At 39.5% G+C, this 72,089-nt stretch overlaps 1 long non-coding RNA gene across 3 annotated transcripts; it reads right to left on the bottom strand.

Moving 5' to 3' along the window:
* Nucleotides 1-23,331: 23,331 nt before the first annotated feature.
* On the bottom strand, nt 23,332-53,059 carry LOC138907056 (uncharacterized). 3 transcript variants are annotated; one of them, XR_011414759.1, is made up of 5 exons: nt 52,608-53,059; nt 52,184-52,322; nt 39,174-39,253; nt 23,734-25,364; nt 23,332-23,606 (listed from the first exon to the last, which is right to left on the bottom strand). It is a non-coding gene; the product is annotated as an uncharacterized lncRNA (long non-coding RNA). The 3 variants fall into 3 exon arrangements; XR_011414757.1 differs by lacking the exon at nt 23,332-23,606 and having other exon boundaries at nt 23,702-25,364; XR_011414758.1 differs by lacking the exons at nt 23,332-23,606; nt 39,174-39,253 and having other exon boundaries at nt 23,702-25,364.
* Nucleotides 53,060-72,089: the final 19,030 nt, after the last annotated feature.

Raw genomic sequence — 72,089 nt, 5'->3', positions numbered from 1 at the left:
TCTTCAGGAAAACCCAATCACCAACCTCAAATTCCAGATCACGACGTCGGACATCGAAATAAGACTTTTGCCTGCTTTATGCCGTCCTCAGTCGCTCTTGTATCACTTTCACCTTCTCAATGGCTTGGTGAATCAAATCTTGCCCATATAATTCTGTCTCACCGACTTCGAACCATCCAACTAGTGATCTACATCTCCTCCCGTACAGTGCCTCATACGGGGCCATTTTAATACTGGAATGGTAGCTATTATTGTAGGCAAATTCAATGAGTGCCAGATGGTCATCCCAATTCCCCTTGAAATCTAGAACACATGCTCGTAGCATATCTTCAAGCGTCTGAATGGTACGTTCAGCCTGTCCGTCAGTCTGCGGATGGAATGCAGTGCTGAGATTTACTTGTGTGCCTAAACCCTTCTGAAAAGACCTCCAAAAGTTAGCCGTAAATTGAGCTCCTCGGTCTGATATAATAGATACCGGCATACCATGAAGCCTAACAATCTCCTTGATATACAACTTCGCATAATCTTCAGCCGTGTAAGTTGTCTTAACTGGCAGAAAATGGGCAGATTTTGTAAGTCGATCAACTATCACCCAGATGGAGTCAAACTTATGATAAGAGCGAGGTAATCCAATAATGAAGTCCATATTAATCACCTCCCATTTCCAGGTCGGAATCTCTATATTCTGAATCAATCCACTAGGTTTCTGATGCTCGATCTTTACTTGTTGACAATTAGGACACTGGGCTACAAATTCTGCAATAGACTTCTTCATGTTATCCCACCAATATTGCTCCTTAACATCATGATACATCTTTGTCGAGCCAGGATGGATAGAATATCGGGACTGGTGAATCTCAATCATAATCTTCTCTCGCAACCCTGCCACACTAGGTACACATAATCGGCCCTGGTATCTCAGTGTCCCATCTCCTCCGATCTTGAAAGCTATAATCTTACACTGCTGAATTCCCTCTCTCAATCTTACTAAGGTAGGATCTTCATATTGCCATGCTTTTACCTCGGCTACCAAAGATGATTCTGCTGTATTCTGTACAGTAACACCTCCGTCATCAGAGTCCAACAATCTGATTCTCATATTGGCCAGCTGGTGAAGCTCTTTGGTCAACCCTTGTCTACCTGCCTCAATATGTATTAAGCTTCCCATTGACTTACGGCTGAGAGCATCTGCCACAACATTAGCTTTACCGGGATGGTACAATATCTCGACATCGTAGTCTTTCAGTAATTCAAGCCACCTACGCTGCCTCAAATTCAACTCCTTCTGCTTGAAGATGTATTGTAAACTCTTGTGATCTGTGTAGATGTCAACATGGACGCCGTATAAGTAGTGCCGCCATATCTTCAAAGCATATATTACTGCAGCCAATTCCAAATCATGAGTCGGGTAATTCTTTTCATGCTTCTTCAATTGTCTTGATGCATAAGCAATCACCTTCCCACGTTGCATCAATACGCACCCCAAACCTATACCTGAGGCATCACAATATACCACATAACCTTCTGTTCCTTCTGGGAGAGTGAGCACTGGCGCGGATGTCAATCGATTCTTTAGCTCCTGAAAACTATGTTCACAAGCATCAGACCACTGGAACTTGGTAGCTTTCTGTGTTAACTTAGTCAATGGTGCTGATATAGAGGAAAACCCTTCTACAAACCGCCTATAATATCCTGCTAGCCCCAGGAAGCTGCGGACTTCTGACGGTGTTGTAGGTCTCGGCCAATTCTTCACTGCATCGATCTTCTGAGTGTCGACACTAATACCCTCATCAGATATCACATGGCCAAGGAATGCTACTGAGTTCAGCCAGAATTCACATTTAGAGAGCTTAGCATATAACTTATGATCCTGAAGGGTCTGTAATACTATCTGCAAGTGGCCCGCATGTTCCGCCTCCGAACGAGAATACACCAGAATGTCATCAATGAATACGATCATGAACACATCAAGATAGGGCCTGAATACACTATTCATGAGATCCATAAAAGCTGCTGGGGCATTTGTTAGCCCGAACGACATCACCAAGAACTCAAAATGCCCATATCTTGTCCGGAAGGACGTCTTTGGAATATCCTTCTCCTTAACCCTCACCTGATGATACCCTGAACGCAAGTCAATCTTGGAGAAATACTTGGCACCCTGGAGTTGGTCAAACAGGTCATCAATTCTTGGAAGTGGATACTTGTTCTTTATTGTAAACTTATTCAACTGTCGATAATCGATACACATCCTTAACGACCCATCTTTCTTCCGCACGAACAAGACTGGCGCACCCCAAGGTGAAGTGCTAGGCCTAATGAAACCCTTATCCAGCAAGTCCTTCAACTGTGCCTTCAACTCTCGCAACTCTGCCGGGGCCATCCTGTATGGAGGGATAGAGATCGGTTGAGTGTCAGGCAATGCATCAATGCTAAACTCAATCTCCCTTTCAGGAGGAAGGCCTGGGAGTTCATCTGGGAAAACATCTGGAAATTCATTGACCACGGGGATTAATTGTAGAGTAGGCGGCTTCGCCTCCGCATCCCTAACGCGAACAAGATGATAAATGTAACCTTTTGAGATCATCTTCCTTGCCTTAAGATAGGAAATAAACCTACCTTTCGGCGTAGCAATGTTCCCCTTCCATTCAATGGCGGGTTCACAAGGAAACTGAAACCTAACCATCTTCGTACGACAGTCAACATTTGCATCGCACTGCGCATATCGTGGTCTGTACTGCTAGACGGAGGAACTGGATGTACTGGGTGCCTCCTAATATCCTCTGGAGGAGACGGAGAGGTATGAGACGGCATCTCACTCTGAGCCTCACTTTGGCCTGCTCTGGCTGGAGGCACCTGAATGTTACCCTCTCCCACAGCTATATTAAGCCGTTTACTAATCGCTTGCGTCCTAGTCGAAGGTATCGCTAAAAGAAAACAAGGTGAATATTAGATATGAACACTTACGACTCAACTCTACGCACGATCTAGATTCAGGAAGAAGGTAACAACCCTAGATGTCACGTAGCCTCCTGATTATAAATGTGGCGCGCTACACATCCATAATCAAAACTCTACTAGACACGGCTCATAGACAACCCCTAGGACAGACTTGCTCTGATACCAAGATTGTCACGACCCAACTGGAGGGTCATGACTAGCACCCGGGCCATACTTGCCGAGTACCAACGTACATTTTATCTAACCTTCCTTATTATCTTTAAGGGCCGACAAGATCAATATAAATAGTAGACATGGATCATGAACATCCAACAATGAAAGATAATGTCATGAACATACATAACATGGGACGACAAGACTGTCAAGAAACTATATATAAGGTACGAGCTATCATGATGCCATGAAAGACTATACAACAAAAATCAGCCGAAAAGGCATTCTAAACCATACATAAGTCGACACCTGTCTATGAGCCTCTAAAAGAACATAAGTGCTACAACATTGCCGGAACAGGGCCCCGACATACCCATAAGGTCTATAACAAAAATGCATACCAAGACCACGGCAAGTCCGGAGAAGGGATCTCGCCAATAACCGCTGAACTGGACAGCCTACTGTGGTGGGGGAGCTACGTCTACCTGTCTATCAGGACCTGCAGCACGACATGCAGCGTCCACAAATAAAAAGGACGTCAGTACGAATAAAGTACTGAGTATGTGAGGCAAGAAAGCATAAGTAAGAACAGTAATGTAAACATGGATAGAGAATATACAACCTGTGACATCTGGGTACCTCTGAGGGCTACTGACATGAAATACATGATACATACATATATATACATAAACTTTTAAAACATAAGCCTTTGTGGGCATCACCATCATCATATCGTACCCGGCCATAATAGGCTCGGTAAAACGTACCCGGCCATCATAGGGCTCGGTAGAATCGTACCCGGCCACGTGGAGCTCGGTAAAACCCAACTGATCAGTGGTTGCACAATAGGTGCCGTACCCGGCCGACTATAGCGCGGCTCGGTAGAGTAAAATAGATACATATATATGATGCATGCTGGACTCATTGGAATCACATTTTGAACCTTTCGGAGTGACATAAGGTTGGTATCCTTCGTACACGTTATTAGGATTAACTCTTCATCAAGAATCTTATAAGAATCAGGAACTACCAACAACATTGATAATATAAGAATAAGAGAAGTAACATCAATATCAATCGTTTCATAAGAAGGGCAGCAATGTAAGTACTGCTAGCTTCTAAGAGTAGAGTATCTTTGGGAGCTCGTTCATTACATTATGTACAATCGGAGTCGTGCAAAAGAATGAAGGGGATAGCCTCACATACCTTGTATATACTGCCCAACCTCAAGCTATGCAAATATCACGACTCCTTAGTCTACAATAAGACAAATGACACTATCATTATCGTTTAAGCGTCGTAACTATTATGTATCGACCACAACCTATTTTACGATGAAACGGACAGCACCTCCCCTATTTATATGACTTCCCACAAGTCAATACAATCACCAAACAGCCCAAACAACATCATTAATAATCATATTGAGCCTCCAAAACAGTCCACCAACCAACAACATTACTACCAAGCTTTTCGATATATATTTCACAAGTTCTAGCTTCAACGACTTAGCTGCAACTTGGATAATCTTAAATATATATAGAGTAAGAGGTTCCTTACCTTTAAACAGAAAGAACAACTCCAATTTGACCTTAATTTTCCACGAAATATCCCTTCAATTCTGCCACAAGAACAAGGAAGCGAAACTAGCAATTAATTCGGGTTTTTCGGCACTAGAATTACTTTAGAAGACTTGAAATCACCTAGGGTTGATATTAAAAACTTGAAGGTGTATTTACAGGACATAAAACACTTAAAACAACCTCCCACACGAGCTGTAACAACACAAAAATCAGCAACAACAAGAAGAACAAGAAACTTACTAGCGCCACGGGATTCCCGACATTTGATTTGTGTTGTTTGCCCTTTGTTTGGGTCTTGGATCATGAGAGAACCTGGAGAGACTGTTTTTAGGGTTATAAGGTCTGAATATACTGAAAAATAATGACTTAAAACGGGGTTGAGGTATCTTATATATGTCCATATGTCTTAAACCGCCTTTGTGGGCCCCATAGAGAGCAGCTTGGCGCACTCTCGCAAAAATGCGAATATCTCTCTATTCCGAGATTGTATCAATGAACGGTTTAATGCGTTGGAAACTAGACTCATAGATCTTCAATTTGATAGGTAGATCACTCCATAATTCCAAGCACATTGGGAGAAAAATGCAGTAACATTTGACCTAAAGTTTAAGTAAAATTATAAACCTAAGTTGCGACAACTTTTATCAACTTTTGTTTCATAACTCGCTTGACTTCAAGACTTATGATGCGGATATTATATGATTCAAATACATTAAAACAAGACCTCTTGGGACAGTTAATCACCTCTAGTGTTACCCAAAAATACGGGTTACAACATCCTTGATTCGTTTAACTTCTAATATTTGTTAACCACTCTTATACACCCTTGTATCGTTTAAGACCAATAGGATTAACTTCTTATCATCTCAAAGATAATCTCTTCTTGGATTTACATCGACTAACTTACGACGTGATCTATGGTATGCGAATTTGGGTTGTAACAGAGCGGCTAGTTGTGGAGGGAATGAGAAGAGGTAGAGGGCGGCCCAATAAATATTGGGGAGAAGTAATCAGGCAGGATATGGCGAGGCTCCAGATTTCCGAGGACATGACACTTAATAGGAAGATGTGGAGGTCAAGTAATACGGTTGTAGGTTAGGAGATAGTTGAGTCTTGCCTTATTTCGTACCATTGTGGGGCTAGCCATGTAGGGTTTTTCTCTAAGATATCTAGTGGCAATGTTGTCTCTTACTATTTCGCTTTACATCGAAGGACCTATTTACTAGCTATCGCTTTTTCTTTGCATCTTTTTTCTGGATTTCATGATGTTCTTATTTTTCCTATGATTGATGTGGTAATACTAATATTGTCTCTTTTTGTCCTTTTGTCTTTTTGTTTTCTTGAGTCGAGGGTCTTTCGGAAACAGGCTCTCTACTCCTTCGGGGTATGGGTAAGGTTTGCGTGCATACTACCCTCCCCAGACCCTATTAGTGATATTTTATTGGATTGTTGTTGTTGTTGTTGTTGTTTATTTACTCTTGTTTCTTTATTAAATAAAATCAATGACTTTAAAAATATTAAAATGAATAATTAGATTGATAGTTCGTCATTGGCTTGCCTAATGGCGATGTTGGGCCCCATCACGACCTATAGTAGAAATTGGGTAGTGACAGCTTGGTATCAGAGCATTATATTCACAAAGGTCACACAAGTCACGAGTGGGCCTAATAGATTCCTGCAGTTCTGTGCGGAGACGTCTGTACTTATCTTTGAGAGGCTATAGGGTGTTAGGAAACTTATCTTTCTTCATCTCCTTTCATGCAACTGATATTATGCTAAGTATCGTTCTCTTATTCTCTCACAGATGGTGAGAACGCGTGCGACATATATACCCGGTGGTGGAATAACTGATTCTCCTGTTGCTAGAGGATGAGGGCATCCTAGAGTTGCTTCGGTTGTACCACCAGCGGATCCAGTGGAGGATCCTATCATTAAGGTGCAGGATGAGGCAACTGCAGCTGAGCTAGCACCGGCAGATTTCATATCTGCACTACAATTGCAGGAGGTCATGGGCCGTATGTTGCGGTTCATGGACTCTGTGACGTAGACTGGTTTATTTCCAGTGGACCCAGCCACACCTCAGGCAGGAGGGGGAGCAGAGACCCCTACCACTTAGGTTCCAGGGCATGCTGCTTCCATATATCATACCCCAGGTGCACTACCTGCGGGCGGGGCTCAGCCAGTTGCTGCAGCTATACCAGAGCCCAGACCAGCCGCGACCGTCAAGTAACAGAAGTTGTTGGATAAATAGACCGGGATACATCCTCCTGCCTTTGGCGGTGAGCGACATAAGGACCTATAGGACTTTATTGATCATTGCAGAGACAGGATACACAACATGAGAGTATTGGAGTCCAATGGTGTGGACTTCACCACATTTCAGTTGAAGGGTAGGGCCCGTAGGTGGTGGCAATCCTATATTTGTAACAGACCAGCAGGTTCGCCTCCCTTGACTTAGGAATAGTTCACACGTCTCTTTTTGGAGAGATATATTCCACCCTCTCGGATGGAAGAGCTACGGGGTTAGTTCAACCGGCTCCAGCAGGATCAGATGTTTGTAACCGATTATGAGGTGAGATTCTATGAGTTGTTTTGGCCGTGCACTTATGATACTGCCCACAGATGCAGAGAGAGTGTAAAGGTTTATTACGGGCTTGCGTTTGGGTATCCAGGTTACTATCACCTAAGAGACTTAGATAGGGGCTCCTTATGGGAAGGTTGTGGAGATAGCTCGGAGGATCAAGTGTATCCGTCAGCAGGGCCAAGAGAATGCACCGAGGGATAAGCAACCTCAATATTCTTGAAGGTTTAATGGTGCTCCGTCTGGGGGCAGAGGCAAAGTTGTGAGGGGCCAGTATAGAAGGCCCACGTATTCAACACCACCACCTTCTCTGGGTGTTCTAGTGCGGCCCTATTTCAGCACCATTCCGGAGAGCTCCTACCATCCACTAGCTATTCAGGTTTCTTCCAGTGGGTATTCAGGTCCCCAAGGTCAGACCTAGGGTCAGTCACCTTCCGCACCGAGAAGTTGTTATGAGTGCGGGGAGCTTGGTCATATGAGGAGATTTTGGCCCACACTTCGGGGCAAGGCAGTACAGCAGGGCCATCAGCCCATGATCATCGCACCAGCTACCGTACTAGTACTCCAACCGACCAGAGGAAGAGGGCAGGTGGGTAGGGGTCACCCTAGAGGTGAAGGCCAGTCAGGTGGCGCTACAGCTAGGTTCTATATTTTTCCAGCCAGACCAGATGCAATAGCCTCAGACGCGTGATCACATGTATTATTTATGTCTACGGTAGGGATGCTTCTGTACCATTTGATCTCGGGTCTACACATTCATATGTTTCTTTTCTATTTGCTGATTATCTGTATGTCTCCCGTGAGTCCTTCGGTGCTCCTTTATATGTGTCCACACCTATGGGCGATTCTATTGTTGTGGATCAGGTTTACCGGTCCTGTATTGTGACTTTTGTGATTGTGAGACCAGAGCGGATATTCTATTGCTCGACTTGACCGACTTTGAGGTCATCCTGGGCATGGACTGCTATGCCAAGACTGTTACCTTGGCAATGCAAATGTCACAACCCCAATTTCCCTCTGAAGGATGTCATGATGGCACCTAGTCTCTAAGACTAGGTAAGCTTAACAAATAATGATAATTGAATAGATATAAATTAACAAGTTACTGAAAACACCCGAATAATGATAAAAACCTTCCGAAAATAGAATCTCACAATACACACCCCAAAACCGGTGGAACTGGGTCATAAGCTCTACAGAATATAACTAGAGTACTGCTACATCATTGTACGAAAGAAAAAGCGAAAGGAAGTAAAATAGGGATGGTGACTCTGAGGTCTGCGGATGTGGAGCAGGTATACCTTGAAGTCTCCCAAGCAGGAGCAAGAAAAATCTGCTAACGACCGGCACGAGTAGACATACCAGGATCTGCACAAAAAGATGTGTAGAAGCATAGTATGAGTACACCACAACGGTACCCAATAAGTATCGAGCCTAACCTCAGTAGAGTAGTGACGAGACCAGGTCAAGACACCTACTAGGATATAAATATAATAGACAGTATGAACTTGTAATACGGATGTGTAATGGAAAGTGAAGAAACAACTAAAACGGAAAGATAATAGCAAGGGCTAGTACCAGAAACCAACAATAGAAACAACACAAAAGAAGCAACTAAAGTACCACAATGATCATGTACGGACAACAACTGCTAGAACAAATAAGGAATGACACATAAGATATATTTTCCACCAAAACACCTTGCAACATAAAAGGAATAGCAAGAATCACAACGAGGTACCGCCTCGGGTATAATAAAATCAAACCAAGGTACCGCCTTGTATTCACTTTTCTCAACATCAATCACAATCTTTCCTTATACCATTGCGTGAGACTTAAATCAGAAAATAGGTATTGAAAATAGTTTTTCCAAAATAGCAGCACGCATTTTAGCCCACTTTATGACATCGCGTGGCTTCACGTAGTTCCCCTAGAAGCAACACGCACATAAGTCCCACCTTATACCGCCGCATGCACATCAAATCAAGCCTTATACCGACGCATGCCCGTCAATATCATATCAAACAATACCATTCCTAAGGGGTAGTTCCCCTACACGAAGTTAGGCAAGACACTTACCTCAACTAGGCCAATTCAACACTCGAAAATAACTTTTCCTTAAAATCCGCCTCCGCGCGGCTCAAATCTAACCAAAATAAACTCAATATCACCAAACAATGCTAGGGAATTCAATTGCAATAGATAAAGTTAAGATCTTTACACATTTCCCGAAAAGTCAACAAAAGTCAACCCGGGGTTCGCCCGGTCAAAACCTAGGTCCAATGGTAGATTCTGTCTACCCATGACCCCACGAGTTCATATATGTGATTAGTTTCAAAATCCGAGTCCAAATTGACTCTCAAAACTCAATTTCTTATTTTTCAAAAACTTGACAAAGATTCACAAATTTTTACTTTGATTCACATGATTTTGATGTTAAAATCTAAGATATGTTGATGGAATATGATTAGAATTAGATGAGAATCACTTACCTAAGGTTTGTAGATGAAACCCCTCTCTCCAAATCGCCTTCTACCGAGTCTAGGGTTCAAAAAATGTGAGAATGAGTTCAATAATCCCGTCCCCCAAATTTTAACCAGCTACAGATGTCACATTTGGGAAATAGGGTTTGCATTTATGAACCCTCGCAATTGCGGACCAGGGCTTGTATTTGCAACCCTGACAGACTCAACATATTTCGCAATTGCAAACTAGGGAAACATCGCAAATCGGATAATTGTTCGCATTTGCGAACGCTGTACAATTCCTACTAGCTTCGCAAATACGAAGGTGAGGTCACATTTGCGACAATTGCCCATTACATGTCGCCTTCACAAATGCGAGCCTGGTGTTCGCATTTGCGACACCGGAGCACCAGACGTTAGTTTTTTGCAATTATTAATCCAAACCTCTTCGAATCATGTCTGAAACACATCCGAGCACTCGGGGCTCAAAACCAAACATCCACAGAAGTCTAAAAATGTTATACGAACTCGCTCGCATGATCAAAACACAAAAATAACTTCTAAAACTATGAATCGAACACTAAAACGCATGATTTTCAAAGAAATTTTCAAGAACTTCTAGAATTACAACTAAGCGTCTAAAACCTATCAAATCACCTCCAAACGATACCAAATTTTGCAAACAAGTTATAAATGCTATAACGGACCTATTCCAAGTCCCAAAATCAAATTCCAAGCTCGATAGCTAAAAATCAACCTACGGTCAAAATTTTCAACTTTAAAATGCTAAATTTTGGCAAATCAACACAAATCAACTTAAGAAATTCCAAAATCAATTCCAGGCATATGCCCAAGTCCGAAATCATAATACAAAGCTATCATTCAGAGTCATAAAAATACATTTTCGGGGTCATTTTTACAAAAGTCAAAGTTTGGTCAATATTTTCAAATTTAAACTTCTAAGTCAAGAATCAAGGGTCCAAATCAACCCGAAAGTTTTCCGCAATGAAACTAATCAACCCCGCAAGTCATAAAACATGAACTCACACGTGTGAAACAATAAAAGGGGTAATGGGGCACAATTACACAAAATGACCTATCGGGTTGTTACCTCTTAAAACAAACGTTCGCCCTCGAACGTACATAAGGACATACTTGAAGTGGAGAATAGAATAGGATAACAACTCTGCATGTCGTGCTCGATTTTCCAGGTGGCCTCCTCACCTGATGATCTCTCCATTGAACCTTCACTGAAGTAATATCCTTTGATCTCAACTTCCAGACCTGCCGGTCCAAGATAACCACAGGCTACTCAATATACGTCAAATCCTCATCCAACTTGACTGTGTTGAATTCTAGAACAAGAGATGGATCACCATAATACTTCTGGATCATAAAGACATAGAACACCGGATAAACCACAGATAAACTAGGTGGGGGGGGGCAAGCTTGTCGGCCACCTCTCCAATCCTCTAAAGGATCTCAAAAGGTCATATATACCTAAGACTTAACTTTTCCTTCCTCCCGAACCTCACCCTTCATGGGTGAAACCTGGAGCAAGACTCGCTCTCCAACCATGAATGAAACATCATGAACCCTCCGATCCTCATAGCTCTTCTGTCTAGATTGGGTTGTACGAAGCCGATCCTGGATCATCTTGACCTTATCCAAAGCATCTCAAACCAGATTCGTGCCTAATAACTTAGCCTCTCCAGGCTCAAACCACCTAACTGGAGAATGAAATCATCTCCCATATAGAGCCTCATACGAAGCCATCTGAATACTTTATTGGTAGCTATTGTTGTAGGCAAACTCCGCAAATGGCAAGAACTGATCCAAGCACCCCCGAAATCCATAACACATGCGCGAAATATGTCATCCAATATCTGAATAGTGTGCTCGGACTGTCCGTCTATCTGAGGATGAAATGTTGTACTCAACTCAACCCGTGTTCCTAGCTCACACTATACAGCCTTCCAAAAATTCGAGGTGAATTGCGTACCCCGCTCAGAGATGATAGATACTGGTATGCCATGAAGTCGGACAATCTCACGGATATAAACCTGAGCGAGCTACTCTGAAGAATAGGTAGTCACTATCATAATGAAATGAGTCAACTTGATCAACCTATCCACAATCACCCATACTGCATCAAACTTCCTCTAAGTCTGTGGGAGCCCAACAATGAAGTCTATGGTGACGCACTCCTATTTCCACTTAGGAATATCAAGACGCTGAAGCAAACTACCCTGTCCTTAATGCTCATACTTCACACGCTGACAATTTAGGCACCGAGATACATACTCCACTATGTCCTTATTCATCATCCTCCACCAAAAATGTTGCCTCAAGTCCTGATACATCTTAGTTGCACCTAAATGGATGGAGCACCGCGAACTGTGGGCCTCATAAAGAATCAACTCACGCAATCCATCCACCTTGGGCACACATAACTGGCCCTGCATCCGCAACACACTATCATCTCTAATAGTAACCTTCTTGGCATCGCCATACTGAACCATGTCCTTAAGGACAATCAGATGGGGGTCGTCATACTGACGCTCTCTGATATGATCATATAGAGAAGACCGAGAAACCACACAGGCAAGAACTCAACTGAGCTCCCAAACATCCAATCTAACAAATGGGTTGGCTAAGGCTTGAACCTCAAATACTAATGGCCTCTTGATGATACGCCATAATCTCATATTTTAGTCGCTTATTACACTCCAATTTACTATACTTTAATTGTGTTTGAGCTTTAATCGCTAGTATTTTGCACTAATTATGTATTTTATGTATTGTAGGAGTGATTCCGAGTGAGTTAGATGTTATATAGCTAATTCAAGTAATTTAGAGCTTTGAAGTCTGAGTAAAATCCCAAGGTATTAAATTGGGATCACGTTCGAGGGTCGAGGACTACATCTGGATATCAAAAATCAAAGAAAAAGCCAGACTCTAAGAAACTCCCATAGCCGCGGTGCGTGGGGAAGCGCGTGGCATGCCCTACACCCCGCGTGGCGCGTCGCCCCATGCGGCACGCTTGTGCAATTTGTACTGAGGTTTTATCCCAGTTCGCGCAGGAAAAGGTGTTTTCATCTAGGCCCGACCCTACTTAGTATAAATACATGTAAAATGTTGTTTTAAGGGCTTCGGACATATCTTAGACCTGAGGAATTCAAGGAGGAAGTGGAGAAGCAAAAACTCCAGGATTTCATCATTCAATTCTCACTCAAGACAAGAGTTTGTATCTTTTTATGTTTTTCTTTAACTTAAACATTGTTATGATGAATTACTCCATATCCATGGAGTAGTTCTCTTTAGGGTTTGATGGATTTAGTATCTTGATACTTGTTTGTGGATAATTAACACTAGTTTTTATGTATTGAATCGTTTTGAATGTTTTAACTGTTACATCTATATTCACTTGTTCGTGTAATCGAGAAAGGCATAACTTGTGATATTGTTGCATTATATTTTGTTGGTTGAAGTCATTAATTCTTCTTAGTAATCGGAAGAGGCTAGTTGAATTGTTGATTAAACTTAGTAAGGAGGATAATCGAGAGAGGTTCTCCAAAATACCAATCCACTACGAATTCTTGCATATCTTCACGTGCTTAAAATTGGTTCATCTTGTGACGTTGAGACTTAATTGAGAGAAGAGTTTCTACTAATCAATTGAACTAATAACCAAGTGAATTCGAGAGACTCACTCGAATAGTAGAAGTGAATTATCTAGAGTTAATTCCCAAACATTTGTCCTGCACCTATCCCATCAACCCTATTTTCTCCCATTAATATATTCCTTGCTTACTTTAGTTCGATTGTCATTAGTCAATTAGCTCTACATTATTAGTTCATTTTAGTTTTAATTCACATAATTATAAACTGTTGATCATCTTGGATAGAAATCTAGATACAACCTACGAAAATACTGTTTAACAACAATCGCTGTGGATACGATATTATAATATACTATCTTTGACTAGCTAGCATATTTAAGTGTGTGTTTTGTGCTCATCACCTCTCTCCTACCGGTAGATATGCTAAACTACCCAAACTCTCCGCCTTTCGACTCAAGGCATCGGCCACCACATTGGCCTTCCCAGGATGATATAGAATGATGATATCATAGTCCTTGAGTAACTCTAACCATCTCCGATGCCGCAAATTAAGATCTTTCTGTTTGAACAGATGTTGCAGACTCTGGTGGTCGATAAAGACCTCACAAGGAACACCATACAAATAATGCCGCAAGATCTTCAATGCATGAATAATGGATGCCAACTCCAAATCGTGGATTGGATAGTTCTTCTCATGAGTCTTCAGTGGTCTGTTCAAACATATATGCATCAGTCTTCACATGATTTTGATGTTAAAATCTAAGATATGTTGATGGAATACGATTAGAATTAGATTAGAATCACTTACCCAAGGTTTGTAGGTAAAAATACCCTCTCCAAATTGCCTCCTACCGAGTCTAGGGTTCAAACAATGTGAGAATGAGATCACAAATCTTGTCTCCTAACACTTTAACCAGATGTAGACGTCGCATTTGCGACACATGGTTTGCATTTGCAAACCGTCATAATTGAGGATCAGGGCTCGCATTTGCGACCCTGACAGACTAAACATATATTGCAATTGCGATAAAGACTTCGCAATAGCGAACTGGGGGAACATCGCAAAAGCGGACAATTGTTCGCATTTGAGAATGTTGTACATTTCCTACTGGCTTCGCAAATGCAAAGTGAGGTCGCATTTGCGAAAATTTCCCATCACCTTTCGTCTTCGCAAATGTGAGTCGGGTATTCGCATTTGCGACACCAAAGCACCAGACATTAGTTTTCTTTAATTTGTAATCCAAACCTCTCTGGATCATGTCTGAAACTCATTCGAGCCATCGAGGATCCAAACCAAACATCCACACAAGTCTAAAAACTTCATACAAACTCTCTAGCATGATCAAAACACAAAAATAATATCTAAAACTACGAATTAGGCACTAAAACGCATGATTTTCAAAGAAAGTTTTAAGAACTTTTAGAATTACAACTAAGCGTCTGAAACCTATCAAATCAACTCCAAACGACATCAAATTTTGCAAACATGTTCTAAATGCCTAGTCTGAAATCAAAATACGAAGCTATCAAAGTCATAAAAACATAGTTCTAGGGTCGTTTTCACAAAATTCAAAGTTTGGTCAAAATTTTCAAATTTAAACTTCTAAGTCAAGAATCAAAGGTACAAATTAACCTCGAAAGCTTCCCTAAATAAAACTAACCAACCCCACAGGTCATAGAAGCATAAACACATACGTGTGAAGCAATAAAAGGGGTAACATGGTGCAATTACACAAAACGACAAATTGGGTTGTTACAGCCAGAGATGCCTATATTGGAGTGGAAGGGTTCATCTATCACTACATCTCACCGGGTTATCTCTTCCTTGAAGGCTCGACATATGGTCGATAAGGTTTGTTTGGCCTATCTTACTTATGTTCGGGATACTGCTGCAGAGACTCCCACGATTGATTTTGTGACTGTGGTGCGGGAGTTCTCCGATGTGTTTCCTTTTGATCTACCAGGCATGCCACCAGATCATGATATCAATTTTAGTATTGGTTTGGCGCTAGGTACCCAGACTATCTCCATTCCACAGTACTGCATGGCTCCGAAAGAGTTGAAGGAATAACTTGAGGAGTTGCTCGTGAAGGGGTTTGTTAGGCCGAGTGTATCACCTTGGGGTGCATCGGTAGTGTTTGTGAAAAAAAAGGATGGGAGTATGCGGATGTGCATTGATTACCGCCAATTGAACAAAGTTACCATTAAGAATAAGTACCCGTTACCACGCATTCATGATTTGTTTGACCAGTTACAATGTAACGACTCAACCGATTGTTTTACTTTTAAATCCTCGTTCCCCTAAATAAGACTCCTTGTATGTGTCTTTACTATTTTATGACTTGCGGGGATAGTTAATTCGGGATTTGGAAAGGTTTGGGTTGAGATAGGAACACTTGGTTCCTTGATTTGGCCTTAAAAAGCTAAGTTTGACTTTGGTCAATATTTTGAGTAAACGACCTTGAAATTGAAATTTGACAGTTCCAATAGGTTCGTATGATAATTTCGTACTTGGGCGTATGTTCGGATTGGGTGTTGGATGACCCGGAAGTGTTTCAGCGCTTAATAGTGAGAGTTGGCACATTGGAGGTTTTGAGTTCTTTAAATTTGGTTTGAAGTAGGATTTGGTGTTATAGAGGTCCACTTATGATTCCGAGTCTGGAAATAGTTCCATATGGTAATTTAAGACTTGCACGCAAAATTTGGTGTCATTCTGAGTAGTTTAAGTATGTTTTGGCATATTCGGAGTAAGTTGGAAGAACTTAAAATTCATTAGTTTATTCAATTTAGTTTGGGGTGTGATTCTTAGTCTTAATGTTGTTTTACGCGTTCCGAGGGTGCGAGCGATTCCATTTTATGATTTCAAACTTATAGAAGAAATGGCTGAAGCATCCAGCTTCTGGTGTAACCGCACCTGCGGGAGGACAGCCACGGGTGCAAGCTCGCAGAAGTGAGCCAGTCACCGCAGAAGTTACCTAGCAAAGACTACCCAGGAACCGCAGAAGCGGGGAGGAGGACCGCACCTCCGGAAATGCAGGTGCGAAGAAGAAAATCACAGATGCGACGAGCTCGCCGTAGAAGCGGTCTCGCAGAAGCGAGCCGCTGGTCAAAAAAGCGAGGAAGCCAGATGAGGTTGAGGACCGCATCTGCGAGGCCCTTTCCATAGATGCGGAGCCACAGATGCAACCAAGGAGCCGCAGGTGCGAAAATCGCTGGAGGCAGAATGGGTTATTTAATGCGGGACTTAGGCTATTTTGAGCTTATTTACTACACTCTTGGACGATTTTGGAGCTTTAAAAAGGGGGATTTCAACCTAGCTTCTGAATGTAAGTAATTCCTACCCAATGTGAGCTTAATACATAGATTATGGGTAGATTTTAACATATAAAATTGTGGGAATTATGGGTTTAGTTGAAAAACCTAAGTTTTGATAAAAATGGGATTTAACCACGAGAATGGTTATGGGCTTGAGTGAAAACTATATATTTGAGTTCGTGAGGTTATGGGTAACAACATTTTTCAAAAATTTTCGGAATCCGGGCACGTGAGCCTGGAGTTGAATTTTAGGAACCTTCCAATTTGGGTTAGGTAATTACTCTGATAGCTAAATTATGAACTTTTGAACATGTATTGATTAATTTACATAACATTTGACTAGTTTTGGTTTGTTTGGCAACGAGTTGAGGATTTAAAGCATATTTGTGGATCGGTAGTGAGCTTGAGAACGAGGTAAGTCTCTTGCCTAACCTTGTAAGAGGGAAGTGTTGTGAATTATATGTGTGGGGAGCTACATACGCACTAGGTGACGAGAGTCCGTGCGTAGCTATATTTCATGTGATCGCTGGGTAGTCTTAGGCTTACACCATGCCTTGTTGCTCTATGATGTTTTTCATGAATATAAATTGTCTTAATTAGAGTTCTGATTAAGGACTTTAAGATTTAAAGTCTCCCGTTTAAATTTCTTATGTGTAGGGAAGAATGGAAGAATTTTATAATAACTTGAGAATTTATGTTCACTCGCATCGCACGTATTTCCGCGAGAGTGGTAAATCTCCTCTATTCTCATGGGAGCGGGCCGTTCACCTTGGCAGGTTAATAGATGCAACTATAGTTCGTGCCGTTCGACCCTCGGCAGTGCACGATATATACATTCTGAATCGGGTCGTACGACCTTGGCATAAATCGTGCATGATAATACTTGGAGCCTAATTTTATTTGAAATTAATTTAATTCTTGAGCGATTACAACTATTTAAATGACAGGAATTTGACCCAAAATTTATTGATAGTGAAAGAATTATCGTTCTCTGCTTGTTACTGAGTTTTTAAATGACAGGAATTTGACCCAAAATTTATTGATAGTGAAAGAATTATCGTTCTTTGCATGTTACTGAGTTGTATTAATTGTTTTACATAATCCATGCTTATTTATAATTTCACATTTATATTGCTAGCCCATAGTAAGTGTCGAAGTCGACCCCTCGTCACTACTTCTTCGAGGTTAGACTTGAAACTTACTGGGTACATGTTGTTTATGTACTCACGCTACACTTCTGCACTAACCATGCAGGATCAAAGGCAGGTGCATCTGGTGGACATACCGGCGCACACCCCCGTTACCCGGAGGCCTAGTGGTGAGCTGCATCCTGAGTCGTTCTGCAGCACCTAGAGCCTTTCTTTGTACTTATTTTTTCTGTCTATGTTATTTCAGACAGTAGATGGAGTTTTGTATATTCTACTAGTGTTCATACACTTGTGACACCGGGTCTTGGCACATACGCTAGTAAACGCTATGGTTTTGGGATTATCACTATTATTATGATTGCACTTAGCTGCTTTCGTCTTATTTATTTAAAGTTGTTGTTTCGTAACCTTTTAATTTATGGAACCTAATTACTTGGAAACTTATTAAAAGGAGAAATAACGTGGTTAGTTCATTGTTGACTCACCTAGCGGCGGAGCTGGGCGCCATCACGACCCATAGGAAAATTGGGTCGTGACATGCAGGGTGCCAGAGTGTTCTCTAAGATCGACTTGAGATCTGGATATCATCAGCTGAATATTCGTGCTTTGGATGTTCTGAAGACGGCTTTCCGGACTAGATATGGGCACTATGAGTTTCTAATGATGTCCTTCGGCTTGACCAATGCTCGACGATATTTATGGATTTGATGAACCGGGTGTTCAGGCCATATCTTGACTCATTTGTCATTGTCTTGATTGATGACATATTGATCTACTCGTGTAGTATGAAGGAGGACGAGTAGCATTTGAGAGTTATGCTTCAGACCTTGCGGGAATAGAAGCTATATGCTAAGTTCCCTAATTGCGAGTTCTAGTCAGATTCTGTGGCATTATTGGGACATGTTGTCTCGGGTGAGAGTATTAAGGTAGATCCTAAAAAGATCGAGGCAGTCTAGAGTTGTCCTCGTCTTACCACAACGACCGAGATCAGGAGCTTCTTGGGGTTAGCAGCTTATTATTGTCGGTTTGTGAAAGGCTTCTAGTCTATTGCGGCACCTTTGACTAGATTGACCCAGAATGGTGCTCTGTTCAGATGGTCCAATGATTACGAGGCGAGCTTTCATAAGTTCAAGACCGCATTGACTACATCACCGATGTTAGTGTTTCCCTCCGATTCTTGGATGTATATTATGTATTGCGACGGTTTGCACATTAGCCTGGGTTGTGTATGGATGAAGGAGGGGTGAATTATTGCATATGCTTCATGTCAGCTGAATCCCCACGAGAAGAATTACTCCGTACATGATTTGGAGTTGGCCGCGATAGTTCATGCTCTCAAGATTTGGAGGCATTATCTTTGTGGGGTGTCCTACGAGGTTTACACCAATCATCATAGCTTGCAGTATTTGTTTAAGCAGGGGGATCTTAAATTGAGGTAGCACAGGTGGCTTGAGTTACGGAAGGACTATGATTTTACCATCATTTATCATCCGGGCAAGGCGAATGTGGTTGCGGATGCCGTAAATACAAAGGACAATAGTATGTATAGTTTGGCATTCATTTCGACAAAGGATACCGAGCTTCATTACTTTATGTTTTGGTGGAATACTTGATTATTAGCGCAAAATTATGCTTTCTTTGAGTACTATTCCGATGTAGTAGTCATTGATCGGAGTTTGTAGAGTTTTTTTCTAGTCCTGTAGATCGGGCCGAACGCCTCGGCAGTATATTAGATGCATATATGGTTCGCGTCGGTCGACCCTCGGAAGTGTACAAACTATTCTGGATCGGACCGCACGACATCGACATAAATCATGCGTGTTGATATTTCTAGGAGTGCGATTATACTTGATATTTCTTTCTTTATCTGAGACTTAAAAATTACATGGTGGCTCTTATGTGTTAAAGACTTGTCATGTGATATTTGAAGATTTTAAATTGATATTATATTTAAGAATTATTATTTGTTGTTTCTTATTCCATTATTATTGTAGTATTTCATGCCTATTTATGATTCCTAAACAGTGTCGATGTTGACCTCTTGTCACTACTTCTTCGAGGTTAGTCTAGATACTTATTGGGTACACGTTGTTTATGTATTCATGTTATACTTCTGCACTAATTGTGCAGGATCTGAGGTAGGTACATCTGGTGGCCAGTCAGATGCGTATCCCCGCTACCCAGAGATTTAGTGGTGAGTTGCTTCCTATGCTCCGTTCTGCAGCACCCGGAGTCTCCTCATTGGTATATTTACTTTTCTGTCTATCCTACTTCAGACAGTAGTTGTAGGAAGTTATGTATATTCTACTAGTTTGCTCTTGCACTTGTGACACCGGATTTTAAAATATTTCTAGTAGATATTCATGGGTTTTGTCTATTAATTTCACTACTTTACTCTTATGTTTATTGCGTGCTTTTTATTATTATAGTCATTTACTCTTAGTTTCTTTATTAAATAATATCAATGACTTTAAAAATAATAAAATGAATAATTAAGTTGATAGTTCATTGTTGGCTTGTCTAATGGTGATGTTGGGCGTCATCACGACCTATAGCGGGAATTGATCATGACATTATAATTCTGAAGTTCTTGAGGTCTAGAAAGAAGGAGAAAAAAGGAAGTTGAATATAGCATATCTAACAACGCAAAAGAGAGGTAATTTAGCATGTATTAAATAATAACACAATAATCATTGATCATGAATTGCATACTCGGATCTTCCTTCTTCACTATTAATTCATCTAGATTGACTAGTTATTTAAAGAAAAAAGTTTTATTTCAAACTATAATTAGAATGAATTATAGATTACTCACCTAAACTAAAACATAACAACACACACATTATGAGTAAGCAATTATTTACTTTCATAAAAGTAGAATTGAATTCCTTCAATCTCCATATACTAATATCAGCATAATCTTCTCCATTAATGTAGAACCATAAATGTGAATATTGTGTGCTATAAAAATAGTTCAATGACTCAATCATGACTCAAAAATATATGAAAAATGAATTCTATGAAAACATTATTAGTGATCTTCTTTATCTCTGTCTCTCTTGTAAGTCATTCTTTTGGCGATTTGATCGAAAATGTTTGTCAAAAGTTCAATGACTATAAATTATGTGTCGAATCTCTTGGAACGGATCCTAAGAGCTCTTCCGCTGATCAAAAAGGCTTGACACATATTATGCTTTAATTGTCTTTGACTAAGGCTAAAAACATTTATAATAATGTCTTGATTCTGTTGCAGCAAACAAAAGAAGATGCTCTCAAGCAATGCCTTCAAATTTGTAAGGACAATTATGATAAAGCAGTGGATATATAACATTACATCTTCTATCGAATATTTAGATGCAAATAATTTTTTTAGTGCCGCAAGTTTTGCAACTGATGTCATTCATGATTCCACCTCTTGGAAGAATCATTCACCGAACCACCTATTCGCAAGTCTCCATTAAAATCAAAGAGCGATAATTTTTTTCATTTTGTTGAGATAACAGTAACTTTAATACTATTGTTAGAAAATGTGTAAACGCATCTCTTTTAGTGTTGCGCCCTAAAACAAAGACTTTAGTAAAGCAAGATAAACAAGCTTTCATCTTAATTATAAAATGTTAGTCATAAATACTACTTAAAGATCTATCCTAAAGTTTGTTTTACAAGTTATTGTCTTCTTTGTCTGTTTACCTCCATATTCAATCTTTATATTAAAATTAACTTGCTAGGAAAATGATTTTTAAATTTGCAGTTTCTATAGAAACTTTTCCTAATGAAATATATTTATATTGTTTAATCGAATATTAAATTAGTTTCCATAACATTTATATCATTAGGCATAACTAGTACGGTTATGTAACAAACATTGGTGTGTGAGTCCTTTAAGGAAAATTATATGAGCATGGCCTAAATAGGACAATATAATATTATAGGTAATGTTTGTTCGTCAAGGGAATTTAACGGCTTCGTCGTAGTTCCGACTACAATTTCGATTAGTCAAAAAGATAAAAACAAATGCATAAATTTATTACATTTGTCTGACCAGTCTAACAACTATTATAGGTAAAGTTTTTATGTCAACATCTCCATGTACCAACTATAATTCCGACTGAAATAGTAAAAAAAAATGCATAAATTTATTACATTTATCCGACTACATTTCCGACTGTTTTCTGCAAAATTCTGTGTTCCAATATTTTGACTGAACTTATCGGAATAGTAAAAATTTAAAATATATTTTGACCAGTATTCCGACTATCGCAATCGGAAATTACAACAAAAATTTACTTAAAATTCGACTTCTTCTATCGGAAAAAGACACGAGATCCCAAATCTATTTTTAGCTAGTGAATTTGCCGCAATTCGCGCGGTTATAAAAAATCTCATTACATTTATGGAATAATCTTTTTTTAATATTCAGATGGTTAAGAAAATCTAAAAATAGGTTGTGAAAAACTATTTTTTGAATTAGCATGTATTAATTCAAAAAATAGTTCTTACTCTTTGTTCTTAAAAATTTGGAATCTTTACACAAATAGTAGGTCGGATTCACTATTTATTTTTTTAGCCGATAAACATAATATACACAGATATATATATATATATATATATATATATATATATATATATATATATATCCTCATGTTATTTTTAATTTAAGTGTTAGGTGACCGACTATTTATTAGAGTAACACTTGTGTCCAACCGGTGGTTGAGACGTGAAACAAATACTATCGTGTGTTAGTTTGAGATAGTTCTTGCTCCTTGTGCTAATAAGTAGTATTTTTGGTTCTTCATTTTCTTCCTTTTTTTTCTTTTTCTGTGTTTTCATTCTTCTGTGCCTTCTCATCAGTACAAACTAAAATCATTGTTGTACTATAAAAAAAAGTTCTTTTTCCTCCAAAAAATAAACCAACATCCTAGAAATGTTGCGTCATCTCATAAAATCCATCTCTACTTATTATAACTTTTTTTATCACGCCCTTTTTTGGTATAAGACCCTAAAAAGGAAGGAGAACAAGAATGTTCTAAATTTTGACTTAAAGAGAAAAGTAAAATATTAAAGTACAGAGAAAAATAATTAATACCTACCTTACTTCAGTTCCATCAAAATTTAAGTGAATTTTTCTTCTTGAACTCACCCATTGCGTTCTTGTTTTTCTTGTCTCCGTAGTCTTTGTAAATCATCACTGAAAAGTCTTATAAAATTGATCATCAATAAAGTGATGTTAAGAATCTATATATATAATCTAAAGCTGGGAATTGGCCAGGTGATATGTCAGTCCTTTAAAGCCGGCGTTCTTATTTATTGTTTTCTCAATTTTTCTTTGTTTCATGTCTAAAAAAACTGTAGAAAACTAAAAATATTATATTTATGAGTTCCTTATTATTAGTATTTCTTACCGCAGGAAAAAAGCATAGCAATCAAGCGATAAGTTTTATCAGAAACATAGAGAGGATAGATTAAATTATACAGCATTATCAAGATGCCTCTGACGATCACTTTGCCCATAAGAAATTTGGTGTATATGAATAAAGAAATCTCATAAGGAACATTATGAACAAAAAACGTTTAACAAATGAATAGAACAAGATATTACTATCATCAGATTGAAATGTCAATATAATCTCCATACCATCTCAAAACTAAATCACCCTATATACACATTGAAAAGAACGGAAGCAATGGTAGGGTCTTTTTGTCTCACTACTCTGAGCGTGTAATAAGTGATAACACAACTTTCAACTTCCTGCAGGCATGGCAGTTGCCTAAATAAACTTGAAAAGAAACATCACGATTTTAGTATATCGTTGTGTTATTGGGGTATCTATGTAAAGAATAGAAATAAATACTCCATTAAAAATAAGAGCAGTTTGTTAGAACATGAAAATGTATCACAGTTACCAATTGAGTCGCTAAAAGGCCGCCTTTGTGAAAGATCGATTTAAAACTCTTGGAAGATTTCAGCATCTCTTTCTCTCCTAAGAAGCTCCACTGAAAGTTATCAGGATTTACATAGGTTTTGCTTCTGCAAGTAACAAAAGAACATAAGTAGGAAGTTGGAAGTATGAAGTGATCCGGGAAAAGTGAAAAGCACCATATATATCAATACTTTCTTGGCATCTTATAGAGAAATGAAGAGTTTTTTAGTAATCATGAAGCATCAAAATTTCTCCAATTGCGTCAATGTACGCTCTGAAATTGCACTATTGGATCTATTCCATCTACATTGACAAACATAAAATTTACTGTGAAATGCGATAAATTCGAATGTGTGAGGGAGGTGATAAAATTATGTGTAAACAACATAATTTGTATTCAAATCTTTTGTAGAGCTCTCATGAAAATATCAATGTTGCAATAGTAATTTGGAAGTCAACCTAAACAAACTCAAAATGAGATATACCAGTAAATCTAAACCCATCATTCAATTTATTCCAATAACTTCCAACAACAAACGCTCAAGACAAAAATTATGAAAGAGGATGAGGATAAGACATTCTGTTGGCCCAAAGGAACTGAAACATTGCTTGCTGTAAATGGAGGCGTTGGCTGTAGACCTTTGAACCATGAATCCTTCTTCCACTTCTCATAATTAAAGATAAAAGTATCTTAACCATGACCATTACAACTTTAATTTGCAACCGTTAGTTTTCTGTATTTTGAAACCGTCTCATTGAAACGTTTCAAAAAAGGTAAAAGTAAATACTAATAATGAGGAATGGCACAAATACAATATTTTGAGTTTTCTGCCCTTTTTTTAGGCATGAAATAAGGGAAAAATTGAGAAAAAAAGATAAATAAGAATGTTGGCTTTAAGGACTGCCACATCACGTGGCCAATTCCCAACTTTATATTTATACTAGTAAATTTATCACGCTTCGCGCGTTCATAAAAGACGTCATTACATTTACATTGAAATTAATAAGTTAATAATGAAATTACATGTCATCCCTAAAAAAAACTTATAAAGTACTTTTTCGTCTATGGACAACTAAGAAATCCAAAAGTCACTTGTTAAATTGTTTAATTACACCTTCCTCTCCCCTCTTCTTTCTCACGCCTCTTTCAAAAATTTCTTAGCCAGCAATTGTATGAAAGATTAGCTTTTGTTATACACTCCCTAATACTTAAGTATTGAAATTTATGAAATAGATATTTAATTGAGTAATTAAAATATTGTACTAAACATAACAACACACAAGTTAAGGAACAAAAATTATCAAGTGTTCATATAACATATGAAATTAAAAGAAGTTAAAAGTAGACTTAAATAAGTACAGGAATCAAAACTACTTGATTTTCTGTAAATCCTAAAAATTAAAAAAAATTGATTATTGAAACTTTAAAGAAGCGAAGCAACCAAAATTGTAATCATATGATTTTGTAACCATATGCAGTTGACATTTGTGGACCTTGCGAGCCCCAAATTCTGTGAACCTTCACCTCTATGAATCTCAGGGGTAAGCATATATCTACTACTCTTTGCATTTCTTGATGAGATGCGTTGAAGCCTGTTGCTACCAAACATTTTTCTACACTTGAGAAAAAATGATATATTATCAAACAACGCAACATAATCAACATTGTCAGTTTATAAACGGTTAGTTTCTATCTTTCCATAGATATAGACAAAATGCTATCATTTCTTTCATTAAGTAGCAAATAGAATTCTGTCAAAGATGTCGTTGTTCAAAGATTTTGGTAGATAACAAATTAAACACAATCATTAAGAAAATAGTGAATATAACTAAATTTGATCCTCACTTAGCAAACGTTGATCTGTATGGCTGTACCTATTCTTGAACTCAGCTGCATACTTTACAAACACCGTTAGACTAAGCAAAGGGCTTCCAGACGGTTGCTGCCAACTTGATTTGTATTAAAATTATCAAACCGTGGTCAATGAAAGTGGTGAAAGCGAAATTGTCAAGTTGAGCATAATAGTATGAAAACAATTCCAAATTGAATAGCTATTGGCCATAGGAATAAAAACAAACTCAAAGCAAATGTGAAGTTGGAGCAACATCATAGATTCGATTTTTTTTTTACTTCTGTTCCCCGTGACGCAATACTGATTCAACAAAATTATGCTGTCCGGAGATATAAAACAAAACAAACAGTGACTTGATTTTTGATATTTTCTTGGTTCTCCAAATTATATTAGAGGGTTGCTAACAATAGATGCAGAGATGATAAGAGGATAGAATCGGGTTTGTATGTGAACAACAGGAGAAGCAATGTCTACGAAGATAAGTGACAAAGAAATATTTAGAGATAAGTTTTTATTGTTAACTCATTTATTTATGAATTTCTCATTAAGAAATATTCTTTCAATCAAGTCTAAGCTCCATATCACTATACTTTTAATCAACTTTTATAGACATTGTTGTTAAACATTGTTACCACTAAAAATACCAGTAAAACAACATTCTTGCACTTCATAATAAAATTAAAAAGTAACCGGAAGTTGAAGCACTATCCAATACCAATATCTAAGGCTGCAGTAAAATCTTATATAGTCTAAATTTCATATCACTATACTATAATTAACTTCTATAGACATTATTATCAAACTTTATTGCCATTAATTAAAAATATCAGTAAAACAACACCCTTTCCCTTCCTTATCAGACACACCCTTAGATATCAATTTTGCAAAAATTATAGTATCAGAATCTTTACACCCTCTATCATCAATTGTGCAAAAATAATCACAGTAGTTAAGAATCTTTGGAGTGTACCTCAAAGACCAATGGAGAAATATGAATCTGAATCTTTTCATGCATTTTTGTTGGTTTACAATAGTATCAATTATCCAAATTTAAAAAAAGCTCATGTTCTGGAGTGAAAGTGGAACTATAAGTGTAGATTGTAGATGTGAACGATCACAACATATTTAGTTTCAATTTTTTCTGTTTAAGAGTGTTAAACGGAAAGAGTCTAAATTTTAACATTGCAAATATATCCAGAGAAGGCATAGTTGGTAAATATTAATTTATAAAGAATTTTATACCAGCATTTGTTGAGTAATTAACAGCATATCATGATTCTATGGGGCAATGAGTAATTAAAAAAATCGTTAAGAAGAATGAACACTGAAACTCACAGCCAAAGCGGCAAACTAAAGAGAAGAAAAAGAAATAGGAAAAACGAAGAAGATACCTGACAGTATACGAACGGTGCCAGTAGGCCTGAGAATATATATAGAGAGAGAGAGGGGAAAGATAGAAAATAGAAAAGAGTAAAGAATCGATTTTGAAAGAATCGGTTTTGAAAGAAGCGGTATTATTTTTGAAGCGGTTTTTTATTTTGGGTACGTTTTTTGTCTTTGAGAATGAAAATTCAGTGGAAGACGCAAAAATTCGTAGAGAAAGATAAATGTAATTCCTGCTTAAAGGGATTGCCACGTAACTGTGTGTATGGCCCTCAATTATAATATATATAGATACTAGTAAATTTAGTCGCGCTTCGCGCGGTTATAAACGATATCAATAAATTTAAAAATAATCTTTTATATTTTCAGTCGAGATTGAAAAGATAATTTTTATCTGTCTGCATGATTCTCTCAACCTAATTTTATATAACATACATGTATATAGGTAATTGATCATTTGTTCATTAGATAATGAAACCTTTTTAATTCCAAATTTCTTCTATTTGAATAAAACAAACATGAGAGGAATAGAAAAGATCAAGAAAAAAATAAAAAGTAAAGAAACTACAAACAGAATGAAAAACAAAGCAAATCAAATAAATGCAAAAGGCAGGTTGCTATTTCAGTCGAGTATCGTTATGTATTTCTTTTCTATTACTATCATTTTTGTGAAAGGGTCATCTTATGAATTAAGACTCTATTCCGGACCTGTTAGCCTTAAAAATTTTATTTTTACTCATCTCGATTTGCGTGTACAGTCTGGGCGTAAATCCAGAAAGCGTGGAAATTTATGAAGTAATAATTTTTGGAATTTAAAATTGATTTTTAGTTAACTTTGGTCAACGTTTTGAGTAAACGGACTCGGATCCCTGTTCCGACATTCTCGGAATATCTGTATAAAATATGGGACTTTGGCGTATGTCCGAAATCGAATTCCGAGGTCCCTAGCTCGAGAAATGATTTTTTGATAAAAATTGTAAGACTGAAATTCTATGGATTTAAAGAAACTGATTAATGTTTGATCTCGTTGGTATCGGGCTCGTATTTTAGTTTTGGAGCCCGGTACAAGTTTAATATAATATATAAGTCATGTCTGTGAAATTTGGTAGAAATCGGAGTTGATTTGACGTGGTTCGGACGTGCGGTTGAGAAGATAGTAGTTTTGAAATGTTCTTGAGGAATTCATGAGTTTTGGTGCTAAATCTATAGTTTTAGGTGTTATTTTTGTAATTTGATCGCACGAGCAAGTTCGTATAATTTTTTTAGACTTGCGTGCATGTTTGGTTTGGAGCCCCGAGGGCTCAGGTGAGTTTCGGATATGCTACGGAGTGATTTTAGAACTTAGAGAATTGCTGGTGTAACTGGTGTCTGTAGCAGGCCTCTGATTTCGTAGTTGCGAGATCAGGCTTCGCAAATGCGAACCAAGCAGGTATGGCAATTGCGAGGTTTTTATCGCAATTGCGAAGAAAGTCTAGGCCAGCAGTTCTCGCAATTGCGAAGGGGGTCCGGGGAATGCGAACTTCTACCCGCAAATGCGATGGGCCAATTGTCGCAAATGCGACATACTCTTCGCATTTGCGAAGGCAGCGAAAATGTGAAGGTTCTCGCATTTGTGATGACCCCTTCGCAATTGCGAAGCTCAGGTCGCAAATGCGACATCCGCAGCTCATAACTTTGGAATTAGACGGAATTTTTGATTCATTCTTCAATTTTTCGAACCCTAAACCTCAAGAGGCGATTTTTAGGTAATTTTCATGGAAAAATATTAGGGTAAGTGTTCCTTATCCTATATTGATTATATTTCATGATTTGATACTCATTTATATCATGAACCCGTGAATTTATGGAAGAAAAATCAGATTTTTATAAATTCTTCCAAAAACGAAAATTTAAGATTTGAAGGTCCATTCGATATCGGAATTGGATAATTTTTATATGGTTGGACTCGTCTCGGAATGGGTGTTCGGATTTCGTAAGCTTTTCCGAGATTTGAGATGTGGGTCCCAATGCCTAATATTTTAATGAATTTCGAATTTTATCCGGAAAATTAGCAAATTCATATAGAATTAATTTCTATGATTCGTATTGAGTACATTGAATTGTTTGTGAATAGATTTGAAGCTTTTGGAGACAAATTTAAAAGGAAAAACTGTGGTCAAGTAATTGATTGGAATTTGCAAAGCGAGGTAAGTGTCGTGGTTAACCTTGACTTGAGGGAATAGAACCCTCAAATTATTTGTTATGTGAATTGCATGTGAACGACATATAGGCGAGGTGACGAGTGTCTATACGTCGTCAAATTAATTGTTTGCCTGCTTACTTGAAAAATCATAAATTATTTTAAATCATGAATTAATTATTATAATAATTATTTCTCTCCTATTCTTTGTCAAATATTAATTCTTGAATTCCTGCATTAATTATTACATGCTATTTGAATTATGTGCCTTAATTGTTATTTGACATTTAGCATATTAAATATTAAACTACATATTTTTTCTCTGATTTCTATAATAATTTGCTATTTGCCTTTGTTTGTTTTATAATTATTATATGCTTGTTGTCTTATAATTTTATATTAATTATTGTATTTATTGGGAAAATTTCTTCTATAAGAATTGGTAAATAAATATGTTGGAGGAGCGGATTTGATGCCGCAACAAGATTGATTATAATGAATATATTGGAGTATTGGGTTGCACGCCGCAACATAATTAATTATAATGAATATATTGGAGGATCGGGTTGCACGCCGCAACAGACTTATTAAAAGTCCATATTGGAGGATCGGGTTGCACGCCGCAACAGACTTATTTAAAAGTTGACGTACATATATATATATATTGGGGGATCGGGTTATATATTGGGGGATCAGGTTGAACGCCGCAACAGACTTGATTAAAATGAATATATTGGAGGAGTGAGTTGCACGCCGCAACAGAACTAAATGTGAATATATTGTGAGAGCAGGTTGCACGCTGCAACAGAATTGATGGAAATAATAATTGGTTATGACTGCTGAGTTGGCTTCAATTATTATAAACGAGTTACCTGATTTATTTCTACTATTGTTGTTGTTACTAATATTGCGTACAGGTAATGTAAGTGACCCACCTTAGCCTCGTCACTACTTCGTCAAGGTTAGGCTCAACACTTACCAGTACATGGGGTCGGTTGTACTGATACTATACTCTGCACTTCTTGTACAGATTTTGGAGTTGGTCCCAGTGGCGTACCATAGACTTGCTCGGATTTCAGCTACTCAGAGGAGACTTGAGGTATAACTGCACGGCATTCGCAGTTCTGAAGTCCCCATCTACTTTACTTTAGCTGTGTGTTTGTTTCCAGATAGCTTTATTTTATTCAAACCTTTATTTGTATTTATTCTAGAAGCTCGTGCACTTGTGACACCAATTCTGGGATGGTATTTAGACACTGTTGTATTTATGGATTAATCACTATATTTCAGACCTTACTTCCACGTTTATTTATTTGTTATTAATAAATTTAAAGATTGTTTAAAAATTGGTTAATATCATTCTAACCTTGGCTTGCCTAGCAAATGAAATGTTAGGCGCCATCACGGTCCAAAGGTGAGAATTTCGGATCGTGACAGTTGGTATATGAGCACTAGGTTACATAAGTCTCACGAGTCACGATCAAACTTAGTAGAGTCTGAAGGATTGGTACGGAGACGTCTGTACTTATCTCTCAGAGGCTATGAAGTTTAGGAACAATATCACTTCTTTCTTATTCTGTCATGCGATTTTATTCTATCATCGATGATTGAACCATTCTACTCTTATTCTCTCGCAGATGGTGAGAACACGTAATACCTCTACCGATGGTCAGGGACCAGAACCCCCGGTGGCAACTATGGCCAGGGGTAGAGGTCGAGGTCGAGGTCATGCTAGAGACCGAGGTCGAGCTCAGTCCAGAACTCGAGCAACTGCACCTATTGAAGAACCTCAGGTGGACCTTCAAGAGGAGGTTCCAGTTCAGAATGTACCAGTTGGACCAGTTTAGGTCCTGGAAGGATTCATAGCCACTCCAGTACTCCAGGACACTCTAGTCCGTTTGGTAAGTCTTATGGAGGGCGTGGCCCAGAATAGTATATTTCCAGTGGCACCAGCCGTCTCACAGGCTGGGGGAGGAGCACAAAATCCCACTACTCCCGCTCCGGAGCAGATGGCTCCCCAGAATCAGGCTTCAGCAGCCCCGTCAGTTGGGGTAGTTCAGCCAGTTGTTGCGGCACAGATCGGTGATAGGCCCGCCATGTCTTTTGAGGCCTTATTGAGACTGGATAAGTTTACCAAGCTCTTTCCAGTTCACTTCAGTGGTACACCTTCTGAGGACCAAAGGATTATCTTGAATGCTGCCATGAGGTGCTGCGGAATATGGGTATAGTTGAGACCAATGGGGTTGATTTTGCTGTATTTCAGATGACGGGTTCCGTCAAGAGGTGGTGGAGAGATTATACATTGACCCGACCAGTCGGATCACCTGCACTTACATGGGAGCAGTTCTCTCAGCTATTTCTGGAAAAGTTCCTCCCTATCACACTGAGAGAGGAATTTCGCAAGCAATTTGAGCGTCTACAGCAGGGCAGTATGACTGTTACTCAGTATGAGTCCCGTTTTATGGATTTGGCCCGTCATGCTCTCCTTTTACTACATACGGAGGGAGAGAGAGTGAGGAGGTTTATTGAGGGCTCACTCACCCTATCATAATTTAGATGGCTAAGGAGACCGAAAGTGAGATTTCATTTCAGGCGGCTGCTAATGTCGCAAGAAGGATCGAGATGGTTCTTGCACAGGAGAGAGGGCAGAGGTCCGATAAGAGGCCTCGTCAGTTCGGTGGTTTCAGTAGTGCCTCGTCTGGAGGCAGAGGTAATTTTGGTAGGGGTCATCCTCCCAGACCATTTCATTCAGCACTTCATGTATCTCCCGGTGCTTCAGGGAGTCATGGTCCTATTATGCCTTACTCCGAGCAGCCAGTATTCAGTGCACATTCAGCTCCTATCAGTGCATCACCACTCCAGACTTACTACAGTGGTTATCCGGTCCATTTGGGTCTGCTTCAGCTTCAGCAGCCACGACATCAGGATGGGTGTAATGAGTGTGGAAACATTGGTCACATCAGGAGGTATTGCCCTAGATTGGCGAGTAACAAATCTCGGCAAGATTCTCGTGCCATCATACCAGCACTGGTTGCTTCACCGCCTGCTCAGTCAGCTAGAGGTAGGGGTCAGGCAGCTAGAGGTAGAGGTCAGGCCATTAGAGATGGAGGTCAGGCCATTAGAGGTGGAGGTCAGACCGTTAGAGGTTGAGGCCAGCCAGTCAGAGGCCGTCCCAGAGACGCAGTTCAGAGTGGTGGGGCACAGCCCCGATTTTATGTTTTCCCAGCTAGGCCTAAGGCCGAGTCATCTGATGCTGTGATCATAGGTATTATTCTAGTTTGCCATAGAGATGCTTCAGTTCTATTTGATCCATGATCTACATATTCCTATGTGTCCTCCTATTTTTCTTCATATTTGGTTGTGCCTTGTGATTCTCTGAGTGCTTTTGTGTGTGTATCTATATCAGTGGGGGACTCTGTTGTAGTAGATCATGTCTATCATTCGTGTGTGGTTACTATTGGTAATCTTGATACTAGTGTGGATCTTCTACTTCTTGATATGGTAGATTTTGATGTCATCTTGGGTATGGATTGGTTGTCCCCTTATCATGCTATATTGGATTGTGATGCCAAGACAGTGGCCCTAGCTATGCCGGGGTTACCTCGGTTAGAGTGGAAAGGAACTCCTGGCCATTCTGCCAGCAGGGTTATTTCTTATATGAAAGCTCGGTGTATGGTAGAGAAAGGGTGTCTAGCCTATTTGGCTTATATTCGCGATCCCAATGCGGATGCTCCTTCTATGGACTCAGTACCAGTTGTTCATGAATTTCCAAAAGTATTTCCTGCAGATTTGCCGGGGATGCCACCCGACAGAGATATTGACTTCTGTATTGATTTGGCTCCGGGCGCTCAGCCCATTTCTATTTCACCATACCGTATGGCCCCGCCGGAGTTGAAAGAACTGAAAGAGTAGTTACAAGACTTGCTTGATCAGGGATTCATTAGACCCAGTGTCTCACCCAGGGGTGCACCAGTATTATTTGTAAAGAAAAAAGAAGGCTCTATGAGAATGTGTATAGATTATCGGCAGTTGAACAAAGCCACTATTAAAAACAAATATCCGCTGCCAAGAATTGATGACTTATTTGATCAGCTTCAGGGTGCCAAGGTATTTTCGAAGATCGATTTGAGGTCCGGTTATCATCAGTTGAAGATTAAGGCATCTGATGTCCCTAAAACAGCTTTTCGAACTCGGTATGGGCATTACGAATTCCTAGTGATGTCATTTGGGTTGACAAATTCCCCAGCAACATTTATGGATTTGATGAATCGGGTGTTCAAGCCTTATTTGGATTCTTTTGTGGTTTGTATTCATTGATGATATCTTGATTTACTCCTGCCACACCTTGAAGAATAATCAGTTATATGCCAAGTTTTCAAAATGTGAGTTTTGGTCAGATCAGTTGCCTTTTTAGGGCATGTTGTATCGGCAGAAGGCATAAAGGTGGATCCTAAGAAGATTGAGGCTGTTCAGAATTGGCCTAGACCTACTTCAGTTGCAGAGATCCGGAGTTTCCTGGGTTTAGCAGGTTATTATCGTTGGTTCGTAGAAGGGTTTGCATCTATAGCAAGCCCATTGACCAGATTGACCCAGAAAGGTGTCCCATTCAAATGGTCAAACGAGTGTGAGTTGAGCTTTCAGAAGCTCAAGACCGCTTTGACTACGGCGCCAGTGTTGGTATTACCCACAGGTTCAGGATCATATACGGTATATTGTGATGCATCTCACATTGGGCTTGGTGCAGTATTAATGCAAGATGGAAAGCTAATTGCATATGCATCGTGGCAATTGAAAGTTCATGAGAAGAATTATCCTGTTCATGACTTAGAATTGGCAGCCATTGTTCATGCTCTAGAGATTTGGAGGCATTACCTCTACGGTGTCTCGTGTGAGGTATTTACTGATCATCGTAGCCTTCAGTATCTGTTCAAACAAAAGGATCTTAATTTGAGACAGAGAAGATGGTTGGAGTTGTTGAAAGACTATGATATCACAATTTTGTATCACCCCGGAAAGGCCAATGTGGTGGCCGATGCTTTGAGTAGAAAGGCTGTAAGTATGGGCAGTCTTGCCTATATTCCGGTTGGTGAGAGGCCACTAGCTGCAGATGTTCAGACTTTGGCTAATCAATTCATGAGGTTAGATGTTTCAGAACCCAGTCGGTTTCTAGCTTGCACAGTCGCTCGATCTTCTTTATATGAGCGCATCAGAGAGAGGTAGTATGATGATCCTCATTTACTTATCCTTAAGGACACGGTGCAGCACGGTGATGCCAAACAGGTTGCTGTGGGGGAAGATGGGGTTCTGCGAATGCAGGGTCGTATTTGTATGTCTAATGTGGATGGGCTTCGTGAATTAATTCTTGAAGAAGCACACAGTTCCGGGTATTCTATTCATCCAGGTACCGCCAAAATGTATCAAGATTTGTGGCAACATTATTGGTGGAGGAGAATGAAAAAGGATATAGTTGCATATGTAGCTCGATGTCTGAATTGTCAGCAGGTTAAGTACGAGCATCAGAGACCTGGTGGTTTGCTTTAGAAGTTAGAAATTCCTGAGTGGAAGTGGGAGCATATCACTATGGATTTTGTTGTTGGGCTCCCACAGACTCAGAGAAAATTTGACGTAGTTTGGGTCATTGTGGACAGGTTGACCAAGTCAGCACATTTCATTCCAGTGGCAGTTACCTATTCTTCAGAGAGGTTAGCTGAAATTTATATTCGCGAGATTGTCCGCCTTCACGGGGTGCCCGTGTCTATTATTTAAGATTGAGGTACGCAGTTTACCTCATATTTTTGGAGGGCTGTACATCGTGAGTTAGGCACACGGGTGGAGTTAAGTACAATATTTCATCCACAGATAGACGGACAGACAGAGCGCACTATTCAAATATTGGAAGATATGCTCCGAGCTTATGTTATAGACTTTGGAGTTTCTTGGGATCATTTCTTGCTACTTGCGGAGTTTGCTTATAATAATAGCGACCAGTCGAGCATTCAGATGGCTCCATATGAGACATTATATGGAAGGCGATGGCGATTTCCAGTTGGTTGGTTTGAACCGGGAGAGGCTCGGTTGTTGGGTACCGATTTGGTACAGGATGCCTTAGATTAGGTCAAGATTATTCAGGATCGACTTCGCACAGCTCAGTCTAGGCAAAAGAGTTATACCGACCGTAAATTTCGTGATATTGCATTCATGGTTGGAGAAAGAATATTGCTTCGGGTTTCACCTATAAAAGGTGTAATGAGGTTCGGAAAGAAGGGCAAGTTGAGCACTAGGTATATCGGACCCTTTGAAATTCTTGAAAGGGTGGGTGAAGTAGCCTACAGGTTTGCATTACCACCTAGTTTATCAGCGGTTGATCCGGTGTTCCATGTGTCTATGCTTCGGAAATATCATGGTGACCCATCCCACGTGTTTAGATTTCAGCTCTGTCCAATTGGACAAGGACTTGACTTATGAGGAGGAGCCGGTAGCCATTCTACACCGTCAGTTGAGGTCAAAGAGTTACCCTTCTGTTCGAGTGTAGTGGAGAGGTCAGTCTGTTAAGGCAGCTACTTGGGAGTCCGAGTCGGACATGCGGAGTAGATATCCCCACTTGTTTGCCAATTCAGGTACTTTTCTATGTCCGTTCGAGGACGAACGTTTGTTTTAGAGGTGGAGATTGTGATGACCCAAAGGGTCATCTTGTGAATTAAGACTCTATTCCGGGCCTGTTAGCCTTAAAAACCTTATTTTTACTCACCTCGATTTGTGTGCACAGTCTGGGCATAAATCCGGAAAGCCTTTATGTGAAAATTTATGAAGTAATAATTTTTGGGATTTAAAATTGATTTTTAGTTGACTTTGGTCAATGTTTTGAGTAAACAAACTCGAATCCCTGTTCCGACATTCCCGGAAGGTCCGTAGTAAAAGATGGGACTTGGGCTTATACCCAGAATCGAATTTCGAGGTCCCTAGCTCGAGAAATAATTTTTTGATGAAAATTGTAAGACTGAAATTCTATGGATTTAAAGAAATTGATTAATGTTTGATCTCGTTGGTATCGGACCCGTATTTTGGTTCCGAAGCCCGGTACAGGTTTAATATAATATATAAATTCATGTCTGTGAAATTTGGTAGAAATCGGAGTTGATTTGACGTGATTCGGACGTGCGGTTGAGAAGATAGTAGTTTTGAAATGTTCTTGAGGAATTCATGAGTTTTGGTGCTAAATCCATAGCTTTAGATGTTATTTTTGTAATTTGATCACACGATCAAGTTCGTATGATTTTTTTAGACTTGCGTGCATGTTTGGTTTGGAGCCACGAGGGCTTGGGTGAGTTTCGGATATGCTACGGAGTGATTTTAGAACTTAGAGAATTGTTGGTGTAACTAGTGTCTGTAGCAGGCCTCTGATCTCGCAGTTGCGAGATCAGGCTTTACAAATGCGAACCAAGAAGGTATGGCAATTGCCAGGTTTTTATCACAATTGCGAAGAAAGCCTAGGCCAGCAGTTCTCGCAATTGCGAAGGGGATCCGGGGAATGCGAACTTCTACCCGCAATTGCGATGGGCCAATTGTCGCAAATGCGACATACTCTTCGCATTTGCGAAGGAAGCGGAAATATGAAGGTTCTCGCATTTGCGATGACCCCTTCGCAATTGCGAAGCTCAGGTCGCAAATGCGACATCCGCAGCTCATAACTTTGGAATTAGACGGGATTTTTCATTCATTCTTCAATTTTTCGAACACTAAACCTCAAGAGGCGATTTTTAGGCGATTTTTACGGGTAAATATTGGGGTAAGTGTTCCTTATCCTATATTGATTATATTTCATGATTTGATACTCATTTATATCATGAATCCATGAATTTATGGAAGAAAAATCAGATTTTTATAAATTCTTCCAAAAACGAAAATTTAAGATTTGAAGGTCCATTTGATATCGAAATTGGATATTTTTTGTATGGTTGGACTCGTCTCGGAATGGGTGTTCGGATTTCGTAAGTTTTTCTGAAATTTGAGACGTGGGTCCCAATGCCTAATATTTTAATGAATTTCGTATTTTATCCAGAAAATTAGTAAATTCATATAGAATTAATTCCTATGATTCGTATTGAGTACATTGAATTGTTTGCGAATAGATTTGAAGGTTTTGGAGACAAATTTAAAAGAAAAAGCTGTGGTCGAGTAATTGATTGGAATTTGCAAAGCGAGGTAAGTGTCGTGGTTAACCTTGACTTGAGAAAATAGAACCGTTAAATTATTTGTTATGTGAATTGCATGTGAACGACGTATAGGCGAGATGACTAGTGTCTATACGTCGTCAAATTAATTGTTTGCCTGCTTACTTGAAAAATCATAAATTATTTTAAATCATGAATTAATTATTATAATAATTGTTTCTCTCCTATTCTTTGTCAAATATTAATTCTTGAATTCCTGCATTAATTGTTACATGCTATTTGAATTATGTGCCTTAATTGTTATTTGACATTTAGCATATTAAATATTAAACTGCATATTTTCTCTCTGATTTCTATAATAATTTGCTATTTGCCTTTGTTTGTTTCATAATTATTATATGCTTGTTGTCTTATAATTTTATATTAATTGTTGTATTTATTGAGAAAATTTCTTCTATAAGAATTGGTAAATGAATATGTTGGAGGAGCGGATTGCACGCCACAACAAGATTGATTATAATGAATATATTGGAGGATTGGGTTGCACGCCGCAACATAATTAATTATAATAAATATATTAGAGGATCGGGTTGCACGCCGCAACAGACTTATTTAAAAGTCGACGTACATATATATATACATACATATATATATATATACATACATATATATATATATATATATACATACATATATATATATTGGGGGATCGGGTTGCACGCCGCAACAGAACTAAATGTGAATATATTGTGAGAGCGGGTTGCACGCTGCAACAGAATTGATAGAAATGATAATTGGTTATGACTGTTGAGTTGTCTTTAATTATTATAAACGAGTTACCTGATTTATTTTTACTATTGTTGTTATTACTAATATTGCGTACAGGTAATGTAAGTGACCCACCTTAGCCTCGTCACTATTTCGTCGAGGTTAGGCTCAACACTTACCAGTACATGGGGTCGGTTGTACTGATACTATACTCTGCACTTCTTGTGCAGATTTGGAGTTGGTCCCAGTGGCGTACCATAGACTTGCTCGGATTTCAGCTACTCAGAGGAGACTTGAGGTATAACTGCACGGCGTTCGCAGTTCTGAAGTCCCTATCTATTTTACTTTAGCTTTGTGTTTCTTTCCAGATAGCTTTATTTTATTCAGACCTTTATTTATATTTATTCTAGAAGTTCGTGCACTTGTGACACCAATTCTGAGATGGTATTTAGACACCGTTGTCTTTATGAATTAATCACTATATTTCAGACCTTACTTTCGCGTTTATTTATTTGTTATTAATAAATTTAAAGATTGTTTAAAAATTGATTAATATCATTCTAACGTTGGCTTGCCTAGCAAATGAAATGTTAGGCGCCATCACGATACGAAGGTGGAAATTTCAGGTCGTGACAATTTTCTTTCTTATATTGTTTCCTGTCGTCACTGTTCTTTTTCTTTCATTTCCAATTGCTCCTCTCCAGTTCTTCATGCCTTAAATAAGCTCATATCCCTTAAAATTTCACATTATTTCTGTCTCCATAATTTATAGCACCGCCTTCTCTCGCGCCTTTCTATTTTCCTATGGGAACTCCTCTGCCTCCATCTTTCTAATTTCCTCTTGAATATGAGGCTCCTTGTAGTTGTCGCTTGTTAAGGTTATTCGTTTTGACTCTTTTGCTGCTTTGTTCGATATTACGTGTAATATTTCATTCACATTTATGATTTACCTTAAAGCTATCTCCATTTGTGGGGTCTGCAAGCACAAATCAGAAATACACTTACGCCAAGTGTTACGTTGGAATATTTAATTCTAGGATCATTAATCTATCAGGATAAATTAGCTTACCTAGTAGGAGAAACTCCGGACAAATCTGCAGTTTCAAGCCCGTGTTAGTCTCTTGGAATGCTTCTTTCACCTTCAAACACCTAAAGCTACATTTGGTAACTTATGTGACACAAAAATCAATGGGAGAAACAGGAGAAAAATATTCTCATGCATGGTTACTTTCCCTACTTATAACTTACGTGACACAAATATTAATGGGAGAAACAGGAGAAAAATATTCTCATGCATGGTTACTTTCCCTACTTATAACTTACGTGACACAAATATTAATGGGAGGAACATGAGCAAAATATTCTCATAGTTTGAGTAATTAGAGTGTTTCTTGGAATTAATCTTGTCAAAACCTCGCCAACTGCACGTTTCACTAACCAAACTCAATGGAGTAATTCACACGGAAGCATCTCTACGAAAATAGAATCAAATAAAGCAATGTTTTTATGTTGAGCATATCAGAACCAAGATCTCTAAAAACAAATTAAAAAATAACATTTCTGGACAGTAGTGTTGAACTTGAATTGACAGAACAGTTGGAATTATGATCTCTTGGCTAAATGACGGGCTTCTTCATGACAAAAAATATTGAGTATGACACGTGAAAAATAAGACAAATATACAAGTAGAAAGATACTGAGAAGATAACAGAACCACAAATAGGTTATTAATGTGAAGATTATCTTTAAACTCATCGTCTGAAGCAGCACATCAAGGAAAATTTGTGCTCCCTATGCTTGTTTTTGCTCCACCCCTTACCATGGTCATGGATGCAACAGGATCTACCCAACAACCGCAAGCCAGTATATATCCACCTCTATAAGTCACAACTCTCCATAACTCCAATCAAATGTTTAATGAAGCTATTACAATTAAAAGTTCTGTTTAAAGATGTGTCGTTTCTTTCCTCCATACTCACCAGGTTATGCATATTGGAAGAGTGCTGGTCTACTATTTATAATTTTGCCATTACTCTCTTTTAGAGAGAAAAATATTAAATTTCTATTTGGTTTCAAATTTGCTTGAGATAATGTGACAGAAGAGGCGCCTTCTCAGTTTGATAAGGTGCCTTTTTATTTCTCCATTTATATTATTTAGTAAGCACAATAACTGAATTGAGTAATAATATTTTTCATTTAATTTATAATTAGAGAAAAGGCAAAAAAAAAAGGAAAAAAGATAAATAGTAATCCTCATCTTTGAGAGGTTCCACATCAACTCCACTATTCCCAGGATTATATATATATATATATATAGAGAGAGAGAGAGATAGATATAGATTAATTAATTAATATTAATATTAATTTCAGGAGCAATAAATATTAAAAATATTCAATACAAAGTTTAGTTTTATATTTTTAATTATTATTGAATTCTTCCTTTTCATTCTTTTTCTCTTCTTTTGTATTTGGTGTATTTTGAATCCAAAATAAGGTATAAGAAAAGGGAAAATAGAGAAAATATAACTTCTAAAACACTAAATGAAAACTGAGAGCATATTACTTTTAGAATAGTTAACAAAGTTCAACACAAAGTTAAGTTAATTTATATTTTTGTGATATTATGTAAAATTCAAGACTCCAAAATATAATCAAATTTAAACAATCAAGATGAAACAAATACCAGTTAACCAGGAGGAACCCATTGACCCAACTTCACAAAAGGTATAGCTACTCATATCAAGCTAGACTCTTTAAATTTAACAAAAAATAATTTTATATAAATACACGAACACGAAGACCGCGAGCACAACTTTATGAGAAGAAAGCAAAAGAACATAACAGATGCCTATGAATTTAGATCCCTTTGTTGGTAACGCACTCTCTGAAACAATCTTCCAACCACATCGTTGAGACATATAAATTTTAATCATTTACGAAAAGAAGAAATTGTTTTATTTAACACAATTATTTTTAAAAAGAAGACACAACCATTTTCACGGTATATATATGTTTACCCGAAAAACGGATGTAGTTGAATTTGTACGTAGTTCTAAGGATATGTGGCGCAACTTAATACAAATTGTAAGGATAAATAGAAATATAAGTATGGATTGCAAAGAATGCAAAATAGATAAGGTTGTAAAGAAGATGAATTTTAGTACTAAACAAGTGGAATCAATTTAAGAAGCTTGAAAGAACAACTCTTTACTATGGGAGAATATAGTGTTTTGATTACAATGTAAGCATGAAAACTTGCCTTTACAGAAATGATAACCATGCACTTTATAGTAGAGGGATCTTGCTTTAAACATAATTAAAAATACTCAGTGGGAGACCCACGATAAATTAGTTTTTTCATAATTCCTGCAAAGATTCTCTCCTCTAGTGGGATTACAACGGTTTTTGTCTATAAGCTCAAACTTGACTCGAGCTCTCGATCTTGGTTTGAGCTCAATTCTGACTCGAGCTCTCGATCTTGGCTTGAGCTCGATTCTGATTCGAGCTCTCGAATTGATTCGGGATCAATGTTAGTCGGTCTCTAGATCATAAGCTTGATAGCTTTACTTTGCATTATAGTTTGATTTGGATCCGAGCTTGATAATGATATCGAACTCGACATTGATCGTCCCCTCGGATTCAAAGCTTGTTTGTACCATCTTCGGAACCCATCTCGAGGTCTCGCTTCGATCGATTATCTTTCGAACTCGATCAGACGTACGAAAGCCGAAATCTATTTTGACCGTATACAGATAGTCCCCTCGTTTCTCAGAAAGAATGTGGTGAAAAATGATATGAGTTTTCAACGGCTCGATCGGATTATAAGCTAACGTTTTCATCAGGCTCGATCATGATGCACGTGATGTCTGTCCCGTTGATTTAATCTTTCAAGGCATTTAATGCATGTCAGACGGTGGTCGGCCACCGCTGATACTGAACCGTCATTACTTAAACCTATAAATAGCCCTTTCTTTTATCATTTACCACTTTTACCTCTTCAATCTTCTAAATTTCTCAAGTCCATTTTCGTATCCTCTGGCTTACCCGCAAATCTGTGATTTTTCTTTGCAAAATCCCCCCTTCAATTTTACCAAATCTTTGTCACTTTTTTCTACTCCTCACCTTTGAATTCGAAAATGGCGAAAATGTCACAAACCATTCCTCAGAAAGAGAAGGCTTCATCTTTATAGTGTGCCACCGATGAGACACCGGCAGAACCATGGCCTGAAGAGTGCGTTCCCGGGGCGTGTGTTCTTATTTCTGATTTTAAGGTCGATAAAGGCTCATCGGTCCCTGGCCGATGTGAGCCAGTATCGAGGTACATGTGTTCGATAACCGAGAAGCACCTCAAACAGCTAAAGAAAGATTGCAATTGGGATAAAAAAAAAAAAATAATTCCTACTTCTGACGAAGATATCACCACTTACGTGAAAGGGTTTTTGAATGTGTATACTTACCCTTTCACGTTAGGTCCCCTTGATTCCATTATTATTGATTTCTGTCGTCAATACCAAATAACCCTAGGCCAGGTCCATCCTTCTTTTTGGTGGATCGTTATCTTGATCCGATACTTTATAAACAAAATCGAGGGGATGCCGTTCACCCTCGACCATCTTATTCGATTGTACCGTCCTCAACTTTTTTGATAAGGGTTAATAAAACTACAATGTCGGGCTACCAAGGCTCTGTTCTCGAGCATTTATGAGGACAAGGATTGGGGCTGGATGGGCAGGTTCATTCGAGTGAGGACTTCGGACCTGATTCCGACCAAAAAGATGCCCTTACCCGAGGAGTGGAATATGAAACGTAAGTGTTATCCTGCTGTTACTTCCTTCTATTTTGTTCTTTCATTTATTTTCTCATCGATACTCTTATTTTTGTGATGCATCGGTTCCCTGGATGACCGGAGCAGTTCCCGATCTCAAGAATTGGGTACGAGCTCTTTTTTTAACCTTCACATACGTCGAGCGCTCATGGCGTGATTTGTCAAAGGGTCGGTGGGAGGCTAAAAATCACGGTAAGCCCCTTTCTCGTACTCTTTGATAATTCAAACGAGATGCCTTCCAAATATTTTAATAAAATTTTCCATATGCACGTTTGGGAAAAGATATGGTTTTGAGGCCCTTGTCCATCGAGGAAGAAACTCTGGCCTCTTTCCCAAAGTCGGTGAAGGAAGGAAAAGAGCCTCTATTCTCGAAGATCCAAAACCAAAGAAGAGGATGGCTCGTAAGCCGAACAAGAATACCATTCCTTTGACCATAGAATCAGTTCTACGTCTAAGGGATGAAGATGAAGAAGAAGAAGAAGAAGAAAATGATTGGTCCGTGCTGGCGAGCCGAATGAAGAGAACCATCGATGCCCCATCGGCAGCTGGATCGATGATGCTTCATGAGGCTCCGGCTGGAACTGAGGTCATACGGGAAAAAGATTCGGCCGGAGTCCCTGAGTTGTCGGAGATCGAAGACGCATCCTATCGGAGTCAACGGATGGGGGATATGTTTGAAGGGCCCCCTCTTGAATCCCTTTGGGGAAGCAGCAACCGAAGACTCGCCCACCTTCCCCGCTTTTTCCTTAGGGGTGATTCGGGAAGCCCAAGCTTTGGGAGCCCTCGATCTAGACAGGCCTCATGATGGAGATGATCCTTTTTGTGACCTATTTACCGGTATCGAGGACGTTGCCGGTACTAGTGATGAATCAGATCGTTTTCACGGGGTGCAACAGACTTTGAATCAGGTAAGCCTTAAAATTATTTTGTTGGTACTACCTTCATGTTTACTTTTCGTTTCTAACTTCGTTTCTTGTTTCTTTACAGGCAGCGGCAGTTCATCGATAAGCATATTCTTGGTCCCTAAACGAGATGCGTCGATACGAGGCCGACCTTCAATGGGTTACTGAGAAGAGGAACTCCCTAAAACTTCTCTTAGGGCAAAGGGAAGAAGAAATAAAAGACCTCCGAGCTGAGCTGGCCTAGGCCTACCGAGATCAGACTGATCTATCTGAGTAGGTAATGATACTTTTAAAAGACTATGGTTTTGATACCGGAATGATGGCTAATTTCTTGGTCTCACAGTTGCAACAAAAAATTAAGATGATCGGGAAGCTTCATGAGGAGGTCGATGTGATAAAAGTGGAGTCTTTGCAGTGGAAAGAAGGTATGGACCGCTTTGCTGTAGAGAAAGAAACTGCTCGAGCCAAGTTATCATCGGCTGAAACCCAACTTCAAAGAATGAAGGAAAAAGGCCTGGTTCAAGAAAGAATGATATAGGAGCTCGAGGCTCGGTTGACCTCCAAACTTGCCAAGGCCAAATCTAATGCGGAAAAGGCGAAGGCCAATGCGGATACACTCGTGGTCGTCTATCGGGCTGATGCTGAAGCTGTCTAGATAGAGGCAAGAGAGGCAGCCGATACTGCCGACACTCGAGCTCATTGGGTCGCTGAACTTGATAAGTGTTGATCTCGGAGGGAGACCCTCGAGGAGATCCACGCTCGAGGTTTCGATCTTGCTGAAGAGATAAAAAGGGCCAAAGAACTCGAAGCTGATGCTGAAGCCTTGGCTTCTAATGGTGATTATGACGATGATGATGGTAGTAAGAGTAGGTCTGATAATATGGGGGGGAGCCCGATGTAGAAGAGACCACTCCCGGTGATAACCCAGAAGCTTAGCCCTTAGTTTCTATGTTGCACTTAATCATGTAAATAATCTTTGTATATATATACAAATATCGCTTTTCTTTTACTAACTTGCATCCGCTTTCTTGCTTTGATAAGATTTCATTCATGCCTTGAGCATGTTTTCATAAGGATTTAGGCAATTGCATCGAATTCGGACTTCGTAGCCTTTATGATCGAGTGAGTGTTTGCTCGAACTCCAAATAAAAGTAGCCCATAGGCATAGTAGTCGAGTGAATGCTTCAAACTTGAAGTTATGTAGCACGTAGGCATAGTAGTCGAGTGAATGTTTCAAACTCGAAGTTATGTAGCCCATAAGCGTAGTAGTCGAGTGAATGATTCGACTCAAAATAATATAGCTCGTAGGCGTAATGGTCGAGTGAGTGCTTGCTCGAGCTCGAAATAAAAGTAGCCTGTAGGCTTAGTAGTCGAGTGAATGATTCGAACTCGAAATAATGTATCCCATAGGCGTAGTAGTCAAGTGAATGATTCGAACTCGAAATAATATAGCCCGTAGGCATAATGGTCGAGTGAGTGCTTGCTCGAACTTGAAATAAAAGTAACCTGTACGTTTAGTAGTCGAGTGAATGATTCGAACTCAAAATAATATAGCCCGTTGGAGTAATAGTCGAGTGAATGCTTGCTCGAACTCGAAATAAAAGTAGCCTGTAGGCTTAGTAGTCGAGTGAATGATTTGAACTTGAAATAATGTAGCCCATAGGCGTAATGGTCGAGTGAGTGCTTGATGGAACTCAAAATAAAAGTAGCCTATAGGCTTAGTAGTCGAGTGAATAATTCGAACTAGAAATAATGTAGCCCGTAGGCATAATAGTCGAGTGACTGCTTGCTCGAACTCGAAATAAAAGTATCACGTAGGCTTAGTAGTCGCTCGAAATAATATAGCCCGTAGGCATAATGGTCGAGTGAGTGCTTGATCGAACTCGAAATAAAAGTAGTCTGTAGGCTTAGTAGTCGAGTGAATGATTTGAACTCGAAATAATGTAGCCCGTAGGCATAATGGTCGAGTGATTGCTTGCTCGAACTCGAAACAAAAGTAGCCCGTAGTCTTCGTTGATTTTCGGTTGGCTGTCCCCGATTTAAGGGGTAGCGGTCGGCCCTTAAGCCTGTTTGCATAATAAATCTCGAAATAGAGGAAATGTTTCTTGGATATAAGATATGGGTAAAGAAGAAAGTTTTCTTTGTAAGTCATTATACATGGGTTCATGTTTTGTGTTAGGGCTCGGGCCAACTACACGAGCATGGTTTGTTTTGACCATTTGGCTCTTACAATATTTCCTATCGGAACTTGATATGTTTGAGGGGTAATGCCCTCCCAGTATTCGAGGTCGATTGTAAAGAGGCCTCAGATACTGTTGAATTGTTCTAAGTTAGCACAATCAGTGGTTGCCTCATTGAAAACCTTGCCGAAAAACCCATTTGAGATAAAACCGGTCTAAGGGAAAAAGAGTGTAACGCGTGCTTTCAGACCTAAGGCTTCGTATTGAAGGATCCATCTTAGCTCCTGATCGTACTTCTGTAGGGGTTAGTTTTGAATTGTAAACTAATATGGGAGGGTCGTACCTTAGCAGTAGTATCGTTTTAGATGCGACACATTCCAATTGTTTGATAATTGTTTGCCGTTTATAATGCCGAGCTTGTGTGATCCCTTTCTGAAATTTTCGAGAACCTGATATGGTCCTTCCCAGTGCGGTCCTAGGTTTCCTTCATTTGGATTTCAGGTATTGAGGGTGACTTTCCTTAGCACTAAGTTCCCGGGCTTAAAATGGCGGAGCTTGGTTCTTCAATTATAGTATCTTTCGATTCGTTGCTTTTGGGCGGCCAATTGGACGAGAGCAGCTTCTTATTTTTCGTCCGATAATTTGAGGCTAGTGTTCATTGCCTCGTTATTTGATTCTTCTGTTGCATATCAAAATCTGGCACTAGGTTCGCCGACTTCGACTGGTATCAAGGCTTCGGATCCATATACTAAGGAGAACGGGGTAGCTCTCGTACTAGATTTTGATATTGTTCGATATGCCCAAAGGACTTCGGGTAGGATTTCTCTCCATTTTCCTTTAGCGTCGTTCAACCTCTTCTTTAGGTTTTGAATGATTGTTTTGTTTGTTGATTCAACCATGATTGTTTTGTTTGTTGATTCAACCTGTCCGTTCCCACTGGGGTGATACGGTGTTGATAATATCCTTCTTATTTTGTGGTCTTTGAAGAATTTCGTCACTTTGCTGCCAACAAATTATTTCCCGTTGTCGCACACTATTTCGGCGGGTATCCCGAATCGACATACGATATGATCTTAGATAAAGTCTATAACCTTTTTCTCTCTTACTTTCTCAAACGCCTGTACTTCAACCCATATAGAGAAATAGTTAGTCATAAATAAAATAAATTTAGCTTTACCTGGGGTCGATGGCAGAGGGCCGACGATATCCATTCCCCATTTCATGAATGGCCATGGGGATAGGGCTGAATAAAGTTGCTCTCCGGGTTGATGGATCATTGGTGCAAACCTTTGACATTTGTCACATTTTCGAACAAATTCCTTTGCATTTTTACCCATATCGATCCAATAATACCCTACCCTCATTATTTTTCTTACTAATGAATCGACACCAGAGTGATTCCTACAAGTACCCTCGTGCACTTCACGTAGGATGTAATCGGTATCTCCCGGACCTAAGCATACTGCCAATGGTCCATCGAATGTCCTTCAGTATAGCGTTCTATCCGAAGCAAACGTGAATCGAGCAGCTTTGGTTCGTAGAGCCCTTGAGTGTTTAGGGTCCGATGGGAGCTTTCCGTTCTTTACATATCCAATATACTTATTTCTCCAATCCCAGGTTAAGCTCATAGAATTTATCTTGGCATGACCTTCTTCGATCACGGATCTCAAGAGTTGAACGACAGTCCCCAACCTCAACTCACCTTCCTCGACCGATGATCCCAAGTTCGCAAGTGCATCATCCTCGCTGTTTTGCTCTCGTGGAATATGCTGTAAAGTCCTTTGTTTAAAATAGTGCAAAGTGACATGTAGTTTGTCCAAATACCTTTGCATTCTATCTTCTCGAATTTTGAAGGTTTTGTTTACTTGATTTACCACCAGCAAAGAGTCACACTTGGCTTCAATGACTTCTGCTCCCAAGCTTTTAGCTAGCTCGAGACCTGCAATCATGGCCTCATACTCGGCCTCGTTGTTAGTCAACCTGGTATTTTTTATAGATTCCCTAATAGTGTTACCCGTAAGTGGCTTTAAAACTATGCCTAGCCCAGAACCCTTCACATTCAAAGCCTCATCCGTAAAAAGGGTCCATACCCCCGATGACGTACCCGATTTCAACAGGAGTTCTTTTTCGACTTCGAGTACGAGGGTTGGCGTGAAATCGGCCACGAAGTCTGCTAAATTTTGAGAATTCATGGCCGTATGGGGTTGATATTTGATATCGTACCCACTGAGTTCGACGGCCCATTTGGCCAATCGGCCTGATAGTTCAGGCTTGTGCAAAATATTACGAAGCGGATAAGTGGTTAATACGCATATGGGGTGACATTGAAAGTACGGTCTTAACTTTCTAGAGGCACTTATTAGTGCCAGTGCCAATTTTTCTTGGTGCGGATATCTAGTTTCTGCTTCTCCTATGGTCCGACTTATATAATAAATGGGAAAATGCGTACCTTGCTCTTCTCGAACTAGGACACCGCTTACTGCGATTTTTGATACTGCCAAGTACAAGCAAAGTTTTTCGTCTGTTTTGGAGTATGAAGTAGTGGTGGGCTCGATAGATATCGTTTTAGTTCCTCTAATGTCTGTTGGCATTCCGGGGTCCAAGCGAAATCGTTCTTCTTTTTGATTAGAGAGAAAAATTTGTGACTTCAATCTGATGATGTCAAAATGAATCAGCCTAAAGTTGCAATCCGTCCCATTAGCCTTTGTACAGCTTTCACATTGTCCATGATGGTGATATCTTCGATAGCCTTGATTTTATCAGGGTTAATCTCGATTCCCTGATTTGACACCATGAAGCCGAGGAACTTGCCTGAACCGACCCCGAAAGCACATTTTTCGGTGTTGAGCTTCATGTTGTATTTCCTCATAATCTAGAATGTTTCCTGTAAATGGGTCAATGGTCCTCTGCGCGCAGGGACTTAACTAGCATGTCGTCAATATAAACTTCCATTGATTTACCGATTTGTTCTTCAAACATTTTATTTACTAGGCGTTGGTAAGTATCCTATGCATTTTTTAGCCCGAAGGGTATCACATTATAACAATATGTTCCATATTTGGTGACAAATGAAGTCTTTTTCTGGTCCTCCGGGTTCATCTGGTTTTGCTTATACCCGGAATATGCATCGAGAAAAGTGAGGATCTTGTGGCCGGCCGTGGCATCGATCATGCGATCGATGTTGGGCAGCGGAAAGGAGTCTTTGGAGCATGCTTTGTTTAAATCCTTATAATCCACAGACATTCTAAGTTTGTTCCCTTTTGTAGGAACTACAACTACATTGGCTAACCATTCAGGATATTTCACCTCCCGAATGGATCCTATCTTGAGAGGTTTGGTTACCTCGTCCTTTATGAATGCGTGATTTACCTAGACTGGGGGCTTCTCTTTTTCTTCACCGGTCTGAACCTATGGTCCAAGCTTAGCCGATGCGTCGTTATGTCCGACGGGATCCCTGTTATATCTAAATGGGACCAGGCAAAGCAATCAATGTTATTAATAAGAAATTGAATAAGTTTCTTCCTGAGTTCGGGGCTCAACTCCGTTCCCAGGTATACTTTCCGTTCAGGCCAGTGCTCGATTAGTGTGACTTGCTCCAGTTCCTCAATCGTTAATTTGGTGGCGTCGGAGTCATCGAGAATCACGAAGGATCGAGGGATCCTCTGATCATCATATTCTTCGATCCTCTGGTTATTAGGTTGGGTCAAAGCCGATGTCTATGATTGCTATTTGGTATCTCGTTCCCCTTCTGAGCTCGATCCCTTTACTGGCGAAGTCGAGGATATTGGTTTCGCATCCTCGACGGCGAACATTTCTCTTGCGGCTGGTTGTTCCCCGTACACTGTTTTGACTCCTCTCGATGTTGGTAATTTGAGGACCTGGTGTAGGGTCGAAGGTACAACTCTCATGTTGTGGATCCATGGCCTTCCGAAAAGGGCGTTGTATCTCATGTTGCCTTCGATCACGTGGAACTTAGTTTATTGGTAGAATTATCTCACCTTTGGTGGTTTCATATGCCATATTGAATCCGTTTAGAACCAAGGTTGCGGGTACAATCTGGTCCTGCATGCCTAGCTGTTCTACGACCTTCAATCTGATGATGTTGGACTAGGTACCTGGATCAATCAACACATGTTTAACTTTAGTTTTATTCATGAGTACGGATATTACCAGTGCATCGCTATGAGGTTGTATGACTCCTTCTGCATCTTCATCATTGAAGGACAAAGTTCCTATGGGTGTGTAATCTTGAGTTCGAGATCGCTTTTCTCTCACAATTGATGTCTTAATGCGTTTAAGCAATGGTGCCGGAGGGGTATCGGCGCCGCCGATGATCATGTGAATGATGTGCTGCAGTTCTTCTTGTTCGTTTTGCTTGCGAAATCCCTGTTTTTAAAATGGTTCTTCGCCCTATCGCTTAAAAGTTCTCGAAGGTGCCCTTTGTTGAATAACCGGGGCACTTCCTCTCTTAGTTGCCTGCAATCTTTTGTTCTGTGGCCATGGGTGCCATGATATTCGCAAATTTGATTGGGATTCCTCTGGGCAGGATCGGTCTGCATGGGTTGAGGCCATTTAGTATCTTTGATGCGTCCGATAGACGAAACGATTGCGGATGCATCAATGCTGAAGTTATGTTCCGATAACCGAGGTGCTTCCTTAGATCCGGCAGGCCTATCGAACCTACTTCTGTTCACCAGCCCCAGGGACCCTTGACCTCGATCATTTCTTTTGTTATTTTTCCCGAGGCTATGTCTCGATTCACTGACTCTGTGGCTTCCGTTGTACAGTTGGTTTCGATCTCCGATCAGACCTCGTTCTTGATTAGTATCCCTTCGAACAGCGGGTTCAGACTCCAATTGATCATCTTCGACCCTAATTTTTGATTGATACCGATTGTGCACGTCGGCCCACGTGATGGTTGGGTATTCGATCAGGTTATGCTTTAACCGCCGTGAAACCGTCGAACTTCGTTCGTTCAAACTTGAGTGAAAGCCTGAACAATCCAATCGTCTCTGACTGGTGGCTAGTCCATTCGTTCCATTTGAAAATGAGATACGAACTCCCTCAGCATCTCGTTTTCCTTTTGTCTTACCTTGAAGAGGTCTGATTTCCTTGTTGCGACTTTTATGGCGCCGACATGTGCTTTCACAAAAGAATCTGCTAATATGGCGAACAAGTCTATGGAATTCGGTGGTAGGTTGTGATACCAAATCATTGCCCCCTTCGAGAAGGTCTCTCCGAATTTGTTTAACAACACAGATTCGATTTCATCATCTTCTAAATCATTGCCCTTGATGGCACACGTGTAAGAAGTAACGTGCTCGTTGGGATCAATCGTTCCGTTATATTTAGAAATTTCGGGCATACAGAATTTTTTGGGGATTGATTTCGGGGCTGCGCTCGAGGGAAAAGGATTTTGCACGAATTTTTTCGAATCCAACCCTTTTATCATTGGTAGAGCTCCCGGGATATGATCGACCCTAGAGTTATAAGTTTCTACGTTTTTATCATTGGCTTCGACTTTCTTTGTGAGTTTCTCGAGCAATTAAGCATGAAAACTTGCCTTTTTAGAAATGATAATTATTCCCTTTATAGTAGAGGGATTTTACTTTAAACATAATTAAAAATACTCAGTAGGAGACCCACGATAAATCAGATTTTCCACAATTTCTGCCAAGATTCTCTCCTCTAGTGGGATTGAAATGGATTTTGTCTGTGAACTCGATCTTGACTCGAGCTCTCGATCTTGGTTTGTGCTCGATTCTGACTCGAGCTCTCAATCTTGGCTCGTGCTCGATTCAGACTCGAGGTCTCGAATTAATTCGGGGTCAATGTTGGTCGGTCTCTGGATCATAAGCTTGATAACTTTACTTTGCATCATAGTTCGATTTGGATCCGAGCTTGATAATGATATCGAACTCGGCATTGATCGGCCCCTCAGATTCGAAGCTTGTTTGTACCATCTTCGGAACCCATTTCGAGGTCTCACTTCGATCGATTATCTTTCGAACTTGATCAGGCGTACGAAGGTCGAAATCTATTTCGACCCTTACAATATATTTATTGCTCTAAAACAAAATATGTCCACGATGAACCTTACTTAATTTAAGCTTTCAAGAATGATAGAAGCAGTAGAAACACTCTAATAGACTAATACTAAAGTAAGAATCACCTGTATTTGGTTAAGAGGGGTGCGCAGGCTATCGAGGCTGCTCGGCAAGTCAAAGATCTGAACCGTATCATCCTCCTTTTGTTAGAGTGCTGGTGGTGTTACCTTCTTTATTTTTTTCTTGTATACCTCTGTGGATACACTGCACTCGATTAATTATAATAAGTTATTGATAATATTTACATCTCTTCGTAAATATCGCAAAAACTTAAAAAAAGAAAGAATATGATAGCAGTTACAACTTTTCATTACCCTCTCTAATTGCATAATAAACAAATAATAACCGGTGAGAGAAAAAGGCAAACATCTCAGATTATACTCAATAACATTTCACCAAACTATCCACGAAAAATAACACACACTTATGATAAACCGAATTAAGATGAAAGAAAGAGAATCAGAAAGCAAATAGATGAAAAATACGTACTTACTACTGTAATATTTTGTAGCCATTCTGCTACGCTGTTTTTGACATCTTTTCAAGATAATGACTCTAAGTTAAACACACACAGACACACACAAAAACACAAATCAAATCTTGAAGGAACATTCATGCTTTTTTATTGCTAAACATGAATATTATCAAAAAGGAAATGAATGAAGAACTTTAGTAGATGCGAGAATTTAAGAAGTAAATCAAGCAAAACAAATCGCCTAATAAAGCAAATTATAGAGGATGGAAACAGAGGTCATGAATAAAAAGGAGCAAAAGAAAAATGAAAAACTTGGAGAAAAATAAGGCTAAACAGCTTAAAAGAATGTAGTTATATGTGCCAAAATTTAAAAGGGAAGACATCGTAATTGTTTAGAGAGTTACACTAAATGAGGCACAACTCTCCAGGTTGTAACCGTTTCAGAGAGCTTAAAAAACGTAACTCATTCGAGAGAGTTAAGGGGGTGTAATAAATGTGATACACCTCTTCTGATTTTACTGCTTCACAATAAATTGGAAAAAATAGGGAAAAAGGCAAAAAAAAAAAAGAAGGAAAAAAAATAAATAGCAATTCTCATCTTTAAGAGGTTCCACATCAACTCTACTATTCCTAGAATTTTATATATATATGTATATATATATATATATATATATATATATATATTATGTATAGATTCATATCAAGACTGCTATAATTAGAAGTTTTAAATTAATACCAAATAAGAGTACTTATTTAATCAACATTCTCACTCTATTCTCTCACTGCCCTCTCTAAGCCATCCACTATCTTCCTCTACAACTAAGTCATTATCCTTGTAATTATCCTTAAGGATAATGACTCTCTCTCTTTAACACGGTAAGTCTCTCTCTTTCCCTCTCCCCCTGTTTCTCTATTTCTCCATCCCTAAGTCATTATCCTAATAATTCCTGGATCTTATTTGAATTTAATTTTATATATATATATATATATATATATATATATATATATAAAAGATTGACATTTAGTTATAATTGTGAAAAAAATTAATTAGTCTTAAACTGTGGGTAAGGTCACCATGTCATGTATATAGAATTCTTAAGGATCTAATGAGAAAAGGCTTACGGTTTTGCAAGTAAAATCGACATGTCATATATACTGAGAAATGTATAATCTCCTTAGTAAAATTAATTTGAATAACTTTATCCAATTAATGATTTGCTATATATAATTAAAGTGTTTGGAACAATGCTGAGTGAATTTTGAAAATAGAAACCTTTAATTTAAAAAATATAACTTATTAATTAAAGTGTTTGGAATAACGCCAAGCAAAATTTCATAGTAGGAACCTTTAATTTGGAAGAGGGTAAATTAGTTATTAAAATATTTGGCATAATGCTAAGTAAACTTTCAAAATAATGCTTGAGCCGCTCAAGCTTAAGTTGCAAAATCAAGTAGGATCAGTATTGGATACCTGGATTTAATGTTCTAAAACTGTTTGAGGCGCTCAAGCTTGAGATTAAAATTTGTTCAGCCATATCTGGTGAATACATCTTCCCGTCAAATATTTTAAAAAAATGGATGTTTAACCTACTTTAGTGTCACGATCCAATTCCCACTATAGGCTGTGATGACGCCAAATATCACCGCTAGGCGAGCCAACAATAAACTATCCATATAATAGTTTATTTTTAATATTTTTAAAGTAATTAATTTTATTTAATAAGAGAACGATTAATAGGTGATTGTAGTCATGTAAAATATAAAGTAACGAAAAAGTAAAATAGTAAATTTAATACTCAAAATCATAAAATATCTACTAGAATATTTTTAAAACCCGGTGTCACAAGTGCATGAGCAAAGTAATAAAATATATAAAACCTCCTATACTAATGTATGGAGTAACATAGACAGAAAATAAATACAACAAGAAGAGACTCCGGGCGCTGCAGAACGGCATAGAGAGCAGCTCACCACTAAGTCTCTGGATAGGGGGGAGAGGGGGATACGTACCTGAATGGCCGCCAGATGCACCTATCTCAGATCTTGCACGATTAGTGCAGAAGTGTAGTGTGAATACATAAACAACATGTACCCAGTAAGTATCTAGTCTAACCTCGAAAATGTAGTGACGAGGGGTCGATATCGACACTTACTAAGGGTCAATAAATAAAGTGCACAAATTATGAATAGGCAGGGAATACAATAATAATAACGAATTAATGAACAATAAGTAAGTGGTTGTTTAACTAAACGTCAGTTAGAGTCTCCATATATCACATACTAGTTTCAGAAAATAAGAGCCATCAAGTAATTATAAATTCTCAAGTCATGGAAGAAAATATCAAGTATAATCGGACTCCGAGCAATATCATGCACGACTTATGCCAAGGTCGTACAACCCGATCTAGAATAATGTGTACACTACCGAGGGTCGACCAACACGAACTATAGATGCATCTATTATATTACCAATACGTTCGGCCCGATCCACAAGAAGAGAGAATAATCTACGAACTCCGATTAACGACTACTACACGAGTAATACACAAGGAGGCATAATTTTCACTTACGGTCAAGTAACCTACCAAAACTTAAAGTAATGAAGTTTAGTCTTTACAAATTCTTTATCCAATATCAAATATAATTTATGTAATTAAACTAACAAGTTGAGTACAAATAATACAACTAATACATAGTAGAGTCCTAAAACTATCCGGACATAAGCATAATTTTTAGCTATATGCGGACTCTCGTCACATCGTGCGCACATAGCACCCACAATTATTAGCAAAACAATCATTTATAGCACCTACCGGGAGAATTCTCTCTTACAAAGTTAGGCAAGAGACTTAACCTCGTTTTTAAGTTCTCTTCCCGGTCCACAATTCACACTAAAGCCTTAAATCGGTGCCACACAATCTGAAACTAGTCAAATATTGTATAAATTAATCAATATATGCTCAAAAGTTCATAATTTAACTATTACAGTAATTACCCAACCCAAATTGGAAGATTTTTAAAATTAACCCCGGGCCCACGTGCCATGATTCCAGAAAAGTTTGTAAATAAAAGTTACCCATAACCTCACGAACCCAAATATATAATTTTCAATCAATTCCATATTTATTTTTGTGGTCTAAACCCATTTTTGTCAAAATCTAGATTTTTCAACAATCTCCTAGAATTTTTATATTTTACATATTAAAATCTACCCATAATCTATGTATTAAACTCGTATTGGGTAGGAATTACTTACCTTCAATAGCTAGGTGAAAACGCCTCTCAAAGAATATCACGACCCAAAATCCATTATAGGCTGTGATAACGCCCAACATCGCTGTTAGGCAAGCCAACACTTAATTATTCATTTTATCTCTTTTAAAATCATAAATATTTCTTAGATAACGAGGTTAGTGCATTAAAATAAATCGTAGTTATGTAGAGTTTTGTTAAAATAATAAGTGATAGTGAATTTGTGTAAAAAAACTCCATAACAAATTCTAGAACACCCCCAAAACCCAGTGTCATAAGTGCATGAGCATTTACTAAGGTGTACAATAATAATACAACCTTTGCCCGAAATATAAATAAGACACGATAAGGTAAATGGTATGATGGAGACTCTGTGGGCTGCGATACATAGACTAGAATGCGGCTCACCATAAAGTCTCCTCAGCAGCTGCGCCTACGCGCCAAAAGGACCACCAATTGAACCCGTCAGATCCTATATATTTAGTGTAGAAGTGTAGCATGAGTATGTAAATCAGCACGTACCCAGTAAGTATCTACCCTAACCCCGGAGAAATAGTGACGACGGGTCGATACCGATACTTAGTAGAAGTCCAACAAAGCAATATAATAAATCATAAGCAGATGTGAAGCACATAGCAATAATGGGGTAAATCTGTAAGTTACTTAATCTTCTAAATATTTCTTTTAAAGTATGAATTTCTCAGTCTTGTATTCTATCTCAACAGCTCAGATGATAAAGTACCAGTAACAAACGGATGAGAAGTACCATATAAAATGCCATGCGTCAGTGGAAAGATAATCTCGTGAATGTTCGGACTGCTAGCAATATAACGCACGATTATGCCGAGGTCATTCGGCCCGATCCACAATAATGTATACACTACCGAGGGTCAAGCGACATGAACCATAAATGCATCTACTATATTGCCGAGGCGTTCTGCCCGCTCAATAAGAAATGAAGGAACTTATCGAATTACGAGACACGTGCTTACAATACAGTACATGAGCATAAAGTGAACATAACCTTTACCGTTTCTCTAATGACTTGCCAATAACGTAAGGTGATAAGGCTCAACCCAATATATATATATATATATATATATATATATATATATATATATATATATATATAATCAATTTCAATTATAAATTCAATTAATTAGGCCAGCAGAATGAGTTCAAATAACTCAAATATTACATGATAAAGTCTGAAGTCTACCTGGACATAAACATGATTTAACTACGTACGGACTCTCGTTACCTTGTGCATATGTAGAACCCGCAACTAGTAACACATAACAATTAAATCACCTAGGGGTAGTTTCCCCCTCACAAGGTTAGACATGAGACTTACCTCGCTCCGAAGTTCCATAACCGGCTCCAATGCCTGTTTAACTTCTCGACTCAAACCCAAATGATCCGAAACTAGTCAAATAATGTACAATTCAATCAAAATATACTCCAAAGCTCATAATTAATCAATTTATAACAATTCCCAATATCTCTCGAAAATTGAGAAATGAGAGACATGAGAGCTAAGTCTCGATTTAAAAGAACCCTTCTGCCCAGTGACTTTCCCACCAGTGGATATCCAGTCGCACCTACGGCGTCGCTTATGCGACAAAAAACCTTGCTTCTGCGGAGAAGCACTAGAGGCTATCTCTCGCACATGCAGAAAATTTCCCCTTCTGCGCAAATGCAGGTGCGATCCAAATCTTTCACTTCTGCACCGTCTTTTGCTTTTTCTATCGAGGATTCCACTTTTGCGGATGCGCAGATGCGCCCAACTATCTGCTCCTGCGGATCCCCCTCATTTCTGTCCAATTTTGCTCCTGCGACCAAAGTGCCGCTTCTGCGCTTGCGCAGATACAACCGAAAACTCCACGCCTGCGATTCTCTGCTCCCAGCTCTTGTTGCGCTCCTGCGCTTCGTCTGCCGCTTCCGCGGCTCCGCACGTGCACCCAAATTTCCGCAGGTGCGGTTGCACCAGAATATGGCCAAAGCCAACATGTCCAATATTCCAAGTTTCAATCCCTTTTAAACCCAAGACCCCTCGGGACCCCACCCAAACGTACCAACCAGTACCAAAACATAACACGAACCTACTCGGGGGTCTCAAATCACACCAAACAATATTAAATATGCGAGTCGACAATCAAAACCTTTCTTTAAACTTTTAAACTTCGACGAATGCGTCTGAATCATATCAAAACATTCCGGAATGACACCGAACTTTGCGCACAAGTCATAAATCACAATTTAAACCTATCCCAAGGCTCGGAACCACGAACGAACATCGATAACACAAAAATTCACTTCAAGTCAAACTTGAGAAATTCTTAAACTTTTAAAATGCCAACCTTCTACAATAGGCGCTGAAACGTTCCCGGACCACCCGATACTTAACCCGAATATACGCCCAAGTCCTAAATCATCATACGAACCTATTGGAACCTTCAAATCATGATTCTGAGTGTTTACTCAAAAGTCATCCCTTGGTCAACTCTTCCAACTTAAAGCTTCCGAACTAAGAATTTTCCTTCCGAAACCACTCCGAATTTCCCGAAATTCAATTCCGACCATGTGTACAAGTCATAAAACATGAAGTGAAGCTACTCGAGGTCTCAAATCGCTGAATGATGCACTATATCTCAAAACGACCAGTCGTGTCGTTACATTCTCCCCCACTTAAACATACGTTCGTCTTCGAACGTGCTAAGAACTGCTCCGGAGCACCCCCAAAATCACTGTTCAACACCTTGTGCACCTACCTGTGCCATCACTACACAGTTGAGCACATTAGATCGAGCCAAACTGAAGATCCTCCCTTTTATTTAGTCAATAAGCCTTAAAACCAAATTCTAACCTCCAAATTTCTCTACAAGACCCGATTCTAACATACGAACACTGTATCAATCACTACACACTGTACCAAAACATGATCATGTACCTATGCTTAAATCACACCATGCACCACATAAGTCGTTTGCCCATAATAATATTCTCCGACCACAATAGCTAAAATTTAACGAATCTGATGCCCACAACACACCTCATAACGCATATAATCTCTGCTCCAACTCTCATAACAATGCCGCGATGAAAGAGATGTATAGAAACTCATAACCACCTGCCGAATCAACAAATCATGGAGTCTTTTCTCCGGACAAGGACAATTACCTCATTCTGAACTAAATAATGATATTTTCTCTTTAACATACCCTACATTACTCTGACCGCACTGATCTCAAGTCCAATAATCTCACCTCACCCAGAACAAGCTGCTCGGGCAATAAGCCACCTCGAACACCGTCTAAAACCTCATACGGCGCCATCAAAGTGCAAACAAGCTACAACTCGAATATGACCCATAAGGAAGAACGAACTCTGAAAAAGAACCATCCAGTCCGCGTAACGAATAAAATGGCCAAACCAATGTTATGGCTCTATCTCAGAGATGAGAAAACAAGGAACACAAATAAATCTAAGGAACCTTACTTCAAATCTCACTGTTATGGCGTGCAACCCGATCCACCTATGATACTGTTGCGGCATGCAACCCGATCCAAATAATGTACCCGTGGTAGCATGCCACCCGATCCACACATAACAATCAATAAGGAAACACCCATCAAGTTGTAATGCTTATACTTACAAAATGCCTGACTATCGACCATAACCTCGCCAAGTACATAATACGACCCTGGGGAGACGGATAGCGCCATACACTACAAAACCCAAGCATGACTAAGGTGTAATAAACGACCTGCATCTCGAGAGCCATCCTGCTCATATAACATCGCAAGCTACACGGGATCACAACACATGTGCTAATAATCAAGTCGTCTCACAACTCACATGGCACAACAGAGTATTTCATGGAATAGCTGACGATAGTAATGACATCTAATGTCCGAAGACTCCCCCGTAAGCAATGCTATGCCGAATTAACACATCTGACCTAACGTAGAGCACACATTCATATTAGACCCACCAAAGGACCCCAACCTAATTCCAATCATCCCATACTGGGCCAACAACCCTTTACGGATCGACAATGTCCCTATCCACGACACATACGAGCAGCCGTCCAATTCGGAACAAACTCTCCCAGTCCACAACAAAAGGAATAGAGCGCCTTCCAAGCATAAACTCTCACATTAGCGATGGTACCATAATCTCCAAACTTGGTTTCAATCTTTAGCAATCAAGTGACTAACATGTCACACTTATGCAATTTTCCCATGGGATACGCTTCCACGACCTTCCGCACCAGGTATCAAGGTCCGCAACTCCATACCACCAACCGTACTAATTATGTAAAGCAAATCACCAATCCGCAAATCAATACACAATGCATCTTCCACAAAACACCATTCTCAGGCAACATTAAAATAATGCCAACTTACTATAAACATCAGAATTCTTCCTTGCCCATCCGAGCTTGTGACATTCTTATCAACACCGAGCCGAAACCTTGATCCTCAACTTCCAATTTCCATACCGGTTACTGCACCTATCATGCCACTATGCGAGAGTACAAGAATTCATCATAACCCCTGAACTACTAGTAGAGTAAACACTTCATTGCCTAGAAACCTTTCGCTTAACTCATTTAAGAAGAAACATAGCAACACACAACTGAATTCCCACGATCGCAGAAAATACAAATCTCAAGTCGTGGTCTAAACCGTCATAACTCTTCCGGGATGCATTTACACAACAAGGCCATAGGAATCAAATACCTCCCAAATCAAGCAAATTATGGTGGTTGTCAAGTCCGTACGTATAACTGCAAATCACCTGCATAACTTAACACGCCGATGGAACTGATCATTGCCACAATCATGCTGATTCAAACCATTACTAGCCGACTCCACTTCTTTCAATTTACTCTTGACATGCCTGAGAAATAATAATGGCTCCATTCGAGAACATAACGAAAATCAACAACACTCCTCCTGAGTTGTCACGCCCCGAACCTAGGAGCGAGACAAGCATCCGGTGCCTCACCTAACCTGGCATACCAAATTGCGACAAAGGGATTCTGAACAGATAATGTCATACTTTGGCCATGGGGCCACCTTGCAAGACAATTTGTGAAGCAAAATATAAAACTAAATGGAAACTAGCGCTAACTGAACATCAATATAAAGCTAGGCCGAAAAGGCCGTCATAGCTACTACAGCTGAAAAACCACCAAATTATACATACCAGGCCTACAAACCCAACATACTGCACTAACCAACAGGATATGTCTACAAGCCTCTACTGATAGATATATTGTGATCAGAACAGGGCCCTGACCTACCCATATTATATACATTTTGACTGCTCATGTGTATGTGTCCACACCTGTGGGCGATGTTATCATTGTAAATCGTGTTTATCATTTATGTGTGATTGCCATTGGGAGCCTTGAGACTAGTGTAGATCTTTTACTTCTCGATATGGTCAATTTTGATGTTATCTTGGGTATGGATTGGCTGACACCTTATCATGCTATATTGGATTGTTATGCCAAGACGGTGACCTTAGCCTTGCCAGGGTTGCCTCGATTAGAGTGGAGAGGGACTCCTGGCCATTCTACCAGCAGAGTTATCTCTTAAATGAAGGCTCGGCGTATGGCCGAGAAGGAGTGTCTAGCGTATTTGGCTTATGTCCGCAATTCCAGTGCAGAGGTTCCTTCCATGGATTCAGTGCCAGTTGTTTGTGAGTTTCCAGAGGTGTTTCCTGCTGACCTACCGGGGATGCCACCCTACAGGGATATTGATTTCTGCATTGATTTGGCTCCGGGCACTCAGCCAATTTCCATTTTGCCATACCGCATGGCCCCGCCAGAGTTGAAGGAATTGAAGGAACAGTTGCAAGATTTGCTTGATAAGGGCTTCATTAGACCTAGTGTCTCGCCCTGGGGTGAACTTGTGTTGTTTGTGAAGAAGAAAGATGAATTGATAAGGATGTGTATAGATTATCGGCAGTTGAACAAAGTCACCATAAGAACAAGTATCCATTGCCGAGGATTGATGATTTATTTGATCAGCGTCAGGGTGCCAACCTATGCATACAACAATTGAGCATGATCATGAGAAAGTTATAGTAATAGCCCAGGAATTACCCTCAGAGTCAGTGGATACAGATTCAGAGAAGAGAAACATCTAAACACTTGAATTCTTTCAACTTAGTTAGGTGATATGGGCGTATTGGATTTTTAGGAGTATATTAGTTAAGGTTACCAAATAACGAAATCAACTATAAGGAAAATAAGATGAAATCTCAGCAGAATCATCAGTGAAAGAAAAAGCATGAAGTTTAGATGAGCATGATTGGTTCAACAATAATGATAGCTAAAACAAAGTAAAAGACTATGGTGATAGCTCAGTAAAATAATTGGACAAACACAAGGAGAGACACTTAAAGTTTAGGCTCAAGGTTAAGAGGCAAGAAGATATAAGTCTTGAACAAGTTCATGTATCATCTTAGCAATAACTATCAGGTAGTAAAATTAGCTTCGAAAACTCACAAAATTATAGAAGTGCAATAAACAGAGGTGAGTTTATTGTAAGTCATTGAGAACTACGAAGTTTGTATTCAACATAAAAATGTAAGAATTCAAGCATGGAGACTATAGGAAAACTCAGAACAAAGATCAATAGTTATTATTTACCTAATTGATAATAAAATAAGTTGATCATAAAAGGTTGTCAGACTAACAAAATATAAATATCAAACATGTCAAACACATGCGGCATAACTATAAGTTACAGAAACTTAACATCAACATATCTAAATCATTTAAAGAGATAAACATAATAAAAAGGAGAGAACGGTGATGACCTTCTTAAGGTTAGCATACCAAACGAATTCCTTTGTTGCTCAAAGATCCCAGAAAACTTCGAACTTGAACCATCAAAGAACTCGACAAAAGAGAGGAATACAGTAAGAAAAGCTAAGACAAGAAACCCTAATATGCTTAGTGTTTTTGTGCTTAGTGTGTTCAGTGTTAGGTTCTCTTGGTTGGTATATGTTAGGTGAGAGAATTGAAGACTGCTATTTATAGTGCCATTTAAGGCCTTAGAATTTCAGTATTCAAACTAGGATAGTAGAGAGTGACGATGAGTTGATGATTTGAGCATAGTCGGGTAAATTCGAAGAGAACATAGGGGAAATCAGTATTTGAGTTTACCTGAGTGGAGAGGTATGAGAGGTTGAACGTTGGATCAATAAGATCTAACGGACACCAAAACTCCCCATAAAAATTATAAAAATTACGGATCGTTGATCTAAGAAATGGACGACCCAAATAATTTGTCACGATCCAAAATCCTAACCTGTCGTGATGACGCCTAACATGGTACAAGGCAAGCTGACATTTATGAAATGAGTCCAACACTTAACAAAAAATGGATTTAAAATAGTTTAAATGATAACAAATTCTCATAAACAGGATAGAAAAACCAAAATACAACTCGAAAATTCCCAATGTTAGGTGTCACTGAGTATATAATCATCTATACATCACAAATCTGCAAAACACGGTCTAATATAGTCTGAAACTAAATACAATAAGCGAAAAGATAGGGAAGGAGAGACAAGGTCTGCGAAATGCCTGCAGCTATCTCGAAATCTCCAGAAGATCAACTGTGCACGGAAATCAACACCCACAGTGTCCGAAAATACCTGAATCTGCACACGAAGTACAGGGTGTAGCGTGAATACAACCAACTTAGTAAGTAACAAGACTAAATAAATAACTGAAAGTAGTGATGAGCTTTACATTTATAGTTCAATTACAGTTATTTTAACATAGGAAGGTAGGCATGCTTTCAAGTTCGACAATTAAGGACAAAACAGTAATTTCATGTCAAGTTAAACTGAAACAGAGTGTAATATCTTTCAGAAATTTCAATACATGATACATGGCAGCTAAATGCATCAAATAGGAAATCAATGCATCCTCTCAGGGCCACAGTAACTCAGCCCTCTCATTCACTCAGCACTCGCACTTAATAGGTGCATGCGCTCATAGGGGGTGTGTGCAGACTCCGGAGGGGCTCCTTCAGCCCAAGCACTATAATCCACTCGGATAACTCACATGCTATAATATAACATATGGATCCGCATGGACAACTCATATGATGTACGAATAACTCACGTGCTATAGTATAATATCTAGATCCGCACGGACAACTCACGTGTTATAGTATAATATCTCACAATCAGGCCCTCGGCCTTACTCAGTCATCAACCTCCCCAGTCTTTCGGGCTCTCAGAAATCATAATAAGCAGCCCAGACAGCAATGATATGATGCATCAGAAATGAACAATAGAGACTGAGATGTAATATGCAAATAAACTGTGAGTGAGTACAAAACAATAATTTAGCAGAAAATTCAACATGTACACGACCTATGTGGGTCCCTACAATGCCAACACGTAGTTTAAACATGATTTATGGTTCAATTTCTCTAATACATGGAGAATATACAGATAACAACAGATTATTCAATTACACAGTTCCCTGGAGTTTGACCAAGTCACAATTGCTACGGTGCACGCCCACACGCCCGTCACCTTAAAACCAAATACATGACACGTACTACAGGGTTTCATACCCTAAGAACCAAATTTAGAACTGTTACTTACCTCAATCCGAGTAAAATTCTACTCCAACACACGCTTGCCTCGCTAAACGGCCTCTAAATGCCTCGAATCTAGCCATAAACAATGCGATATAATCAATACGGGCTAAAGGAATCAAGCCCATAAGAAAATGATAAGTTATCAATCAAAAGTCTAAAATTGACTCAAAAGCCGGCCCTCGGGCCCACGTCTCGCAATTCGATAAAGTCACAAACCCCGGAAGCCTATTCAACCACAAGTCTAACCATACCAAATTTATCAAAATCCGATACTAAATCGTAATCCAAATCCCCAAATCGAACTCTCCAAATCCCTAGCCTCAAACTCATACCATAAATACACACCAACTAGGTGAGAAAATCAAAGGGGAAATAATATTATTGATCAAAAATGAGCACAAGCGACTTACCTCAAGAATCCCCTCGAAAAACCCTCTCACGAATCGCCTAAACTGTACTTGAAATGTTTTAAATGAAGCCAAAATTGTGAACCCTTGTTTTAATAATCTGCCCAGGCTTTTCGCACCTGCGGAACCACTACTGCGGTAAATTCTCCGCTTCTGCGGAAACCACTTAAATCCTCCAGGCTCGTATATGCGCTCCACGTTCCTCAGCTGTGGAGCCGCTTCTGCGGAAACAGGCCTCTCCCTCAACTCCGCATCTGCGGAGCCTCGCTCGCACATGTGGTTACCCCCGCACACCTGCGCCCTGCCTAGGCCAGCCCAGCTCCGCTTCCGCTAAAACCAGCCGCATCTGCGGCAATGCACCTGCGGCCAATCCATCGCAGGTGCAATCACACCAGAAGAGCTCCAGCTTCAGCAATGCACTAAGTCCCATTTTCGATCTGTTGACATTAGAAATCAACCCAAGGCCCCCCGGGACCTCAACAAAATATACCATCAAGTCCCAAAACATCATACGAACTTAGTTGGGCCCTCAAATCACACCATACAACTTCAAAAACACAAATCGCACCCCAATTCAAACCTATTGAAACTAAGGAAATTTGGCTTCCACAAAGGACACCAAAACCTATCAAAACACGTCCGATTGACCCCAAATTTTGCACACAAGTCACAAATGACATTATGAACCTACTCTAGCTTCCGGAATCGGAATCCGATCGCGATATCAAAAAGTTCACTCCCGGTCAAACTTTCCAAAAATTCAAATTTCGCCATTTCAAGCCTAATTCCACTACGGACCTCTAAATCACAATCTAGACGCGCTACTAAGTCCAAAATCACCCAACGGAGCTAACAGAACCATCAAAACTCTATTCCGAAGTCGTTTAATCAAAGATAAACATTCGGTCAATCCCTTCATCTTAAGCTTTCAACCTCGAGACTAAGTGTCTCATTTCATTCTGAAATCTCACCGGACCCGAACCGACTACCCCGGCAAGTCACATAACAGCTTTAAGGTATAAAATGAGCAGTAAATGGGGAAATGGGGCTACAACTTTCAAAACCATCGATCGGGTCATTATAGTATTTGTGTTTATTTTGTAAGTGAAGGAGACGGGTGACGTGGCTGATCGTGATTGGTTGAGAAGTAATAGCAAGGAATTCCAACAGAGATTGGGAGAATTGTTTGGGTTGGGTATTTTCGGACACGGGCTTGCATTTGGGACAAAATTAATTAAAAAGATGGCCAAATTGCATTTGATTCAAGAATTGCAATTGTAGCCTTTTAGTCTTTAATCCTTTTAAGATCAATTTAAATAAACTTAATAATTTCAATAAAAATATGGTGAAATTATAATTACTATGTTATAAATTATTTTAATTAATTATCTGTAAATGACACATATTTCGAATTAATGCACTAATTTCAAATTATTAACATAGTAATCTAATTCATTGGAAATTAAAGAATAATTTTGTCAAATTATAAAACCTATGTAATGCATATACAAAAGTTATTTTTATAACAGTAAATACATTTGTAATTACACAATATTAGTACTATGTGATTAATTCTTAAACGAATACTTTTAAATTTATAGAAATAGATATTCATTAATAGAAAGATACTTTTAAAGTATTTATTGTAAATTGTTAAGCGTGAAAATATTAATTTTAAAAGGGAGGGTCAAAATTGGTCATCAATAACAACTAGCACAAATGACTCAAATCATAAGGGGTAGTCCCCCCCTCTCAGTTCCCCCCCCCCCCCACAAAGTTAGGCAAGATACTTATCTCAAAGAAGCTATATCAATACTCTAAAATGACCTTCTCATGTGAAACAACCTCCGGACAGCTCAAATCTAGCCAAAATAACTTAATATCATAAATAAAACTCATAGAAATCAATTCCGGATAATAACGCTTCGATCTTTTATTAAAACTAAAAAGTCAACCCAAAAGGTCAACCCTGGTCCCGCACCTCGGAATCCGTCAAAATTTATAAAATCCGAATATCCATTCCGATACAAGTCCAACCATACTTAAATTATCAAATTACGATATCAAATCGTCCTTCAACTCCTCATTTTACATTTTTGAAAGATTTACAAAAATTCTCATTTTCTTTTATTCAATTCACTAATTTAATGATAAAAATAATTATGGAATCCTGATATATAACCAATTCTGGATAAATAACACTTATCCCAATCAAACACGTGAATAACCCCTCAAAAATCGCTCAAATTCGAGGTCTACAACTCAAAATATGAAGAAAATGGCCAAACCCTCGACTTATAACCTTTCTGCCCTGCGCTCTTGCTTTGGCGAGAAATTCACCACATCTGTGGCCTTCACTTATCAGCCCAGGAATCCTGTGAGGGACCAATCGCACCTAGAGAGTCGCTTCTGCGATAAATGCTCTGCACCTGTGAAGACTTGTAACCTAGCTCACGTCCGCACCTGCGCGTACCAACTCGCTCCTGTGAAACGACATCTGTGGGAATGACATTGCAGATGCGCAAAAACCCCAACTCCCATTCATCTCGCTTCTACACCTTCATCTCCGCATCTGTAACCATCGCACCTACGCCTAGTGGTCCGCATGTGCGACCACACTAGAACTCTGCCAAAACCAGCCTCACCCAATATAATCCAATTGATCTGAAACTCGTCTGAAACGCACCCGGGCTTCCAGGACCCCATCCGAACATACCACCAATTTTCTTAACATAACGCAGACCTGCTCAAGGCCTCAATTCATATCAAACAACATCAAAACTATGAATTACATCTCAAATCGAACTTAATGAACTTATGAACTTTCAAATTCTACAACACATGCCAAAACATATCAATTCAACCCGGAATAACGTCAAATTTTTCATTCAAGTTCCAAATGACACAATAGAGCTATACCAACTCCTGGAATATAAATTTGAACCCAATATCAACAAAGTCAACTCCTGGTCAAACCTCTCAACTTTCTAAACTTTCAACTGTCCAATTTTCGCCGAAATGTATCAAATCAACCTACGGACCTCTAAATCTAAATCCGGACACACGCCGAAGTCCAAAATTACCACACGAAGCTATTGTAATCATAAAAACACCATTCTGGAGTCATCTATACACTAGTTAAACTCTGGTCAACTCTTACCAATTAAGCTTCTAAAATAAGAATCCTTATTCCAAATTGATCCCGAATCGTCCGACACACCGAACCCGGCCACACACGCAAGTAATAATATATAACACGAATCAGTTCGAGACCTTAGGCCACCAAACAGACGCTAATTCTTCAAAAAGACCAACCAGGTTGATACACGAACGCGAAGGCCACAGGTCCCAGACCTTCACGATCACGAAGAACAAAACCAGAACCAGCAACAATCGATTTTTTGACTTAGTTCTGTGTGGTCTGAAACTCACCTGAGCCACTCGGGACCCCGTCCAAATAAACCAACAAGTCCATAAATATAATACGAACCTGATCGAACTCTCGCAACACGTAAAACAACATCAAAACTAAGAATCGCACCCCAAAATCAAATTGAATCAAATTATGAACTTCAAGCTTTTCAACTTACTCTAAACGCGCTGAATCATACTTTGACTATTCAGAATGACACTAAATTTTGCGTACAAGTCATAAATCGCCATACGGAACTATTTCCAGGCTCGGGAATCCCAAACAGACCTCGATAACACCAAAGTATACTCCAAACCAAATTTAAAAAACTTGAAAACCTTTAATGTGCCAACTTTCAATATTAAGCATTGAAATGCTATTATATCGTCCGAAACCTGATATGAACACACGCCCCTAGTCCAAAATCATCATACGAACCTATTGAAACCGTCAAATTCCGATTTCAAGGTCGTTTACTAAAAATGTTGACTCAAGTCAAACTTGGCCATCTTAGGCCACTATTAAGGAACCAAGTGTTCCGATTTTAACCAGAACCCTTTCGAAACCCAAGTCAACCATCCATGCAGGTCATAAAATAATATAGGCACATACGAGAAGTCATAATTAGGGGAATGAGGACCTATAAAGCAAAACGACCGGTCGGGTCGTTAATTCTCCACCTATTAAACAAACATTCCTTCTCGAACGGGTCTAGAATCATACCTGGAGTGTTGAATAGGTGTGGATATCTGCTCCGCATATCCTCTTTGGTCTCCCAAGTCACCTTCTCTACTGGTTGTCCCCTCCACTAGATCTTTACAGCAGAAATCTTCTTAGACCTCAAGTGACGAGCCTACCTGTCAACAATGGCAATTGGCTCCTTCTCATAACCCAAGCTCTAATCTAGCTGAACCGTGCTATAGTCTAACATATGTGACCTGTCGGCATAATACTTCCGGAGCATAGACACGTGGAAAACCGGATGAACTCCCTATAGACTAGGAGGCAAAGCAAGCTCATAAGCAACCTCCCAACTTGCCTCAACAACTCATATAGGCCAATAAACCTTGGGCTCATCTTGCCCTTCTTCCCGAACCTCATGATTCCCTTCATCGGCGAGACTTTCAAGAGAACCTTCTCACCCACCATAAATGATAAATCACGCGCCTTCCGGTCCATGTAACTCTTGTATCTGGACTATGTTGTGTGGAGTCGCTCCTGAATCAACATTACCTTCTGCAAGGCATCCTTCACTAAATCAGTGCCATATAACCTAGCCTCACCGAGCTCAAACCATCCGATGGGCAAACGACATCGCCGACCATATAAAGCCTCAAATGGAGCCATCTCAATGATGGACTCATAACTGTTGTTATAATCAAACTCGTCCAAAGGCAAGAATCAATCCTACTACCCTCCGAAGTCAATCACACATGATATGAGCATATTCTCTAGGATCTGAACTGTCCACTCCGACTGCCCATCAGTCTGCGGATGAAAGGTTATGCTGAGCTCTACCCGGGTACCCAACTCGCTCTTTACTGCTCTCCAGAAATGCGAAGTGAACTAAGGGCCTCTATCTAAAAGGATGGAAACAGGCACAAAATGCAACCGTACAATCTCCTGAATGTAAATCTGGGCCAACCCCTCTGACGAGTTCGTAGTCAACATTGGAATAAAGTGTGCCAACTTGGTCAGCCTGTCGGCAATGACACAAACAACATCAAACTTCCTCAGCGACCGCAGTAACGCAACTATGAAATCCATAGTGATGCACTCCCACTTCCATTCCGATATAACTATCTGCTGAAGTAAGCCACCTAGCCTCTAGTGCTCATACTTAACATGTTGGCAATTAAGGCATCTCGCTACATACTCAACTATGTCCTTCTTCATCCTCCGCCACCATTAATTTTGCCTCAGGTCGCGATACATCTTCGTACAACCTGGATGAATAGAATACCGAGAAGTGTGTGCCTTCTCTAGGATCTTCTCCCTCAATCCATCAATATTAGGAACACATAGACGACCCTGGAGTCGCAGAACACCATCCTCACTAATAGTAACCTTCTTGGCACCACCCTATAGTACCGTCTCCCTAAGAACCAACAAGTGTGAATCATCATATTGGCGAGCCTTAATTCGCTCAAATAATGAAAACTGAACCACAACGCATGCAAGAACTCGACTGGGCTCTGAAATATCCAACCTCACAAGTCTCTTAGCTAATGACTGAATGTCCAAAGCCAATGGCCTCTCCTTCGCTAAAATGAATGCCAAGCTACCTATACTCTCGGCCTTTCTTCTCAAGGAATATGCAATCATATTCGCCTTGCCCGGATTATAATATCATAGTCCTTCAGTAACTCAAGCCACCTGCGCTGCCTCAAATTAAGATCCCTCTAGTTGAACAAATGTTGCAAGCTGCGATGATTGATGTAAACCTCATAGGATACCCCTTAAAGATAATGCCTCCAGATCATGAGAGCATGAACTATCGCGACCAACTCCAAAAAATGCACGGGGTAATTCTTCTTGTGGGGCTTCAGCTGACGTGAAACATATGCAATAACTCACCCATCCTGCATCAATACACAACCTAGGCTAATGTGCAAAGTGTCGCAACTGGTGTTGTAGTCAATGCGATCTTGAGCTTTTGAAAGCTCGCCTCGCAATCATCGGGCCATCGGAACGGAGCACCCTTCTGGGTAAGTCTAGTCAAAGGTGTCGCAATAGATGAGAAGCCCTCCATGAACTGACGATAATAACCTGCTAACCCCAAGAAGCTCCTGATCTCGGTCGATGTGGTAGGATGAGGCAACTTCTGGAATGCCTTGATCTTGCTGGGATCTACCTTAATACCCTCGCTTGATACAATATGTCCAAGAATGCCACAGAATCTAACCAGAACTCGCACTTGGAGAACTTAGCATATAGCTTATGTTCCCCCAAGGTCTGAAGCACAACTCTCAAATGTTGCTCGTGCTCCTCCATACTACGCGAATAGATCAATATGTCATCAATGAAGATAATAACAAATGAGTCAATATATGGCTTGAACACCCAGTTCATCAAATACATAAACGCCGCCGGGGTATTGGTTAAGACGAAGGACATCACTAGAAACTCATAGTGTCTATATCTAGTCCGGAAAGCCGTCTTCGAAACATCCAAAGCACGAATCTTCAGATGATGATACCCATATCTCAAGTCGATCTTAGAGAACACCTTGGCACCCTGCAACTGGTCAAAAAATCATCAATACGCAACAACAGGTACTTGTTCATAATGGTAACTTTGTTCAACTAGGGTAATCAATGCATATCCGCATAGTCCTATCCTTCTTTTTCACAAACAAAACCGGTGCACCCCAAGGTGACATACTCGATTTGACGAACCCCTTTGCTACCAACTCCTCAAGTTGTTCTTTCAACTCCTTCAACTCATTCAGAGCCATGCGGTATGATGTAATAGAGATGGGCTGCGTACCTGGCGCCAATTCAATACAGAAATCGATATCACGATCTGGTGGCATGCCTAGTAGATCGGAAGAAAAGACATCGGAGAACTCCCACACCACGGGCATTGAATAAATCATGGGAGTCTATGCAGCAGTATCCCGAACGTAAGCCAGATAAGCCAAACAACCCTTCTTGACCATATGTCGAGCCTTCAAGAAAGATATAACCCGGCTGGATATACTGATAGATGAACCCCTCCATTCCAATCTAGGCAACTCTAGCATCGCCAAGGTAACAATCTTGGCATGGCAATCAAGAATAG

The sequence above is a fragment of the Nicotiana tomentosiformis genome, chromosome 3, assembly GCF_000390325.3.
Source record: "Nicotiana tomentosiformis chromosome 3, ASM39032v3, whole genome shotgun sequence".
Taxonomy (NCBI): domain Eukaryota; kingdom Viridiplantae; phylum Streptophyta; class Magnoliopsida; order Solanales; family Solanaceae; genus Nicotiana; species Nicotiana tomentosiformis.
Note: the sequence above shows the minus strand (reverse complement) of the source record. Positions and strands in the feature narration are given on the sequence as shown.